The sequence below is a fragment of the Talpa europaea genome (assembly GCF_964194135.1).
Source record: "Talpa europaea genome assembly, chromosome: 10".
Lineage (NCBI taxonomy): Eukaryota > Metazoa > Chordata > Mammalia > Eulipotyphla > Talpidae > Talpa > Talpa europaea.
Genome location: NC_140077.1, coordinates 64000025 through 64071793, shown reverse-complemented (window position 1 = coordinate 64071793; position 71769 = coordinate 64000025). Strand labels below are relative to the sequence as shown.

The window sequence follows — 71769 nt, the reverse complement described above, 5'->3', positions numbered from 1 at the left end:
GCTCAAAGTTAAAGGATGGAAAACAATCCGACAAGCAAATGGACCAAAAAAGAAAGCAGGAACAGCTATACTTATATCAGATAAAACAGATTTCAAACTCAAAAAGATAAAAAGAGACCCCAATGGTTACTACATTATGATCAAGGGGACAATACTTCAAGAAGAAATAACACTCATTAACATATACTCACCAAACGAAGGAGCACCAAAATATATCAGACAACTGTTGTCCTCTCTGAAAACAGACATCAGAGAAAACACATACGTAGTGGGAGACTTCAACACACCACTATCAACAATGGATAGATCAACAAGACAAAAAATAAGTAAAGAAACCAAAGCTCTAAATAAGGACCTAGAGCAATTGGGCTTAACAGACATCTATAGAACACTAAACCCCAAAAAAACGGAGTACACATTTTTCTCAAGCGCACACGGATCATTCTCCAGGATCGATCACATACTGGGGCACAAGACAAACATCAACAGATACACCAAGATTGAAATCATATCAACCATCTTTTCTGACCATGAAGGCATCAAACTAGAAATAAACCATAAAAAGAAGGCAAGGAACTTTCCTACCTCATGGAGATTAAAAACCACACTACTGGAAGACCACTGGACTAATGAGGAGATCAAAAAAGAAATTAAAAAATTTTTTGAATTGAACGACAAGGAGGACACCAATATCCTAAATGTATGGGATGCAGCAAAAGCAGTAATAAGAGGAAAATATATAGCAATAGAAGCTCACATCAAGAAACAAGAAAGAACTCAAAGAAACAACCTAATCTCGAAGCTCAAAGATCTAGAAAAAGAACAACAAAAAAACCCCAAAACCAGTAGAAGAAAAGAAATAATAAAAACCAAAGCAGAAATAAATGAAATTGAAACTAAAAAAACAATCCAAAAGATCAATGAAACCAAGAGCTGGTTCTTTGAAAAAATCAATAAAATAGACAAACCCCTAGCCAGGCTCACAAAGGAAAAGAGGGAGAAAGCACAAATAAACAGGATCATCAATGAAAGAGGAGAAATCACAACGGACACAGCAGAAATCAAAAGAATAATCAGTAACTACTATGAACAGTTATATGGAAACAAGTTTAACAATCTAGAGGAGATGGACAAATTCCTACAACTCTACAATCACCCAAAGCTAGATAAAGAAGAAATAGAACACCTAAACAGACCAATTACAATTAGCGAAATTGAAATGGTAATCAAAAACCTCCCCAAAAACAAAAGCCCAGGACCTGATGGATTTACAAATGAATTCTACCAAACATTCAGAGACGAATTAGTGCCTATCCTTCACAAACTCTTCCAAAAAATTGAGAAGGAAGGGACAATACCAAACACGTTCTATGAAGCCAACATTACACTAATACCAAAACCGAACAAGGACAACACAAAAAAAGGAAAACTACAGGCCAATCTCCCTAATGAACACTGATGCAAAAATCCTCAATAAAATATTAGCCATCAGAATCCAACAATGTATCCATAAGATAATTCACCACGACCAAGTAGGATTCATTCCAGGGGCACAAGGATGGTTTAACATCCGAAAATCAATCAACGTTATCCAACACATCAACAAAAAGAAATATAAAAACCATATGATAATATCAATAGATGCTGAGAAAGCTTTCGACAAAGTGCAACACCCATTCATGATAAAAGCCCTTGAAATTCTTGGGATACAAGGAACATACCTCAACATCATAAAGGCCATCTATGACAAGCCAACAGCCAGTATCATTCTCAATGGTGAAAAGCTGAAAGCAATTCCATTAAGATCTGGAACAAGACAAGGATGTCCACTCTCACCACTGCTTTTCAATATAATACTGGAAGTCCTAGCCAGGGCAATAAGACAAGAGAAAGACATCCAAGGAATCCAAATAGGAAAAGAAGAAGTCAAACTATCACTATTTGCAGACGATATGATATTATACATAGAGAACCCCAAAAACTCCACAGAAAAGCTAATTCAACTCATCAATCAGTTCAGTAAAGTGGCAGGATACAAAATCAACACGCAAAAGTCAGTAGCCTTCCTATACACAAACAATAAATCTGAAGAAGAAGAAATAAAAAAAACCATCCCTTTTGTTATTGAAACAAAAAAGATCAAATATTTGGGAATAAATCTAACAAAAGTGGTAAAGGACCTATACAAAGAAAACTATAAAACACTGTTAAAAGAAATAGAAGAAGACACAAAGAAATGGAGAGACATCCCCTGCTCGTGGATTGGAAGATAAACATTATTAAAATGGCCATCCTTCCAAAAGCAATATACAGATTCAATGCTATTCCAATCAAAATTTCAATGTCATTCTTCAAAGAAATAGAACAATTATTGATGAAATTCATATGGAATCACAAAAAACCCCGAATAGCCAAAGCTCTCCTGAAAAAAAAAAAGAAGGGAATGGAGGCATCACACTCCCAGACTTCAAACTATACTACAAAGCCATAATCATCAAAACTGCATGGTATTGGAACAAGAACAGACATACAGACCAATGGAATCGAATAGAAAATCCAGAAATAAACCCACAGATTTATGGTCAACTAATCTTTGACAAAGGAGCAAAGAATATGCATTGGAGCAAAGAAAGTTTGTTCAATAAATGGTGCTGGGAAAACTGGGTCGCTACATGCAAAAGAATGAAGCTTGACCACTACCTCACACCATACACAAAAATCAACTCAAAATGGATTAAAGAACTAGACATAAGACCTGAAACCATAAAATATATAGAAGGAAATATAGGCAAAACACTACGTGATTTGCACATCAAAGACATCTTTACAGACACATCACCCAAAGCAGTGATAGTGAAGGCAAAGATAAACAGCTGGGACTACATCAAATTAAAGAGCTTTTGCACAGCAAAAGAGACAATAACAAAAACAAAGAGAAACCCCACCGACTGGGAGAACATTTTTGCACCCAACACTAATGATAAAGGACTGATCACAAAAATCTGCAAAGAGCTGATGAGACTCAACAACAACAAAGAAAAGAATCCAGTCAAAAAATGGGCAGAAGAGCTAAAAAGAAACTTCTCTGAAGAGGAAATGCAAATGGCCAACAGGCATATGAAAAAATGTTCAACATCACTTGTCATCAGGGAAATGCAAATCAAAACTACCATGAGATACCATCTTACACCAGTGAGAATGGCACATATTAAAAAAACTAGCAACAACAAATGTTGGCGAGGGTGTGGAGAAAAAGGAACTCTTCTGCACTGTTGGTGGGAGTGCAAACTGGTCCAACCACTGTGGAAAGCTGTGTGGAGATTTCTGGACCTACTAAACATAGAGCTTCCATATGATCCAGCAATTCCACTCCTAGGTATTTACCCAAAGGACACAGAAACATCCATTCCAAAGAACACCTGCACCCCTATGTTTATAGCAGCACTGTTTACAATAGCTAAGCTTTGGAAACAACCCAAATGCCCAAAAATAGATGACTGGATCAAGAAGATGTGGTACATATATACCATGGAATATTACTCAGCATTCAAAAAAGATAAACACATGCAATTTGCAGCAACATGGATGGCGCTGGAAGGGATCATGCTCAGCGAAATAAGCCAAAAAGAAAAAGAAAAATACCGGATGGTCTCACTCATAGCAGGAATCTAGAAAACTTAAATAAGGGACCAGGAAAATGAATATAAGAAAGTGAAAATCAAAATCAACAAAAAACTATGAACCAGAGACACTTTTAGGGGGGCGGGGGCGGGAGGGGAGGGATTGGGGTCAGAATGGGGGGGCTGCAATTGTATGGGGAATATAACAATAAAATTTATAAAAAAAAAATTAAAAAAAAAAGACAAAGAGTAGCAGGCTGGATTAAAAAATAGAACCCAACCTTTTGATATCTACTGGAAACACATTTAGCTACAAAAATAAACATAGGTTGAAAGTAAAAAGATTGGAAAACAATCCTACAAGCAAATGTACCAAGAAAGAGGGCAAAGTCCTCCCTGGTGGCGCAGGCAGTTGAGTGCAGAGCTGTGAGGCTGTCCGCAGCCTCTGTAGTGCCGGTTCGATCCCTGCTGGCCATAGAGATACCCACATGGCAGGGCAGACCTCTCTTGTCTTGCCTACTGCTCCCCTCAGCAGTGTATTTCAGTCAGTCTGCCTCTTCTATTCCCCACTCTGTCTCTGGTGAATTCTTTCACCCTTCTGCACATCTGACTCGTACCCCAGTTCTTGTATAAATCTTTTTTTTTTTTTTAAATAGAGGAGGGCAGGAACAGATAAAAATAGGCTTCAAACTAAAAAGGGTAAAAAGAGCATAGATGGTCACTATATTATGATTAAGGGGACAATACATCAGGAAGACATAACACTCATCAACATATACTCACCAAATGAAGGAGCATCAAAATACATCAGACAATTATTATCATTTCTGAAAACAGATACTAAGAAAATATATATGTAACAGGAGACTTCAACATACCACTCTCACCAATACACAGATCAATGAGACAAAAAATAAGTAAGGACACTAGAGCTCTAAATAAGGACCTAGATTTCATGGGTTTAATACACATCTATAGGACACTGCACCTTCAAAAATCACATTTTTCTAAAGTGCACATGGATCATTCTCCAGGACCAATCGATCACATACTGGGACACAAGATAAACATCAACAGATACACTAAGAACAATATCATACCAACTATCTTCTCTGACCATAAAAGCATCAAACTGGGGAAAAATAAAAAACCATGAAAAGAAAGCAAGGAGCCCTCCTACCTCATGGAGATTGTAACCCACATTACTGGAAAACATTGGATCAATGAGGAGATCAAAGAAGAAATTAAAACCTACCTTGAGGGGCCTCCCCGGTGGCGCAGTGGTTGAGCGCTGGGTTGCAGAGCTGCCCGCGGCCTCTGCGGCGCCGGTTCAATCCCTGGCTGCTCCCCGGCCACTGGAGGAGGGTCCCACATGGCGCGCAGACCTCTCCTGCAACCCGCTGCTCCCCTCAGCAGTGTACTTCGGTCCTTCTGCCTGCTCTGCTCCCTGCTCTGGCTCTTGTGAATTCTCTGGCCCTCCCCCTCTTCTGACTGTACCCAGTGCATGTATGAACAAAACAGACAAACAAACAAACAAATAAATAAAACATGCCTTTATTTAAAAAAAAGTAATCTTGATGAAGGAAGTAATGAAGGAAAATATTAAAAAAAAAATAAAACCTACCTTGAGATGAATGACAATGAGGACACAACTCTCCAGAATGTATGGGACACAGCAAAAGCTGTTATCAGAGGAAGATATATAGCAGTGCAGGCTCACATCAAGAAACAAGAAAGAATTCAAAGAAACAATCTAATCTCCCACCTTAAAGAACTGGAAAAAGAACAACAACAACAAAAAACCCCAAAAGCCAGTAGAAGAAAGGAATAAAAATCGAAGCAGAAATAAATGAAATAGAAGTTAAAAAAAAAAACAATCCAGGGTCTCCCTGGTGGCGCAGCAGTTGAGCGCTGGGCTGTGAAGCTGCCCGCGGCTTCCGCGGCGCTGGTTTGATCCCCGGCTGATTCCCGGCCACTGGAGGAGGGTCCCACATGGCGTGCAGACCTCTCCTGCCGCCCGCTGCTCCCCTCAGCAGTGTACTTCGGTCCTTCTGCCTGCTCTGCTCCCTGCTCTGGCTCTGGTGGTTTCTCTCATCCTCCCGTGCTTCTGACTGTACCCAGTGCTTGTATAAATGAATAAATAAATAAATCTTAAAAAAAAGAATTGTTTAAAAAAAAAAACAATCCAAAAGATCAATGAAGCCAAAAGTTGGTTCTTTGAAAAAATAAACAAAATAGACAAACCTCTAGCCAGGCTCACAAAGAAAAAATGGGAGGAAGCACAGATAAATAGGATCATAAATGAAAGAGGAGAAATTGCAACAGACAGAGCAGAAATGGAAAGAATAACCAGAGATTACTATGAACAGTTATATGCAAACAAGCTCAACAATCTAGAAGAGATGGACAAATTCCTACAACTTTGCAACAATCCAAAGCTAGATAAAGATGAAACAGAACACCTCAACAGAACAATTACAAGCAATGAAGTTGAAACAGTAATCAAAACCCTCTCCAAAAACAAAAGCCCAGGACCAGATGGATTCACAAATGAATTCTACCAAACATTCAGAAATGAACTAGTGCATATCCTACACAAACTCCCCAAAAATTGAGAAGAAAGGAATACTATCAAATACATTTTATGATGCCAACATTACACTAATACTAAAACCAAACAAGGACAATACACAAAAAGAAATCTACAGGTCGATTTCTCTAATGAACACTGATGCAAAAATCCTCAATAAAATCCTAGCCAACAGAATCCAACAAAGAATCAAAAAGACAATTCACCATGACCAAGTGGGATTTATTCCAGGGGCACAGGGATGGTTCAATATCTGAAAATCAATTAATGTAATCCACCACATCAACAAAAAGAAAAACAAAAACCATATGATCATATCAATAGATACTGAGAAAGCATTCAACAAAGTTCAACATTTGTTTACAATGAAGGCCCTTGAAATTCTCAGCATAGAAGGAACATACCTTAACATAATAAAAGCCATATACAACAAGCCCATAGCCAATATCGTTTTCAATGATGAAAAGCTGAAAGCTTTCCTGTAGGATCTGGAACAAGATAGGGTGTCCACTCTCATCACTGCTTTTCAGTATAATACTGGAAGTCTCTAGCCAGAGCAATAAGATAAGATAGACATACAAAGAATCCAAATAAGAGAAGAAGAAGTAAAACTATCACTATTTTCAGACCATATGATAATATACATAGAGAATCCTAGAAACTCCACAGAAAATCTAATCAAAATAATCAACCAGTTCAGTAAAGTAGCAGGATACAAAATCACAAAAATCAGTAGCCTTCCTATATGCAAACAATCATTATGAAGAAGAAATCCCCTTTATAATTGAAACAAAAAAAATCAAATACCTGAGAATAAACCTAACCAAAGACGTGAAGGACTTATACAAAGAAAATTATAAAACTTTGTTAAAAGAAAGAGAAGGGGCCTTCCTGGTGGCACAAGGGGTTATGTCTCAGCACTATGACACTATCAGGAGCCACTGCAGCATGAGTTTGATCCCTGATTAGGGAGCTAACCCATATGGCACAGCAGACCTCTCCTGTCTCACCTGTTGCTCCACTCAGCTGTGTATTTCAGTACATATGCCTCTTCTGCTCCCCACTCTATCTCTGGTGAATCCTTCATCTCTTTGCACTTTGGCCTAGACCCTAGTTCTTGTATGTATAAATAAATAAATCTTAAAAAAAAAGATATAAAAGAAAGCACAAAGAAATGGAAAGACATTCCCTGCTCATGGGTTGGAAGAATTAACATTATTAAAATGGCCATCCTACCAAAAGCAATTTACTGATTCAATGCTATTCCAATAAAAATTTCAATGACATTCTTCAAAGAGATGAAACAAATATTTATGAAATTCCATATGGAACCACAAAAAACTTCCAATAGCCAAAGCTCTGCTGAGCAAAAAGAAGGAGAATGGAGATTGCATATTCTCAGACTTCAAACTATACTACAAAGACATAATAATTAAAACTGTCTGGTACTGGAACAAAAAAGACACACAGATCAATAGAATTGAATAGAAAACCCAGAGATAAATCCACATATTATGGACAACTAATCTTTGACAAAGGGGCAAAGAATATGCATTGGAACAAGTAGAGTTTGTTCAATAAATGGTGAGGGAAAACTGGACTGCTGCATGCCAAAAAATGAAGCTAGATTACTACCTCACACCATGCACAAAAACCAACTCTAAATGGATAAAAGATTTGGACATAATACCTGAAACCATAAAATATATAGAAGAAAATATAAGCAAAACACTACATGACATACATCTCAGTAATATCTTTAAAGACACATTCCCCAGGGCCTCCCCAGTGGCACAGCGATTGAGCGCTGGGCTGCAAAGCTGCCCACAGCCTCTGCAGCACTGGTTCAATCCCCAGCCACCGGCGAGGGTCCACATGGCACAACAGACCTCTCCTGCCACGCCCGCTGCTCCCCTCAGCAGTGTGTTTCGTCAGTCTGCCTGTTCTGCTCTCCGCTCTGGCCCTGGTGAATTCTCTCACCCTCCCGTGCTTCTGACTGTACCCAGTGTTTTTATAAATAATTAAATAAATAACTAAATCTTTTTTTTTTTTAAAAAAAAGACACATTCCCCAAAGCAAAGAAAGTGAATAGTGTTCAGCAATCAAAAATGATAAACTCATGCTATTTGCAGCAGCATGGATGAAGCTGGAAGGCATTATGATCAGTGAAATAAGCCAGAAAGAAAAAGAAAAATATTGGATAGTTTCACTTATAGGAGGAATGTAGGGGGATCAAATAAATGATCAGGAAAAAAATAATTATAATAACTTAAAATACAAAATTAATAGGCAACTGTTAATCAAAGACACTCTGCAGGGGTGGGGAAAGGAGAGGGATCAAAACAGGGGAGGGAAGAACACAGGGACTAGGGTGACAGTACATGGTTGAATTGGTGGTGGGAATTTCAATTGGACTACAGGCTATTCCATTTTTTTTTTTTAGAAGATTTATTTATTTATTTACACAAGCACTGGGTACAGTCAGAAGCGTGGGAGGGTGAGAGAACTCACCAGAGCCAGAGCAGGAAACAGAACAGGCAGACCGACGAAATACACTGCTGAGGGGAGCAGCGGGCGCGGCAGGAGAGGTCCGTAACACCATGTGGGTGCCCCTGCCGTTGGTGGGCAGCCTCGCAGCCCAGCGCTCAACTGCTGTGCCACCAGGGGAGGCCCTCTTTTTTTTTTTTTAAAGATTAATGTATTTATGCATGCTAGAGCTGGGGTATAGGCCAGAGGTGTGAGGTGGGGTGGTGAGGGGACTCACCAGAGAGAGAGTGGGGAACAGAACAGGCAGATCTACTGAAATACACTGAGGGGAGTTGTGGACAAGACAGGAGAGGTCTGCTGCACCATGTGGGTCAGTTCCCTAGTGGCTGCTGAGAGCTTCATAGTTCATTATTATTATAAAATTAAAAAACCTGGACTTTAAAAGAAAGAAAATTACCATGAATAAAGAGGAGCAGCACATAATGATAGGAGTCAATTCACCCAGAAGGTAACAGCCCTAATGTGTTAGAATTGGGTTACAAAACACATGCAATGAATATGATAAAAAAAGAAACTTCCAGGTATATCAGATTGAAAAGGTAAATCCTTAACTGAAGATTAGTTGAATATTTTAACAATCCTCTTTCAGAACTTGTTAGAACTAGTTAGCAGAAAATCATCAAGGATATAGGACTGAATCATTAACTATTTGGATCTAACTAACATTTATAGAACCCTCCATCCAAGAACAAAACATGTAATCTTCTCATAACATGAAATAATCACCAAGAAAAACCATATTGTTGATCATTATGAAAACCTCAACAAATATGAATTGGAGCCATGCAAAATATGTTTTCTGATTATGATCAAATTAGATTCTTATCAATAAGAGAAATATGGTAAAATCGCCAATTAGAAATTAGACAATTGGGCCTCCCCTGGTGGTACAGCGGTTGAGCACTGGGCTGCGAAGCTGCCCACAACCTCTGCAGCGCTGGTTTGATTCCCAGCCGCCCGGAGAGGGTCCCACATGGCATGCAGACCTCTCCTGCGGTGCCTGCTGCTCCCCTCAGCAGTGTATTTCGTCGGTCTGCCTGTTCTGTTCCCCACTCTGGCTCTGGTGAATTCTCTCACCCTCCCGTGCTTCTGACCGTACCAAGTATAAATAAATAAATAAATCTTTTTAAAAAAAGAAATTAGACAATATGGTTATTACTAAATTATCAACATGTCAAAGAGGAAGTCTCAAGTGAAATAAATACATTGAACTAAGTGAAAATGAATATAAAACATATCAAAGCTGTGGCTGCAGCAAATGAGTGCTGAATGAGACATTTATAGCACTAGATGTTGATATTGGAAAAGAGGAAAAGCCTCAAAGTCTAAGTTCCTACTGCAAGATATGAGAAAAGAAGAGCAAAATAAACCCAAAGCAAGCAGAAGGAAGGAACTAATAATAAATGCAGAAATTAGTTAAGTTAAAAACAGAAAAACAGTAGGTAAAAATCAATGAAACCAGAAAATGGTTCTTTGAACAGTTCCATGAATGGCGCCTCATGTGTGTGCGTGGGGGGTGGGGGGGGGTGGAGAGAGGGGGAGAGAGAGAGAGAACACAAAATTGCCAATTAACCATATGAAAAAATGTTCAGCATCACTTGTAATCAGGGAAATGCAAATCAAAACTACAATGAGATACCATCTTACACCAGTGAGAATGGCACATATTAAACAAACTACCTATAACAAATGTTGGCGAGGATGTGGAGAAAAAGGAACTCTCCTGCACTGCTGGTGGGACTGCAAACTGGTCCAGTCACTACAGAAAGCTGTGTGGAAATTCCTCAACCTGCTAAAAATGGAGCTTCCATATGATCCAGCAATTCCACTCCTAGGTATTTACCCGAAGGACACAGAAATATTAATTCAAAAGGGCACCTGCACCCCTGTGTTTATAGCAGCACTATTTACAATAGGTAAGCTATGGAAACAACCCAAATGCCCAAAAATAGATGACTGGATCAAGAAGATGTGGTACATATACACTGCCGCAGACCAGCACAGCAGTAGACGATGAGGCCACCTCAGGGTTGAGAGAAGCGTGCAGGGTGGTCAGGGAGTCGGCGAAAGAAATGACAAACAGACACACTTCAAGAGTGAAAATCTGAGTGTAATTTTCTTTAAGTTTGTGACTAGTATATATATGTTTTCTAAAAGCACAGGAATGAATATCAAAGAAATTAGCTTGCTGGCTGGCTCAGTCTATCACTATCAGGGAGGTGATCTACATAACAAGCAATGACCATTATAGAAGAAAGGAGGAAGTTTAGAAAGACAGATAAGGGATTAAAGTTTGTAGTTCTAGGAAGAGGGATAAGATTTTTAGCATTCTTGTAGTGGTTCTTCGTGGTTGTTATCTTTTGATAAGCTTCTGCCTTTTCAGGGAACTTCTGTTGCACTTCTGCTTCAGGCTGTTCTCCCACCGCGCGCTGGTTGCCCAGCCGGATCTAGGGACCGTGGCGAAAGCCATTCCTAAAGATCACTGCGGTGGGAGGTGCAGCAGGTATGTAGGGTTTTGCTGTTCTCCCCCTGCGCGCTGGTTGCCCAGCCGGACCTAGGGACGGTTAGCCCTAAAGGTCACTGCAGGGGGAGGTGCAGCAATACACAGTGGAATATTACTCAGCAATCAAAAAAGATAAACTCATGCAATGTGCAGCAATGTGGATGGAGCTGGAAGGATCATGCTCAGCGAAATAGGCCAGAAAGGAAAAGAAAAATACCGGATGGTCTCACTCATAGCAGGAATTTAGAAAACCTAAATAAGGGACCAGGGAAAAGACTATATAACAAAGTAATAATCAAAATCAACAAGCAACTATAAACCAGAGAGACACTACAGTGGGGGGAGGGGGAGGAGGGAAGGAGGGATTAGAGTCAAAATAAGGGAGGTGGGAATTTTATAGGGAATATAACCAAGATGAAAATGCATATATTGTACAAAAATGAAAAATGATGTAAAAAATATATAAAAGAAAAGAATGTGAACTAGTGACTGAAATTGTGAAAATGGAGAGGCAAATGTATCATTTCTCCTATTTACACTTCATATTTTAAAAATATTTGCATGTGTGTATTGTCATTGAGGTTTTTGATGGAAACTATTAAAGAATAAATAAAATCATTATGTTGTCCCAAAAATTAACATTTAATAATATCTGGAATGGAAGAGGGGAAATTATCACTAATCTTGGATTTAAAAAGAACATTAACAGAATACTACAAATGACTGTACACACACAAACTCCACAGCTTAGAAGAAATGGTTCTATTTCCCCAAACTTACAAACCACAATAACTCACCCAAGATGAAATAAGTGATCTGCATAGCTTTAAAACAATTGAAGAAATTGAATTAATAGTCTAAAACTTCTGAAAAAGAAATCTCCTGGCCCAGATGATTTCTCTGGAGAGTTATACTAAACATTTAAAGAGGAAATAGCACCATTTCAATACAATATCATTCAGGAAATAATGAGAGAACACTTGACATCTCATTTAATGAGACCAACATTATCCTAATGCCAAAACCAGTCAAAGACAATACAAGAAAACTACATATCAATCTCTCAAATGTGAAAACAAAAATTCCCAATAAATATTACAAAATAAAATCCAGCAATATAGAAAAACAATAATATACCACAGCTAAGTGGGCTTGTTCCCTACAAATGTAAGTCTGGTTCATTGTTCAAAAATCAATCGGTAAACTCCACCATATTAAAAGCCTAAAAAAAAACCCTAACATGACCTAACATGATCATATGAATAGATGTCAAAAAAAATTGACAAATTCAACACCCGTTCATGATAAAAAGTCACAGGACCCAGTTATCCAGTCAACTGCTTCTTTAAACAAAAATATCCACATTTCATAGGATTTTAAAAGGATTCAGAGTTGGGCCTCCCGTGGTGGCGCAGGCAGTTGAGCGCAGTGCTGTGAAGCGGACTCTCCGCAGCCTCTGCAGCGCTGGTTCCATCCCTGCGGGCTGGTGAGGGTCCCACATGGTGAGCAAGATCTCTCCTGTCGCACCCACTGCTCCCCTCAGCAGTGTATTTCGTCAGTCTGCCTGTTCTGTTCCCCACTCTGTCTCTGGCGAATCCTCTCACCCTCCCACACATCTGGCCTATACCCCAGTTCTTGTATAAATAAATAAATAAATCTTTTAAAAATAAATTTTAAAAAAAAGGATTCAGAGTCCCATTGCATATTATTCAAAATTTCCAGAGTATAATACAAAAATTCCTAAAAATGAGCATTACTCAGAATACAAAGTTCCAGGAAAATCTCACACTGCCTGGGAAGAGACAATGAGAGAGTCAACTCCCATTCTGCAGGCTGCCTTTTCACTTGGTGATAGTACCCTTTGATGCACAAAAGGCTTTAATTTTTTTAAAAGATTTATTGTATTTATTTATGCATGCAAGAACTAGGGCATAGGCCAGAGTTGTGGGGGGTAAGAGGATTCACCAGAGACAGAGTGGGGAGCAGAACAGTAGATCTACTGAAATACACTGTTGAGGGGAGCAGAAGTCTCAGTGCTAAAAGACTTTAATTTTTTTAAATTTAATTTTATATATTTTTTACATCATTTTTCATTTTTGAAGATTTTAATTTTTTAAAGATTTATTTATTTATGCATACAAGAACTGGGGTACAGGCCAGAGGTGTGGGGGAGATGGGGTGTGGGAGGATTCACCAGAAACAGAGTGGGGAACAGAACAGGCAGACTGACCAAAATACACTGCTGAGGGGAATAGTGGGCGAGACAGTCTGCTGAGCCATGTGGGTAGCTCCCTGGCCAGCTGTCCTTCCAGCTCCGAGCCTTCTTTTGCAACTTGGTGTTGTCCAGATCTTCGCAAGTCCTCCAATCGAGCTGACTTTCTGGGCAGCAGGGCAGCAGGAGGCCACCTGAGGAGGGGCTTCTGGACCCCACACCATGGAGGACTGTGAGACAGGATGACAGGTGGCTCTTTACATACTCCAGACCCCAAATAGTGTTCAATGATTCATTTCCCAGGAATTCTAACATTCCCCGCTTCACATACAGGCTCACTAAAGCTCAGAACCCAGCCTGGGCTCACCAATTGGAAGGAGGCAGAACTGGGTTTGGGGGCCCTTGTCTCTGACTCTGGATTCCTTCTAACACTGCCCTGCCTGCTTGCCCTGCACCATCATGCAGTTTCCTAGAGCTCTGGGTTCTGATTTCTTTGGGGCACCACACCTACACACCCTGGAGTCCCCTCTGAACTTGGAGGACAAGTTATCCTTCTGACTGGGGCTGGGCTTGGTGGCTGGGGAAGGGCTAGCCTGGCACTGCAGACTCTCCCTGACTAGCTCATCCTACTGCATGCTGAGCTTTTCATTTGGCATCAGGACCAAAGTTTCTGGGCATTTCAGAGCTAAAGGATCCCTCCCGTGTCACTGGGATGCAGCGTGCTGGTCATGCAGGTCTCATGGGAACTAATAGGCCCTGCATTCAAATCCTGACTCTCCCTCTCAGGAAGGCACAAGGGTGCAGGTCTCTCTCAGCCTAGTTTCCTCAGCAGAAAGGGGCAGTTGCACGCCCTGCACGGAGTGATCAGAGGTCTTCATGAGATAACTCACTGGAGAACAGAGGCACTGGGAGTCCTCCATCCCCTGAGCTGCCATGCTGACGCACAGTGAGCCCCCCACTACCCTGGCTCCAGGCCTAGGACCCCTGGCTCCCTTCTGGCCTGCCCAACCTACCACGACTCTCTGTTCCTCTTTGTTTGGTGGTTGCACCTTAATGGCCTTTGGTCACTGCTTTATGGGAGGTGTTTGTGCCTCAAAGCTGCTCATGTGTTCTGTGTAACTCTCCCTGGAAGGGGACAGATTTTGAGCCTGGCTTCTGATGGGTGGAATGGAACTCAAGTGATGGGATGTCATGTCCAAGAGTGAGTTAGTGGAAATCCATGACCTCTGTCTGGTTCCTTCTCCTGGGTCCTCTGTCTCTCTCCCTGTCCCTCTGTCTCTCACTTTCTGTCTCTCTGTGATCCACTGTTCTGGACAGGCAAGCTCAGGTATTCTCAGGTGCCCTATCAGGTCCCAGGACCTGTGGGGTTCATGGTGTAGAACACAGTGTTTCCAAGGGTTCTTCTATCTGGTGGGGCCCCAGCTGAGGGAGTGTGAGCTGGGTGCTCAGAGGGTGTTGCAGGCAGTGGGAGGGAGCCGCACAGTCAGGAAGCAGAGAGTGGTGTTGGGAGTGAGGGGTGGGAGTGGTAAGTGCCTGCTTGGCATGGGTTCCTGTTGGGTAATGAAAATGTTGGGAAACTCAACAGTGGGGATGGTGCACAGCACGGACAGTGTGGCAAATGGCCATGAATTATACAACTCAGAGTGAAGAGAGGTTCTTTTTTTATCAAACCTCAATTTTAACACATCAAAGAAACCAAAACCATATAAAAGTTTAAAAGGAAGGGCCTTTCCAGGAGGTGCAGGACAGCGCTAGTCCTGGAGCTGGCACTGCTGGAGTCCAGGGGCCATGGTGCTGGAGCTGCTCTAAAGCTGGGGCCAGTGCGCTAGCTGAGGCAACAGAGGTCTGGCTCTGGCCCTGGAGCGGCCCTTCAGGGCAGCTGGTGTGCGAGTGGGGTCTGATCATAGAAAACTCACTTCATTTATTAGAGTCTCCTAATTTTTAGAAGTATTTTGCTTTGTCAAATCATCTGCTATGTAAATGTACACTCTTTGTGTTTGTCATTGTCTTGCTTTAACTTACAGATTACCCTTGAAATCTTTCCAATTTGTTATAAAAGGCAACATTTTATTGCTTCTTATGGATATACAGTTATTTCATGTGGGTAAAGTGTTCTTGACACAAACCTCAATCAGTGGGCACTTAGGTTGCTTCCATGTCTTATCTAGTATAAATAGTGCTGCTGCAGTAAACGTAGACAACAAGGTATTTGAGTTGATGATTGTATGTTCACAGAACATAGATACACAGAAGTGGATTTGTTGGATCATATGTATTTCCACTTTTAGTTTTGTTTTTTTTTTTTAAAGATTCATTTATTTATGCACACAAGAACTGGGGTGTAGGCCAGAGGTGTGTGTGTGGGGGTGAGAGGATTCACAAGAGTGGGGAGCAGAGCAGGTGGATTGACTGAAATACACTGCTGAGGAGAGCAGCGGGCGAGATAGTAGAGGTCTGTTGTGCCATGTGGGTTAGCTCCTTGGTCAAGGATGGAACTCATGCTGTGGTGGTTGCCCATAGCTTGATAGTGCTGAGACTTAACCCCTTGTGCCACCAGGGAGGCCGCATTTATAGTTTTAAAAGGTAAATCTAGATCAGTTTCTAAAATGGTTGCAGCAGTTTACAAACCCACAGTGTAGTAGCATTGCTCTTTCTCCAAATTTTCTGCAGCACTTGTTGTTGGGGGTCTTTTTGATATGTGTCATTCTCTGGGGTGTAATATATTCTGCCATTATTAGCTATGAGATGATATCAAAGAGATTCCCAAAAGCTGGAAAGAATGTGTTTGTGTAAAATGTGAATATGTTCTTACATTGAGGATGGCTTTTAGTATACTTATATTTTCTTTAGCTGTAAAAGCTTTTTAATTTGAGGCAACACCAATTTTTAACTTCCCTTGCCATAGGAATAGAGCCTCCAAAGAAATCTTTATCATTGACGTTATGAAACACAAGTATTTTCTTCCATATATTTTATAGTTGCAGGTCTTTAATTCATTTAGAATGTATTTTGTGCTTGGGATTAGAGGGTTCTCCAAATTCATTCTTTTTTTAAAAAGATTTATTTATTTATACAAGAAATGGGGTACAGGCCAGAGGCGCCGGAGGGTGAGAGAATTCACCGGAGACAGAGCGGGGAGCAGAACAAGCGGACGACCAAAAACACTGTTGAGGGGAGCAGCGGGAGGCAGGAGAGGTCTGCCGCACCATGTGGGTATCTCCCTGGCGAACCAGGAATTGAACCAGCTCTGCAGAGGCTGCGGACTCAACCTGCTGCACCACTGGGGAGATCCCCAAATTCATTCTTTTACATGTAGCCATCCAGATTCCCCAGCACCATTTGTTAAAGAGGCTCTTGTTTCTCAATTGTATGGTCGTTACTCCATTATCTTTAAACATTGACATAAATGTGTTTTTTTTTTTAAGATTTATTTATTTATACAAACACTGGGTGCAGTCAGAAACGCAGGAGGGCTAGAGAATTCACCAGAGCCAGAGCGGGGAGCAGAACAGGCAGAAAGACTGAAGTATACTGCTGAGGGGAGCAGAGGGCGGGGCAGGAGAGGTCTGCGTGCCATGTGGGATCCTCACCAGAGCCCGGGGATCGAACCGGCACTGCAGAGGCTGCGGGCAGCTTCGTAGCCCGGTGCTCAACCGCTGCGCCACCAGGGGAGGCCCAAATGTGGGTTTATTTAGGAGTTTTTGGTTCTTTTCCATGTGCCATGTATCTATTTTCATTCCAATAACATAGTTTTAATTACTGCTGCTTTATAGTATGATTTAAAGTCAGGTAACATGTTGTCTCTACTCCCCTTTTTTCTCAGGTCTGCTTTTGCTAGTCAGGGCCTTATGGCTTTGTGTAAACTTTTTGTTTTATTTCTTTGAAGAATACTATTGGTACTTTCATGGGCATTGCATTAAACTTACGTATCATTATAGGCAGGATGGTAATTTTGACTTTATTGATTTTCCCCACCCATGAGCATGGAATGCTTTCCATTTCTTTATGTCTTGTGTTATATCTTTTTTTTTTTTTTTACTTTTTTTTTTTTCATTTTTATTTATTTTTTATTTTTTTATTTTTTTTAATAAATTTTATTGTTATATTCCCCATACAATTGCAGCCCCCCCATTCTGACCCCAATCCCTCCCCTCCCGCCCCCGCCCCCCTAAAAGTGTCTCTGGTTCATAGTTTTTTTTTTTTTTATAATTTTTTTTTTAGAGGCATGTTTATTTATTTATTTATTTGTTTGTTTGTTTGTTTATACATGCACTGGGTACAGTCAGAAGCGCAGGAGGGTGAGAGAATTCACCAGAGCCAGAGCGGGGAGCAGAGCAGGCAGAAGGACCGAAGTACACTGCTGAGGGGAGCAGCGGGCGGCAGGAGAGGTCTGCGCGCCATGTGGGACCCTCCTCCGGTGGCCAGGGAGCAGCCGGGGATTGAACCGGCGCCGCAGAGGCCGCGGGCAGCTTCGCAACCCAGCGCTCAACCGCTGCGCCACTGGGGAGGCCCTGGTTCATAGTTTTTTGTTGATTTTGATTTTCACTTTCTTATAGTTATTCATTTTCCTGGTCCCTTATTTAAGTTTTCTAGATTCCTGCTATGAGTGAGACCATCCGGTATTTTTCTTTTTCTTTTTGGCTTATTTCGCTGAGCATGATCCCTTCCAGCGCCATCCATGTTGCTGCAAATTGCATGTGTTTATCTTTTTTGAATGCTGAGTAATATTCCATGGTGTATATGGACCACATCTTCTTGATCCAGTCATCTATTTTTGGGCATTTGGGCTGTTTCTAAAGCTTAGCTATTGTAAACAGTGCTGCTATAAACATAGGGGTGCAGGTGTTCTTTGGAATTGATGTTTCTGTGTCCTTTGGGTAAATACCTAGGAGTGGAATTGCTGGATCATATGGAAGCTCTATGTTTAGTAGGTCCAGAAATCTCCACACAGCTTTCCACAGTGGTTGGACCAGTTTGCACTCCCACCAACAGTGCAGAAGAGTTCCTTTTTCTCCACACCCTCGCCAGCATTTGTTGTTGCTAGTTTTTTTAATATGTGCCATTCTCACTGGTGTAAGATGGTATCTCATGGTAGTTTTGATTTGCATTTCCCTGATGGCAAGTGATGTTGAACATTTTTTCATATGCCTGTTGGCCATTTGCATTTCCTCTTCAGAGAAGTTTCTTTTTAGCTCTTCTGCCCATTTTTTGACTGGATTCTTTTCTTTGTTGTTGTTGAGTCTCATCAGCTCTTTGCAGATTTTTGTGATCAGTCCTTTATCATTAGTGTTGGGTGCAAAAATGTTCTCCCAGTTGGTGGGGTTTCTCTTTGTTTTTGTTATTGTCTCTTTTGCTGTGCAGAAGCTCTTTAATTTGATGTAGTCCCAGCTGTTTATCTTTGCCTTCACTATCACTGCTTTGGGTGATGTGTCTGTAAAGATGTCTTTGATGTGCAAATCACGTAGTGTTTCGCCTATATTTCCTTCTATATATTTTATGGTTTCAGGTCTTATGTCTAGTTCTTTAATCCATTTTGAGTTGATTTTTGTGTATGGTGTGAGGTAGTGGTCAAGCTTCATTCTTTTGCATGTAGCGACCCAGTTTTCCCAGCACCATTTATTGAACAAACTTTCTTTGCTCCAATGCATAGTCTTTGCTCCTTTGTCAAAGATTGGTTGACCATAAATCTGTGGGTTTATTTCTGGATTTTCTATTCGATTCCATTGGTCTGTATGTCTGTTCTTGTTCCAATACCATGCAGTTTTGATGATTATGGCTTTGTAGTATAGTTTGAAGTCTGGGAGTGTAATGCCTCCATTCCCTTCTTTTTTTTCAGGAGAGCTTTGGCTATTCGGGGTTTTTTGTGATTCCATATGAATTTCATCAATAATTGTTCTATTTCTTTGAAGAATGACATTGAAATTTTGATTGGAATAGCATTGAATCTGTATATTGCTTTTGGAAGGATGGCCATTTTAATAATGTTTATTCTTCCAATCCACGAGCAGGGGATGTCTCTCCATTTCTTTGTGTCTTCTTCTATTTCTTTTAACAGTGTTTTATAGTTTTCTTTGTATAGGTCCTTTACCTCTTTTGTTAGATTTATTCCCAAATATTTGATTTTTTTTGTTTCAATAACAAAAGGGATGGTTTTTTTTTATTTCTTCTTCTTCAGATTTATTGTTTGTGTATAGGAAGGCTACTGACTTTTGCGTGTTGATTTTGTATCCTGCCACTTTACTGAACTGATTGATGAGTTGAATTAGCTTTTCTGTGGAGTTTTTGGGGTTCTCTATGTATAATATCATATCGTCTGCAAATAGTGATAGTTTGACTTCTTCTTTTCCTATTTGGATTCCTTGGATGTCTTTCTCTTGTCTTATTGCCCTGGCTAGGACTTCCAGTATTATATTGAAAAGCAGTGGTGAGAGTGGACATCCTTGTCTTGTTCCAGATCTTAATGGAATTGCTTTCAGCTTTTCACCATTGAGAATGATACTGGCTGTTGGCTTGTCATAGATGGCCTTTATGATGTTGAGGTATGTTCCTTGTATCCCAAGAATTTCAAGGGCTTTTATCATGAATGGGTGTTGCACTTTGTCGAAAGCTTTCTCAGCATCTATTGATATTATCATATGGTTTTTATATTTCTTTTTGTTGATGTGTTGGATAACGTTGATTGATTTTCGGATGTTAAACCATCCTTGTGCCCCTGGAATGAATCCTACTTGGTCGTGGTGAATTATCTTATGGATACATTGTTGGATTCTGATGGCTAATATTTTATTGAGGATTTTTGCATCAGTGTTCATTAGGGAGATTGGCCTGTAGTTTTCCTTTTTTTGTGTTGTCCTTGTTCGGTTTTGGTATTAGTGTAATGTTGGCTTCATAGAACGTGTTTGGTATTGTCCCTTCCTTCTCAATTTTTTGGAAGAGTTTGTGAAGGATAGGCACTAATTCGTCTCTGAATGTTTGGTAGAATTCATTTGTAAATCCATCAGGTCCTGGGCTTTTGTTTTTGGGGAGGTTTTTGATTACCATTTCAATTTCGCTAATTGTAATTGGTCTGTTTAGGTGTTCTATTTCTTCTTTATCTAGCTTTGGGTGATTGTAGAGTTGTAGGAATTTGTCCATCTCCTCTAGATTGTTAAACTTGTTTCCATATAACTGTTCATAGTAGTTACTGATTATTCTTTTGATTTCTGCTGTGTCCGTTGTGATTTCTCCTCTTTCATTGATGATCCTGTTTATTTGTGCTTTCTCCCTCTTTTCCTTTGTGAGCCTGGCTAGGGGTTTGTCTATTTTATTGATTTTTTCAAAGAACCAGCTCTTGGTTTCATTGATCTTTTGGATTGTTTTTTTAGTTTCAATTTCATTTATTTCTGCTTTGGTTTTTATTATTTCTTTTCTTCTACTGGTTTTGGGGTTTTTTTGTTGTTCTTTTTCTAGATCTTTGAGCTTCGAGATTAAGTTGTTTCTTTGCGTTCTTTCTTGTTTCTTGATGTGAGCTTCTATTGCTATATATTTTCCTCTTATTACTGCTTTTGCTGCATCCCATACATTTAGGATATTGTTGTCCTCCTTGTCGTTCAATTAAAAAAAAATTTTTTTTTTGAGTGGGATATTTATCAATAATTTTAATATACTTTCGTGTTTACCAAATTTCCAATGAAAAACATTTAAATTTTATGTTAAAATGTTATTTTTTTTCTATTTCTTTTTTTTTTTTTTATAAATTTTATTGTTATATTCCCCATACAATTGCAGCCCCCCATTCTGACCCCAATCCCTCCCCTCCCGCCCCCGCCCCCCTAAAAGTGTCTCTGGTTCATAGTTTTTTGTTGATTTTGATTTTCACTTTCTTATAGTTATTCATTTTCCTGGTCCCTTATTTAAGTTTTCTAGATTCCTGCTATGAGTGAGACCATCCGGTATTTTTCTTTTTCTTTTTGGCTTATTTCGCTGAGCATGATCCCTTCCAGCGCCATCCATGTTGCAGCAAATTGCATGTGTTTATCTTTTTTGAATGCTGAGTAATATTCCATGGTATATATGTACCACATCTTCTTGATCCAGTCATCTATTTTTGGGCATTTGGGTTGTTTCCAAAGCTTAGCTATTGTAAACAGTGCTGCTATAAACATAGGGGTGCAGGTGTTCTTTGGAATTGATGTTTCTGTGTCCTTTGGGTAAATACCTAGGAGTGGAATTGCTGGATCATATGGAAGCTCTATGTTTAGTAGGTCCAGAAATCTCCACACAGCTTTCCACAGTGGTTGGACCAGTTTGCACTCCCACCAACAGTGCAGAAGAGTTCCTTTTTCTCCACACCCTCGCCAGCATTTGTTGTTGCTAGTTTTTTTAATATGTGCCATTCTCACTGGTGTAAGATGGTATCTCATGGTAGTTTTGATTTGCATTTCCCTGATGACAAGTGATGTTGAACATTTTTTCATATGTCTGTTGGCCATTTGCATTTCCTCTTCAGAGAAGTTTCTTTTAAGCTCTTCTGCCCATTTTTTGACTGGATTATTTTCTTTGTTGTTGTTGAGTCTCATCAGCTCTTTGCAGATTTTTGTGATCAGTCCTTTATCATTAGTGTTGGGTGCAAAAATGTTCTCCCAGTTGGTGGGGTTTCTCTTTGTTTTTGTTATTGTCTCTTTTGCTGTGCAAAAGCTCTTTAATTTGATGTAGTCCCAGCTGTTTATCTTTGCCTTCACTATCACTGCTTTGGGTGATGTGTCTGTAAAGATGTCTTTGATTTGCAAATCATGTAGTGTTTCGCCTATATTTCCTTCTATATATTTTATGGTTTCAGGTCTTATGTCTAGTTCTTTAATCCATTTTGAGTTGATTTTTGTGTATGGTGTGAGGTGGTTGTCAAGCTTCATTCTTTTGCATGTAGCGACCCAGTTTTCCCAGCACCATTTATTGAACAAACTTTCTTTGCTCCAATGCATAGTCTTTGCTCCTTTGTCAAAGATTAGTTGACCAAAAATCTGTGGGTTTATTTCTGGATTTTCTATTCGATTCCATTGGTCTGTATGTCTGTTCTTGTTCCAATACCATGCAGTTTTGATGATTATGGCTTTGTAGTATAGTTTGAAGTCTGGGAGTCTGATGCCTCCATTCCCTTCTTTTTTTTTCAGGAGAGCTTTGGCTATTCGGGGTTTTTTGTGATTCCATATGAATTTCATCAATAATTGTTCTATTTCTTTGAAGAATGACATTGAAATTTTGATTGGAATAGCATTGAATCTGTATATTGCTTTTGGAAGGATGGCCATTTTAATAATGTTTATTCTTCCAATCCATGAGCAGGGGATGTCTCTCCATTTCTTTGTGTCTTCTTCTATTTCTTTTAACAGTGTTTTATAGTTTTCTTTGTATAGGTCCTTTACCTCTTTTGTTAGATTTATTCCCAAATATTTGATTTTTTTTTGTTTCAATAACAAAAGGGATGGTCTTTTTGATTTCTTCTTCTTCAGATTTATTGTTTGTGTATAGGAAGGCTACTGACTTTTGCGTGTTGATTTTGTATCCTGCCACTTTACTGAACTGATTGATGAGTTGAATTAGCTTTTCTGTGGAGTTTTTGGGGTTCTCTATGTATAATATCATATCGTCTGCAAATAGTGATAGTTTGACTTCTTCTTTTCCTATTTGGATTCCTTGGATGTCTTTCTCTTGTCTTATTGCCCTGGCTAGGACTTCCAGTATTATATTGAAAAGCAGTGGTGAGAGTGGACATCCTTGTCTTGTTCCAGATCTTAATGGAATTGCTTTCAGCTTTTCACCATTGAGAATGATACTGGCTGTTGGCTTGTCATAGATGGCCTTTATGATGTTGAGGTATGTTCCTTGTATCCCAAGAATTTCAAGGGCTTTTATCATGAATGGGTGTTGCACTTTGTCGAAAGCTTTCTCAGCATCTATTGATATTATCATATGGTTTTTATATTTCTTTTTGTTGATGTGTTGGATAACGTTGATTGATTTTCGGATGTTAAACCATCCTTGTGCCCCTGGAATGAATCCTACTTGGTCGTGGTGAATTATCTTATGGATACATTGTTGGATTCTGATGGCTAATATTTTATTGAGGATTTTTGCATCAGTGTTCATTAGGGAGATTGGCCTGTAGTTTTCCTTTTTTGTGTTGTCCTTGTTCGGTTTTGGTATTAGTGTAATGTTGGCTTCATAGAACGTGTTTGGTATTGTCCCTTCCTTCTCAATTTTTTGGAAGAGTTTGTGAAGGATAGGCACTAATTCGTCTCTGAATGTTTGGTAGAATTCATTTGTAAATCCATCAGGTCCTGGGCTTTTGTTTTTGGGGAGGTTTTTGATTACCATTTCAATTTCGCTAATTGTAATTGGTCTGTTTAGGTGTTCTATTTCTTCTTTATCTAGCTTTGGGTGATTGTAGAGTTGTAGGAATTTGTCCATCTCCTCTAGATTGTTAAACTTGTTTCCATATAACTGTTCATAGTAGTTACTGATTATTCTTTTGATTTCTGCTGTGTCCGTTGTGATTTCTCCTCTTTCATTGATGATCCTGTTTATTTGTGCTTTCTCCCTCTTTTCCTTTGTGAGCCTGGCTAGGGGTTTGTCTATTTTATTGATTTTTTCAAAGAACCAGCTCTTGGTTTCATTGATCTTTTGGATTGTTTTTTTAGTTTCAATTTCATTTATTTCTGCTTTGGTTTTTATTATTTCTTTTCTTCTACTGGTTTTGGGGTTTTTTTGTTGTTCTTTTTCTAGATCTTTGAGCTTCGAGATTAGGTTGTTTCTTTGCGTTCTTTCTTGTTTCTTGATGTGAGCTTCTATTGCTATATATTTACCTCTTATTACTGCTTTTGCTGCATCCCATACATTTAGGATATTGGTGTCCTCCTTGTCGTTCAATTCAAAAAATTTTTTAATTTCTTCTTTGATCTCCTCGTTAGTCCAGTGGTCTTCCAGTAGTGTGGTTTTTAATCTCCATGAGGTAGGAAAGTTCCTTGCCTTCTTTTTATGGTTTATTTCTAGTTTGATGCCTTCATGGTCAGAAAAGATGGTTGATATGATTTCAATCTTGGTGTATCTGTTGATGTTTGTCTTGTGCCCCAGTATGTGATCGATCCTGGAGAATGATCCGTGTGCGCTTGAGAAAAATGTGTACTCCGTTTTTTTGGGGTTTAGTGTTCTATAGATGTCTGTTAAGCCCAATTGCTCTAGGTCTTTATTTAGAGCTTTGGTTTCTTTACTTATTTTTTGTCTTGTTGATCTATTCATTGTTGATAGTGGTGTGTTGAAGTCTCCCACTACGTATGTGTTTTCTCTGATGTCTGTTTTCAGAGAGGACAACAGTTGTCTGATATATTTTGGTGCTCCTTCGTTTGGTGAGTATATGTTAATGAGTGTTATTTCTTCTTGAAGTATTGTCCCCTTGATCATAATGTAGTAACCATTGGGGTCTCTTTTTATCTTTTTGAGTTTGAAATCTGTTTTATCTGATATAAGTATAGCTGTTCCTGCTTTCTTTTTTGGTCCATTTGCTTGTAGGATTGTTTTCCATCCTTTAACTTTGAGCCTATTTTTATCTTTTGTAGCTAAATGTGTTTCCTGGAGACAGCAAAAGGTTGGGTTTTGTTTCTTAATCCAGGCTGCAACTCTGTGTCTTTTTATTGAAGAGTTTAGTCCATTTACATTTAGAGTTAATATTGATATGTTAACATCTGTATTTGCCATTGTGTTTGTCTTTCCTTTGATTTTATTTATTTATTCTTTTAATAACTTTTTTTTTTTTTGGCCTTCTTTCATTGTTATTCGTCGCTCTGAGGTTCTGGCTTTAGGACTCCTTGTAGTATTTTTTGGAGTGGGGGTTTAGTTGCAATGAAATTCCAGTTTCTGTTTGTCTGGGAAGGTCCATATTCTTTCTTCAAAGAGGAAGGAGAGCTTTGCGGGATAGAGTATTCTTGGTTGGCATCTGTTTTCTTGGAGTCTGTTGACTATGTCCCTCCACTCTCTCCTTGCCCGTAGTGTTTCTTCGGAGAAGTCTGATGTCAGCCTGATTGGTTTTCCTTTGAATGTTATCTGTTTCTTCCCTCTTGCCAGCTTCATTATTTTTTCCTTGTCCTGGATTCTTGGGAGCTTTACTATTATGTGTCTTGCTGTATTTTTTCTTTCGTCGTGGAAGTTTGGTGTTCTTCTTGCTTCTTGTATATCAATTTTCAGCTCCTTCTTCACATTTGGGAAGTTCTCTTCAATTATCTCTTTGAATATATTCTCTGTTCCTACATCTCTCTCCTCTCCTTCTGGTATTCCTATAACTCTTATATTTCCTTTCCTCATGGAGTCAGATAGTTCCCGAAGTCTTTCTTCGTTCTTTTTCCTTCGTACTTCTCTTTCCTTTTCTGTTTTGGTTCTTTTTATTTCTGTGTCTTCAAGAGCACTTATTCGTTCTTCCATTTCATCAGTTCTGCTTTCATTGCTTTTCCCAGAATTCTTTAGTTCTTCCACTAATTCTTTGATCTCCTGCATTTCTTTTACTTCCCTCTTTAGGGACTCAATTTCATTCTTCTGATCGTTGATTATTTTTCCCTTATCATTGTTTTCCTTTATGACTTCTGTCAGTTTTTAAATCACGGCAATTTTAAATTCTCTTTCTGGAAGGCTCAGAAGTTCTTCCAAGTTACTGTCATTGCAATCTGGGGGCTGGTTTTCTTTTTGTGGTGTGCTTTTTCTCTGGAGAGTTGCTAGGTTGCGTGTGGTTCTTCTCCTCCCTACTGTCTGTTTTCTAATTTGCCGTATGCGTTGGGACACTGTGTTGTTGGGACTGGCCAGCATCTTGGGTGAGCTTCTCTGCTCCCCTCTGGTTCCTCCAGGAGTCATCTGTCAGTTTCAAGCAGTCTTTATTGGAGAAAGGTCCCTGTCCTAAAATGTCGATGTGGGGACACACTCCCCTGTGCGCCTGGTCTGCCCTGGCGGTAGGTTCCTGCTCCCCTTCTGGGCTTGGACTGCAGGCCAGAGGGGGTCTGGCGTGGGTGAACTTCCCCCGCTCACCTCTGGCTCCTGAGGAAGCCTTCTGCAGGTAGTCTTTACTGAAGAAATGTCCCTGTTCTAAAACGGTGATGTGGGACACACTCCTTGCGTGTCCGGTGTCAGGCACACTCTTCTGCGTGCCTGGTCTGCCCTGGCTGTGGGTGCTCGCTCTCCCTGTGGGCTCAGACTACTTGTTCGGAAGGGGCCGGGTGTGGGCTAACTCCCCAGCTGGCCACTAGCTCCTTCAGGAGCATGTGCTGGCTTCAAGTCGCTAGGTGGCGCCAGAGATCTCTCCTAGAGCCCTTGGGGAGCTGATTTTCCACCCCGTGGGACAGGGAGCAGAGCAGGGATGGTAGGGTACACCTCAACGGCTTTGGGTGCTGTGTCTGCCTTGTGCCCCACCGTCGTGGGGAACCCACGCCCCTAATTTCGTGCCCCGGGTCTCAGTTCCAAAGCCCTCAGTTCCAGGATGCGGGCTGTAGCCCAGTTCAGTGGCGCGGAATGGCGCCTCTTGCACCGCTCCCGTGCCTGGGCGCCTGGTTCCTGCTTACTCAGGGAGGGACCTTCACCTCAGTGAGGACCTCCGCGTGTCTCCCCGCAAGCCTAGGTCGTCTCCCAAGCCTAGGTCGCAGGCTCGGGGACCTGGGCAGCCGCTATCCGGGTCTGCACTTGCTTTTCAAGCGAGCCAGGCACGCCCTTTTCCGCGCAAGCTTACCGGCAGCCCGGGCTGTGTGCGTGTCTCCCGCGGTCTTTGTTCTTCTCTAATGGCGCCCGGAGCCGTTCGCTCCCCGCAGCGGCGAATCCTGCAGGGTTCGCCTCAGCTCCCGTTCACGGGGTGTGGTGGCTGCAATAGTTCCTTTCCACTCACAGTCCCGCTTGCTGCGTCGTTTGTTCTTGGTGGCCGTTTTGGTTTGTTGTTTCCCTCCTCTCTGCCGGTCGGAGAGTGCCGCCTCTGTGGGCGGGGGAGGGGAGCAGGGTTCTGCGCTTCCCTCCCTTCTGGTCCTCTTTTATGGCCACTTTCTTCTTAGGGCAGTTTGCTGGAGTCACCTGTTTGTTTATCTTCCGTGTCCCAGTTCTCACTGGGACCTGCCGCTTTTCCTCCCTATTAACTTTTTTTAATGGGAGATCTTACTCGCAGCGTCTCCTCGCCGCCATGTTGCTCCGCCCCTTCTTGTGTTATATCTTTAATAACATCTTGTAGCTTTCATTGTATAGGCCCTGTGCCTTCTTGATTTGGGTAATTTTTAGGTATTTGATTCTTTGTGAAGTGATTGTGAATGAAATTAATTTCTTAATTTCTTTTTCTTCCCATTCATTGTTTGTAGGTAAGAATGCAACTGATTTTTGTGTGTGATTTATAACCTGCTAGTTTGTTCTGTTCATTTCTTGTTTCTAGTAGGTTTTTGGTGGAGTCTTTGGGTTTTTCTCCATATAGTATCATATCATCCGCAAGTAGTGATAGTTCACATTCTCTTTTCCAAACCAGATACCTTTTATTTCTGTTGTATGACTGTTCTAGATAAAACCTCTAATACTGAAGAAAAGAAAGCTGTTGCCAGAGGGCATCCTTTAATGGAATGCTTTCATCTTGTCAACATTAAGTATTACACTGACTATTGATTTGTGACATATGACCTTTATTATGTGGAGGCTATTTCCTTCTACTCCTATCTTGTTTAGAGTTTTTATCATAACTGGGGGCCAAATCTTATCAAATGCTTTCTCTGCATCTATAATATTACCATATGGTGTTTATGTTTACTTTTGTTGATGTAATGTATTGCATCAATCGATTTACTTCTATGAAACTACCCTGCATTCCTGGGATAATTCCCACTTGGTTATAATGTATAATTCTGGTAATGCGTTGTTGAATTTGATTGCCAGCATTTTGTTGAAGATTTTCACATCAATATTCATCAGAGCTACTGGTCTGTGGTTTTCTTGTTCTGTCTTCTTCTGGTTTCAGTATTAGCATAATTTTGGCATTGTAAAATGTTCTGGGGAAGCATCCCTCTTCTTGGATTTTTAGAAAAACTTTGAGCAAGGTGGGTGTAAGTTCTTCTTAGAAGGTTTGATCGAATTGCTTGTTTGGGGGGAAATTTTTGGTTCCTGTTTCAATTCCCATGCCTGTGATATGTTTATTCAACTTTACTTTTTCTTCCTGGTTAGTCATGGTAAATGATATTGTTCTAGAAATTTGTCCATTTCCTCAAGATTGTCAAATTTATTGGCATATAGTTGTTCATAGTAATATTTTATGATTCTTTGTATTTATATGCCATCTGTGGGAATGTCCCCTTTTATTTATAATTATGCTTATTAATGTTTCTCTCTTCTTTTGTTAGCTTATCTAGAGGTTTACTGATTTTGTTTATGTTCTGAAGAACCAACTCTTCATTGATCTTTTGTATGGTCTTTTTGATTTCTATTTCATGTATTTCCACTCTTATGTTACTTCCTTCCTTCCACTAGCTTTGGGTTTGTTTCTTCCTCTTAAGTTGCTCTAGATGTAATATTGTTTACTTGGAATTTTCTTGCTTACTAATATGGACCTGATTTGTAATTATCTTTCCTCCTTCTAAGACTGCTTTTGCTGCATCCCATAGTTTTTGATAGTTTGTTTCCTCATTTGCATTAGTATCAAGGTATTTTTTGAAATTTCCGTATTGAGGGCCTCCCCTCATGGCTCAGCGGTTGAGTGCTGGGCTGCAAGGCTGCCCATAGCCTCTGCAGCGCCGGTTCATTCCCTGGCCACAGGTGAGGGTCCCACAAAAAAAAAAAAAAAAAAGAAATTTCTGTGTTGAATTCCTCGTTATTTCAATAGCTATTAAACAACATAGTGTTCAGGTCCATGTATCTATGGTTTTTCCTACTTTTAAATAGTTGATCTAGTTTTAAGGTAATATGGTTAGAAAGAATATGGTTGGTATGATTTCAATATTTATAGTTTTATTGACAAATATTTGTATCCCAATAATGGTCTTGAAAATATTCAGTTTGCACTTGAAAAAAATGTATATGCTATTTTGTTGTGCAGTGTTCTTAGATGTGTTTAAACCTATTTGGTCTAACTCTTCATTTAAGGCTATTGTTTCCTTATTCATTCTGTCTGGTTGATGTGTGCATAATTGTAAGTGGCATAAAAATTCACCTAGTATTATTGTGTTGTTGTCAATCTCTTTATTAATATCAGTCTCGTATATCTTGGTGCTCTATCGTTTGATGCACATATTATTTTTAAAGATTTATTTATTTATGCATACAAGAGCTGGGGTACAGCCAGAGATGGGGGGGGGTGAGAGGATTCACCAGAGACAGAGTGGGGAACAGAACAGGCAGACTGGCCGAAATACACTGCTGAGGGGAGCAGCAGGCGAGACAGGAGAGCTCTGCTTCGCCATGTGGATTGTTCCCTGGCTGGCCGGGGATTGAACTTGTGCTGCAGAGGCTGCAGACTGCTTCATAGTGCGGTGCTTAACCCCTTGCGCCACCAGGGAGTCTCCAATGCACATATATTTATAAGTATTATTTCTGGGCCTCCCCGGTGGCGCAGCAGGTTGAGTGCTGCACTGTGAAGCTGTCCGCAGCCTCTGCAGCATGGGTTCGATTCCTGGCCAGTCAGGGAAATACCCCCATGGAGGGGCAGACCTCTCCTTCCTCACTCGCTGCTCCCCTCAGTGGTGTCTTTGGTCTGTCTGCCTGTTCTGCTCCCTGCTCTGTCTCTGGTGAATTCTCTCACCCTCCGGCGCCTCTGGCCTGTACCCCAGTTCTTATATAAATAAATAAATCTTTGCTTTCATAATTTCAAATAAATTTAAAAAAGATTTTCAAATAAATCTTTGCAGCAATTCCACTCCTAGGTGTTTACCCAAATGACACAGACACAGTAATTCCAAAGGGCACCTGCACGCCTATGTTTATAGCAGCACTATTTACAATAGCTAAGCTATGGAAACAACCCAATTGTCCAAAAATAGATGACTGGATCAAGAAGATGTGGTACATATACACAATGGAATATTACTCAGCAATCAAAAAGGTAAACACATGCAGTTTGCAACAACATGGATGGAGCTAGAAGGTATCATTCTCAGCGAAATAAGTCAGAAAGAAAAAGAAAAATACCAGATGGTCTCACTCATAGCAGGAATTTAGAAAACCTATATAAGAGACCAGGAAAAAAGACTAATCAATCAAAATCAACAAGCAACTATAAACCAGAGACACACTATGGGGGGGGGATTAAGGAGGGGCAGGGAGAGGAAGAACTAGAGTCAAAATAAGGGGGTGGGGGGTGCAACTGTATGGGGAATATAACCAAAATGAAAATGCATACATTGTACAAAGATGAAAAATGATGTAAGAATTACATAAAATAAAATATAAATAAATAAATAAATCTTTAAAAAATAGAAAAGTGTTATTTCTTATTTCTTGTATTAGGCATCTAATCATAATGTAAAGTCCATTTCTATGTCTTATTACCTTTTCTTTTTGAAAAAGATTTATTTATTTATGCATACAAGAGCTGGGGTACAGGCCAAAGGAGTGGGGGCTGAGAGGATCCACCAGACATAGAGTGGGGAGCACAACAGGTGGAAATACTCTGATGAGGGGACCAGTGGGTGAGACAGGAGAGGTATGTTGTGCCATGTGGGTCACCTCCCTGGCGGGGGGATGGAACTTGCTGCAGTAGCTTTGGATAGCTCAGTGGCTGTGGATAGTGCTGCAATTTAACCCCTCACACCACCAGGGAGGCCCCTCTTATTACCTTTTTAACTGGACATCTATTTTATCTGATATAAGTAGTTATCCCTGACTTTTTTGCTTTGTCATTTTCTTGTAGAATTGTCTTCCAGCCTTTAACTCTAAATCTGTGCTGTTTATGTAGGTAAGATGGGCTTCCCATAAACAGCAGAAGTTTGAACTTAGTTTTGAAATCTTCTCAGTCATTCTATACATTTTAATGGTGAATTCAAACCAATTACATTGAAAGTTATTATTGAGGCCTACATACATATTGCCATCTTGTATTTAAAATTTTATTTAGCTTGTCTTTGTCTTTTTAATTTTTAACCTTTTATGTTTTGTTTAGGCTCCATTTCCACCACCTCATATTTTACATTGTTGATTTTTATCTGATGGTTAGTATGTCATAAGTTTATTTCTGTGGTCTGTTTGACGTTCTGATCTCAAACTCATTTTGATGGGCTGCATTGTTTTTCTTCTCTTCTTCCAAATTGTGTAATTTAGGTGCCTGTTAATTTGTTTGTTTGTTCTGGAATTTGTTTGTTGTTTGTTTTATAATAGTCCCTTTAGTACTTCATGTCCAGCTTGGTGTTTATAAATTCTTTCAATTTGTTCTTTCCAGTGAAGTTCCCTATCTTTACTTCTCTCTTGTTTAATAGTTTGGTGGGATAAAGCATTCTGTACCATAAATCACTGTCTTTGAGTACATTTTAATATATCCTGCCATTTTCTTTTTGCCTGTGAGATTTCTACTTTAAAGCCCATGCATTATCTATAGGCGTTTCTTTAAAGGTTGATTTTCATTCGATTGGTGTTTTTAATATTCTGTCCTTGTCACTGATTTTCAGCTTCTTAATTATAAAATGTCTTAGAGTGTTTTGGTCAGATATCATTTTGTTTGGAACTCTTTGGAGTTCTTGTATCAGGACATCTGGTTCATTTCCCAATTTGAGATGGTTTTTAGTAATTGTTTCTTCGATTAAAAAATTTTTTGCCTGGCTGGGAATCGAACCCACACTGCAGAGGCTGCGGACATCTTCAAAGTGCTGCGCTCAACCTGCTGCGCCACCGGGGAGGCCCCACCAACTGGGAGAACATTTTTGCACCTAACGCTAATGATAAAGGACTGATCACAAAAATCTGCAAAGAGCTGATGAGACTCAACAACAACAAAGAAAAGAATCCAGTCAAAAAATGGGCAGAAGAGCTAAAAAGAAACTTCTCTGAAGAGGAAATGCAAATGGCCAACAGGCATATGAAAAAATGTTCAACATCACTTGTAATCAGGGAAATGCAAATCAAAACTACCATGAGATACCGTCTCACACCAGTGAGAATGGCACATATTAAAAAAACTAGCAACAACAAATGTTGGCGAGGGTGTGGAGAAAAAGGAACTCTTCTGCACTGTTGGTGGGAGTGCAAACTGGTCCAACCACTGTGGAAAGCTGTGTGGAGATTTCTGGACCTACTAAACATAGAGCTTCCATATGATCCAGCAATTCCACTCCTAGGTATTTACCCAAAGGACACAGAAACATCAATTCCAAAGAACACCTGCACCCCTATGTTTATAGCAGCACTGTTTACAATAGCTAAGCTTTGGAAACAGCCCAAATGCCCAAAAATAGATGACTGGATCAAGAAGATGTGGTCCATATACACCATGGAATATTACTCAGCATTCAAAAAGATAAACACATGCAATTTGCAGCAACATGGATGGCACTGGAAGGGATCATGTTCAGCGAAATAAGCCAGAAAGAAAAAGAAAAATACCGGATGGTCACACTCATAGCAGGAATCTAGAAAACTTAAATAAGGGACCAGGAAAATGAATAACTATAAGAAAGTGAAAATCAAAATCAACAAAAGACTATGAACCAGAGACACTTTTTGGGGGGTGGGGGGCGGGAGGGGAGAGACTGGGGTCAGAATGGGGGGATTGCAATTGTATGGGGAATATAAAAATAAAATTTATTATTTAAAAAATAAATAAATAAACAAACAATAAAAAAAAATTTTTTTTTGCCTTTCTCTTTTCTTCTTGGTGTCCCCATTAAGACCTCCATGGGGCCTCCATGATATGGATGTTTCTCTTTTGTTTAATCCCAAAGAATTCTTATACTGTGTTCATTTTTAAATAGCTTTTTCCTCTTCATTGTTCTATTTGTGTGTTCACCACAACTGTGCTTTTAAGTTCACTAATACTCTCCATTACTTGTGTTCGTCTACTGCTGAGGCCCTTTATTGTATTTGGTTATAGTATTTTTTAGATCCATTAGTTCTAGTTGTAGGAGTCTCATATTTTCTTGATCTTTATTGTGTTCCTTTTCACATCATCCATTGTTTTTCCTAATTTAGCAAGCATGGCTCTAACTTATCTTTCAAATTCTCTTCAGGCATATTCTGTAGTTCTGCTGGAATGAGATTTCTCTCAGAGTATTTTTTTGCTCCAGCATTTGTGACATGTTCTTTTTTTTTTTTTTTAAAGAGAAGTAAGCCTTTATTTCCTAATATCACAATGAAAGCTGGCTTTGTAGGTTGCTTTTTGGTGATTAGTCAGAGAGACCAAATCCCATATCCTCATCAGACTCCTCCGACTCTTCCTTTGCTTCAGCCTTGGCTGGGGCTGCAGCAGCAGCAGGAGCAGCAGTGGTGGCAGCAGCCACAGGGGCAGCAGCCACAAATGCAGATGGATCAGCCAAAAAGGCCTTGACCTTTTCAGCAAGTGGGAAGGTGTATTCAGTCTCCACAGACAAAGCCAAGACCCGCTTGTACCCATTGATAATAGAATGGGGCACTGATGCCACAGTTGGATAGCCAATCTGCAGACACACACTGGCAACATTACGAACACCCTCCAGGAAGCGCGAGTGCAGCGTGTGCTCTGTGATGTCGAGCACCTCAGGGTTGTAGATGCTGCCATTGTCAAACACCTGCTGGATGATCAGCCCAAAGGAGAAGGGGGAGATGTTCAGCATGTTCAGCAGTGTGGCCTCGCTGGCTCCCACTTTGTCTCCGGTCTTGATCAACTGCACGTCACTCAGGATTTCAATGGTGCCTCTGGAGATCTTAGTGGTGATGCCCAAAGCCTGGAAGAAGGAGGTCTTCTCGGGCCTCAGACCGGTGTTTTGGGCTGGCACAGTGACTTCACATGGGGCAATGGCATCAGCACGGGCAGCCGCTGGCACCTTGTTGGCCAGCAGCATGTCCCTGATCTCAGTGAGGTGTAACATGTTCTTTTGTCTCTTCACTTTTTTTTTTTATGAGTTGCAAAGTGGGTGGAAAGCAAGTTGCTTTTCTTATCTTTTTTTTTTAAATGTTAATTTTTTTTTTAAGATTTATTTATTTATTTATACAGGCACTGGGTACAATCAGAAGCGCCGGAGGGTGAGAGAATTCACCAGAGCCAGAGCAGGGAGCAGAGCAGGCAGAAGGACCGAAGTACACTGCTGAGGGGAGCAGCGGGAGGCAGGAGAGGTCTGCGCAGATTGTGGGACCCTCCTCCGGTGGCTGGGGAGCAGCCGGGGATCGAACCGGCATTTCGGAGGTTGCGGGCAGCTTCGCAACCCAGCGCTCAACTGCTGCGCCACCGGGGAGGCCCTGCTTTTCTTATCTTAATAAATTGACTTTTGCCCTTTCTATAAGATGCTGGATATATGTAAAGGTTTGTTTTTTTTAAAACTCAACATCACTAGGTGTCATTTATTTCATTGACCACTGCTTTTGCATGTGTTCAGATGGCCAGGGCACCGTTGCCAATAAGGAGTGATAGGTAGAAAACAACTTAGACTGTAGGGCACCAAAAGGTCACTTGCAATGAGCATCAAGGATTCAAGCTTCCCACAGTGGTGTGGGTATCTGTGTTGTGTGGTGCTGATACACAGCAATCCTCTCTGTCAGCCCAAGTGTTGTTACATCTGTTACCAACCTCTACCTTTAAGCTGTAGTTGAGCACTAGATGCAGTGCTGACTGAAGACTATAGTTGAGACAAGGCCATAAACCAGGAATTTTCTCTTTTTCTATTATGGAGCTTTAACCTAGGACACTTGCTCCTGTTATTAAGATCAGCTCTGGTTAGTGAGAGCAATCCATTGTTGTCTCAGTTTGGCCCTGGAGAGCAATAAGGGAGGTGTCAAAAATCACAGTCTCAGGCTGCAAATAGTAGATTCTTCTATAAGGAGACACAGGTAAGTCCATATGGCTTTCCCCACAGGCTCATGTTCCTACTGTTCTAGGTTGGGCACCTCAAATTCAAACCAGTAATTATCACTTTGTACCCTTACTGCTATAGTTCTCCAAAGGTGCACTCTCTACCCTGCATGCTAACTGTGCACCCTGTGCTGATGCAGTTCCAGGTTTCCAAAGTCTCTGATGTGGGCTTGTGTCCCTATGTTAAGAATAGCATAAGGGCTCTGTATAGGAGCAGCCCCTCCCTCTAGTAGGTTGTACTGCTCCTGTATCACTCTAAACATAGTTTAACTTCAGTTTTTCCTCCTCTTTTTCTGCCACATCACTGTTCCTTATACATGTTTATCTTCCAGGGGTTATTCACTTTGGTTCATTGTAATTTGATTGTGACGATGTGGATAAAGTGTGCCCATAGTTTTCCCTTTACCATCATTTTCCTGAAATCACTCTTTTTTCTATTTATTTCTAAATCTATATATTTTGCATCATTATTCATTTTTGTACAGTTTGCTCTCTCCTCTCAAGTGTAGTCCCTATAAAATTCCCATCCGCGAACCATCACCATAGTCTCTTGTGTTCTTCCCAGCCCTGTTTTATGCCCTCTCCCTTCCCCTCCCCTGCAGAATATCTCTGATTTACAGTTGCCTGCTATTTTTGTCTACCCCTCCTGAATCCCTTATTCCCCCGATCCCCTATATTCCTCCTATAAGTGAGTACATCCAATATTTTTGTTTTTCCTTCTCACTTATTTCACTGAGCATGATCCCCTCCAGCTCCATCCATGTTGCTTCAAATGACATGAGTTTATCTTTTTTGATTGCTGAATAGTATTCCATTGTGTGTATATACCACATCTTCTTGATACAGTCATCTGTTTTTGGGCATCTAGTTTGTTTCCTTGTCTTAGGTATTGTAAATAGTCCTGCAATAAACACAGGAGTGCAGGTTTCCTTTTGAATTAATGTTTTTGTGTCCTTTGGGTAGATTTCTAGGAATTGCTGTTAACCCCTCTTTTTTAAAAAAAGTTTTTTTCTACTTTTTCTAACTGTATAATATTTTTAAAGATTTATTTATTTATTTATTTATTTGTTTGTTTGTTTGTTTGTTTATATAAGCACTGGGTACAGTCAGAAGCGCGGGAGGGTGAGAGGAATTCACCAGAGCCAGAGTGGGGAACAGAACAGGCAGAGTGACAAAATACACTGCTGAGGGGAGCAGCGGGCACGGCAGGAGAGGTGAGTCATGTGGGACCCTCGCCGGCGGCTGGGGATCAAACCAGTGCTGCAGAGGCTGTGAGCAGCTTCGCAGCCCAGCGCTCAACTGCTGCGCCACCAGGGGAGGCCTTAACTGTATAATTTTTAATGTTCTAGTTTCTTTTTTTTTATAATTTATTTTTAAACATTTATTTATTTATTTATACAAGCACTGGGTAGAGTCAGAAGCACGGGAGGGTGAGAGAATTCACCAGAGCCAGAGCGGGGAGCAGAGCAGGCAGAAGGACCGAAGTACACTGCTGAGGGGAGCAGCGGGCGGCAGGAGAGGTCTGCGTGCCATGCGGAACCCTCCTCTGGTGGCCGGGGAGCAGCCGGGGATCGAACCGGTGCTGCAGAGGCTGCGGGCAGCTTCGCAACCCAGCGCTCAACCACTGCACCACCAGGGAGGCCCAATGTTCTAGTTTCAAGTTTCCCTGCTTTCTCCATTCTGCTATTGAGATCATTCATTAAATTTTAAAATTTCAGTTATTATATTTTTTTTGGTAGGAGAAAAGGTGTGCATATTTTTTTTTAACTTTTTAAAATATTTTATTTTATATAATTTTTACAACATTTTTCATTTTTGCACAATGTATGCATTTTCATTTTGGTTACATTCCCCATACAATTGCACCCCCCTTTATTTTGACCCTAATCCTTCCTCTCCCCTTCCTCCCTCCCCACCCCAGTATTGTGTCTCTGGTTTATAGTTGATTGTTGATTTTGATTTTCACTTTGTATTAATTAGTATTTTTCCTGGTCCATTATTTAGGTTTTCTAAATTCCTGCTATGAATGAGACCATCTGGTGGCACATATTAAAAAAACTAGCAACAACAAATGTTGGCAAGGTTGTGGAGAAAAAGGAACTCTCCTGCATTGCTGGTGGGAGTGCAAACTGGTCCAACCACTATGGAGAGCTGTGTGGAGATTTCTTGACCTACTAAACATAGAGCTTCCCTATGATCCAGCAATTCCACTCCTAGGTATTTACCCAAAGGACACAGAAACATCAATTCCAAAGAACACCTGCACCCCTATGTTTATAGAAGCACTATTTACAATAGCTAAGCTTTGGAAACAACCCAAATGCCCAAAAATAGATGACTGGATCAAGAAGATGTGGTACATATACACAGTGGAATATTACTCAGCAATCAAAAAAGATAAACACATGAGGTTTGCAGCAACATGGATGGAGCTAGAAGGTATCACGCTCAGCGAAATAAGTCAGTTATTATATTTTTTCAGTTTTACCTGCCACTTGATTCATTATATCTTATTTCTTTGTTGAGATAGTGTATCTTTCCATTTGTTTCAATAGGGTTTGCACATACTTTTTAAGGGCACTTTTATAGTAGCAGCTTTAAAATCTTTGTCAGATAATTCCTATATCATTTTCATGCCAGCAGTGACATCTGTTGATTGTCTTTTCCCAGGAAAATTGAAAATTTCCTGGCTCCTTGTATTCTGAGTAATACATGCTCATTTGAAAAAATTCATTGCATTATATCCTGGTCACTCTGACTGTTGTGTCTTGTAACTCTGGATCCTTTTTTTTTTTTAATTAATTAATTTATTTATTTATTCAAGCACTGGGTACAGTCAGAAGCGCGGGAGGGTGAGAGAATTCACCAGAGCCAGAGGGGGAGCAGAGCAGGCAGAAGAACCGAAGTACACTGCTGAGGGGAGCAGCGGGCAGCAGGAGAGGTCTGCGTGCCATGTGGGACCCTCTTCCGGTGGCTGGGGAGCAGCCGGGGATTGAACCGGCACTGCACAGGTTGCAGGCAGCTTCGCAATCCAGCGCTCAACCGCTGCGCCACCAGGGAGGCCCAACTCTGGATCCTTTTAAAATCCTATGAGAATGTTGATATTTTAGTAGGTTATTGACTTGATTGGCTGCAAGTTCCAACCAATCAAGGGGGTTGTGGCATCAATGTCAGTTCCATTTTCAAAATCTTTGCTGTGCTATTCTGTTTTTGATGTGCCATCCAGTGGCAAGTTTGGGGCCAGGGTGGTGTCTCTGCCATACTTTTGCTCTCTAAAAGTCTATGAATTGCTGTCTAGAGTCAGATCCACACAGTTCACGAATAATTTTTTAATTCTCTTGTTCCTTTCCATTTATTGGGTTTCTCTTTTGTGGTCCTCTAGACAGAAACGTAGAGTTGTTCCTTATTTTGCTACATATGCCTAATGACTGAATCCATATCTGGAGCCAGCTGGTGAAGTACAGAGAGAGAAAAAAATTCAATATGTGCTTTATCTTCACCCCATTAGCAATCAAATTCCCTCTGATCAGACAAAGATTCTCCTCAGAAACTTTGACTCCTGAAGACCCCCATTGCAGTGATTTTGATTTTGCTGCTCTGCCTGAACTGTATCAGCTCAAAACTGCTTAGGAATGAGGCAAGAAAAATGAGGAAAAAGAAAAAATGGGATCATCCCCTATTAGCTCTATATCTTAAGATAACCCTTTCCTATTCTTCCTGCTAGAATCAGATGGCTTCTCTGGAAGCTCTTTTGTACATGGTAATGTACTCTTCAGGCTTCAGGCTGCACTGAATCTAGATTGGGGGATACTGGAAGGGAAAACGGGGGATTCACCACTGGTTCAGTTGTACTTAGGATTCTAGTATTCTTAACCATTGTCATTTACTTTTCAGAGTCCTCAGAGTCCACATGTCTGCATCTAGGTTTTATACTTGCATTTAGTGGGAGAAACAGGGTAGAGAGTGCTGATTCCATTTTTACCAACACAGTTCATTTTGTAGGATGACTCCAACCAAGGCATGCATTATGACTTTTATAGGTCCTAGACACATTTTCATTTGTGGGTCCTTCCTCCACACACACAAAAATTGAAATATATTATATATATATTATATGAATATGGTACTTATGCTTCTAATCTTACGATTACATTCATTCTTTTAAATTCAAAATAATCTAAGATAAAGATGGTTTGTGGGTCTCTAAAAGTATCAGGGATAATTGGCTCTGATTTGCTCTGGGTCTGTTTAGTGTTCCTCATGACCAGCCCCAGGCTGTCCATTTCTGGAGGAATAATGCTGAAATGATGCTGTGTTATTCTTAGCATATCATGATGATAACTTCATCATCATGGTAATAACTTATCACCTGGCTTAGTCATTGGAAACTTGGTTCCATGGTCAAGTCACTGTCTGCCAGACTTGTCCACCATGAAGTCACCATTTCTCCTTCATGTGGTTTGAGAATTTTGTGGGGGAGATATTTGAGACCATGCCAAATACTCCAGCTGTCCTTATTTTCCTAATAAGTGACTCCAGAACATAGCTATGTCACAAAAACCATTCTACTGTGGTTATAGATCTTGTGAGTCAGGAGTTCAGACAAGACACAGTTTGACTTGTCTCTGTTCCTCCATCATCTGTGACCTCAGCTGAAATGACTTGAACTATCCAGAAGTGACTCAAATAGTTAGTATCTAGAAGATTCACATTGAAGATGGCACATGGCACATGAGCTGGGGTGACTGATGTACAGGTTCCATGAGGGATTATTGCCATCAGAGACACCAACATGTGGCTTTTCCTTGCATCTTGGTCTTTTCACAGCAAGTTCACAGGGTTCTGAGAGGGAGCAATCCAGGATGGGAGTGCTCCAAGAGATAAAGGCAAAAGCTGCAAGATTTTCTGACATGGCTGTAGAGGTCACATTGTTACTGCTGCCACAATATCGATTAAGAGTGAGCCTCTGTAGTCTGCTCAGATTCAAGGGGAGGGAACTTCTCACCTGATAGGGTGTGAGAGAAGAGCATGTGTAGGGGGAGATTTTATTGAAAGCTATTTCAGAAATGCATTCTACATTTTGCAATAGTCTATTTCTCATGAAGCCTTCACCCACTAGCCTTACAGCATCTACAAAATCTTCTGTCTGAATCAATCCACACAGTAGTTTCTCTATTTCTGTTACCCTTTCTACATTTATCAGTTGGCTTTGCACTGATAGGAAGAGCTATCTCTTCTTAATCAATATGGACTCATGGATTCCTATGTTATTCAATGGGTTGGAGTCTGTTGTTATTTTTATTTTGTTGCTCTAATTGCCCCAGACTTGGTCATTGGAAGTCCCTCTGGCTGTCTCCTATATCTTTAAACATGTCACTTCGGATACTTGACTTCTCCAGTTCCCCAGCCTGGGAAACAGCCATTTGTTCGAGGAATCCTAATTCCTTTTGCTGTAGGATGGTGTTTAGAAATCAAGATTTGGGGACTTGGTGTGCTTGTTGATAATGGGATGTCATTGGTTTTAGGCCCCCTCAGTGGACAGAACTATGGAGAAAGCACACACACACACGACATACATATATATTAATTATATAGTTCTCATGGACAGCTCTAATTCCTCAGGTTTCTTTCTCACCTTCCCTTCTCCATATTCATATTTCTCTTCTTCAGCAATGAGGAAACCCTGTTTCCCACTACCCTTAATATATTTGCTCACTCCCCTTGTGTGTAACTGATTTTATGACCACACTGACTGCTCCTTGGCCTCCAACTATGTTGCCAAGGGAAGGGGTGGGAAGGGAAGGGAGAGGCAGAGAGGAGAGAGGGAGGGTCTCCAACACTTTGTGAGTTAGCCCTTCACCTCACCCCTCCCTCCCCTGCTTCTGTTGGCCTTGACTGCTGTTGCTTCCTGATACCAGCCACTCAATGGCAAGAGCCCTCTTGGCTCTCCTTGACTTACTCTCTCCCTCAGCTCATTCCTTCCTTCTCCTTTCCAATAGGAGAGTTTGTTTCCTTCCTTTCTTTTTCTTTTTTTAAAGATTTATTTATTTATGCATACAAGAGCTGGGGCACAGGCCAGAGATGTGGGGGGTGAGAGGATTCACCAGAGGCAGAGTGGGGAACAGAACAGGCAGACTGACTGAAACACACTGCTGAGGGGAGCAGTGGGCGAGACAGGAGAGGTCTGCTGCACCATGTGGGTAGCTCCCTGGACGGCCAGGGATCGAACTTGTGCTGCAGTGGCTGTGAATAGTTTGACAGGTTGCTTCTTAACCCCTTGCACTACCATGGAGGACCCCAGAGTATTTCAGCCAGGTGCAAACCTGTGGGAAGGAGCTAGGGAACAGAGTATTTATTCTATTCCCTAGCTCCTTCCCGCAGCTTTGCACCTGGCTGGTGACAACCCTCACAACTCCTGCCACAGATGCTCTCCTTTACCTTCCAGGCCCAGGGAGGGTGATAGTCCTCTCTCACTGGCTCTGCTCTGTGCCTTTTGGCTTCCTGCGCCTTTCTAACACTTAGTAAGAGTCCCTTTATTAAACTAAAGTATCATGTTTGCACATGCTGTAAAAGCAGTATGGACTCTTTCTGGCTTGCAAAGTCCTAACAAACACCTTTAAACAACTCCACCTACCCAGAGGGCACTTCTGAAATGTGAATGCAGTTGCTGCCCAAACCCACCTCCAGAGACAAATAAGGTCTTGTTACTAAGGAAGAATTAAGAACAAATCCTAGGCTCAGTGGTGGAGGCCCTGCTCTGCCACAGGTTCACCATACCACGCCCTCTGCTCCAGTCACACCAGGGAATGGCCACACACTCTCCTAGCTCCTACTTTCTGCTAGCTCTGTCTTTACCTTCTAAATGAGGCAACTGATTACCTTTTGAAATATAAGATTACAGGAAAGAATAGTTAAGCCTGATTGCCAGCACACACAAAATCCTGATTTCTAACAGATCTATTCTATTCTGAGTCAACCACATGGGCATCTACAGAGATCGCGCTCTCTCTCTCTCTCTCTCTCTCTCTCTCTCTCTCTCTCTCTCTCTCTGTCACACACACACACACACACACACACACACAGAACTATCCTGCAGTTTCCTGGGTGACAGTAGAGGTGAGGCGGCTCAGTTCTTTCTGGAAGAATCTGTCTGGGCTCTGCTGTGCTCTGGCCGTCACTGAGTCAGCTGCCCCCCAAGTACCCTGAGTCTCCTTCATGGATGGACAATGCTGAAATGCAGCCTTGTAACACTGAACCTCAGTCCCAAGAAAAGGGGCACATGTTGACCATCTCAGCTGGAGCCTTAACTTGGCAGGTTTTATCTTTTCCAATGTTGAACCTGTCTGGTAGTTCTGTGGCCCACTGGTGGGGAAGCAGAGATGGGTCTACTCCACTCACTGACAGAGAAAAGATTTGGGGACCATGTATAGGCGTGACCTCTCAAGGTCAAGGTTGATTCCGTAGAATACATCCTAGCACTGCCTCCTCATCTGATTCAATTCTCAACTTAACCCTGGGAGGGGGAGGTCATCATCCCCATTTGCAGGGGAAAAAACAGAGGCTTAGAGAGAAGTTCTCTTGCCCAAAGCGGCAAAAGTTGGGGGAGGCTGGCTGCAAATCAGCTCTTTGCTTTCTGACCCTCTGCCTTCCACACTGGCTGCTCCCAGAGGGAAGTTACCTCACTGCGTAGGCTCTCACTCCCTACCTGGCCCAGGGCAGATTCTGTGCCCTCAGCTTGGACTCTGGAAGCAGGTTTGTGCCCCTGCTGGCAGCAGATTGGCTGATGTCTCTGGCTTCCACCCCCAACTGCCACCATGATGTCATTGTCCTAGTCCAGCAGGTAAAGGCCACCCAACTGTGGGTTGCTCAGCCCATGCCTTGTCCAGTGTGCCTGTTCCCTCAGGCCCCACCTAGTGCTTTCCCAGCTCCAAGTTCTGTGACAGTGGGGGTGGGGGTGGGCGTGGGGGTGAGCAGAGTCACCATCTGGCTGTGGCAATGAGATTCAGACACATGAGGCAATTCATCAGAGAACAATCAAAGACAGCATATACTTAAGCACAAGGCTCTGCAGGGCAGATCCTGCTAGAGCTCAGGGGAGGCGGAGGGGCTGGGTAGGAGGAAGACAGATGGGTGAGTAGGTGGGGTGGGAGGCCCAGGCCCTGCTTGGGAGCTCCAGCCTCCCCCACCCCCTCCCTTGGAGACACAGAAAGAAAGCTGCCTCCCTTGCAGTATGTTCTAGAAGGTGGGAGACCACCGCCCCAGCCCGCCTCCTTGAGCAGGAGGGGGGCTGAAAGTTCTCAGGGGTGATATGGGGAGGACTAGGACAAGTTAGGCTGAGGGGGCCCACAGGCAAGGAGTGTACCCAGGGCAGGGATGAGGGGAGGCAGGGATGCAGAAACAAGGCCAGCTGGCTCCAACTAACCCCAACACTCCTCCGTTTTGAGGAGGTTTAGGATAGCATTTCAGGACTAACACATGGAGACAATTCTGATACGTATATTGTGGCACCTTAAGGTCTGAGTTCAGCAGGGGCAGGAGACCTTCTGGTGCCTGCTGATAGGCTTTGTCCTGGGCGTTATGTTGGGAGTGTCTCTACCCAGTTTCCCTGGGCCACCTACTGGTTCACAAGGAGCCTCACTCCACTCCTGTGACCCCCTGCAGATTCACAGTGAACACACCCTCTTGCTGCTGGTGCTGGTGGGCTGGAAGCCCAGTCCTAAGAGCCAGGTCAGGCTACTTGGGAGAGGCCATAGGCTGCCAGGGCTCTTCAGAATGTGTGTTCCACTTGCAAGGAGATTCAGAGACAGAGCTCCTAACCAGGTCCTGGGCCTCCCACCCCGCTGATGCTACCCCCCCACCCCCACACCTAGCACCCCAGCAGCTACCACACACACCAGATGTCCATGGATAAAAGAAAGTGGGACTCAGGACTTGGCAACAGGGTTTTAGAATTTGTGTTTATTGACACGTAAGCACAGAGGTCCCTGGGAGACCACCCTTTGGTCCCCTCACCTTGAGACTTGTTCCTAAAGAGAGGGGAAACAGTCATCTTGCCTTGGAACAAAATTCCCCTTTGTACAGAACACAACTCCCAGGAACCCCACTGATATGGGCACAGGTAAATCCTTGGCAAGGCGGGCATGGTGTGTAAAAGGCAAAGCTCTGTGCATTTGGCAAAGCTGTAGAACCTTGACGAAAAGCAGAGGCCTTCTGTGGCTGCCCCTCTGAATTACAGGTAGGATCAACCCAAAACACAGCTTATTTTGTATAGGCCCACCTGGGTTCTGTTGAGCTTGCATGGGGGCACCAGGCCTCGGAGTAGGCCGAGTTGTTCCCCCACTCCTGGTAATACTGCTGAGGTAGCCAGACGCCCATGCCAGAAATGGCACTGCGGGGCAGGGGGTGGTGGGGCTGTGCTGGCCCTGGAGAGCAGGGGGAGAAGGACTGCAGCTGAGCTTCTCCACACTGCCCACCCTGAGTCGCTCTCCATGCTGCGACACACCCATCGCCTAGTCTTGGATGTGGACAGGCTGGATGAGGGAGGCCTCAACTGCCTCTGGGAAGCCAGAAGGCTGGGAACCTAACTAGCAGCGGGGAGAGGCCAGTTACGCTCTCCCACACCTGCTCTCCTGCCTCACACCTGTGCTTTTTCTACGCCTGCTGGCTTAGGAACAGCCCTACCTGTAAAAGCAGGGCTTGATTCTGCCAGTTTTTGCGTTCCATATAAGGCGCTGGCATCTGCACCTCCATTCCTTTCCAACCCACTTAATTTAAGAATAGAAACTAATAATACTTAATCACCCTTCCTGCTGACAGTGGGGGAGGGCCTCAGCACCAGCAGCATCTCCCCAGGATGCATACAGCTCTCCCCAGAACCTCCAGAACTCAGTGCAACCCCTGTGCCTGACAGGGGAAACCAAGGTCCAGAGATACACTTGGACCTGCTCAGCACATGCAGTGGGGCAGTGGCCCAGCTGAGACTTGAGAAGGGGATCATGATTTCCTGACCAATGTCCCTGCTGAGGGACACTGGGACTGAGACTTGGAGAGGGAGCGGGCCTAGTTCAGGCCTGGTCAAGACAGAAGAGACCTCCTCTGTGCTCAGTGCCAGCATAAGGCCATTGTCCGTGCAGATGAGCAGGAACATGGGTCTCCTTGGCTCCAAGGCAAGGACCCAGGGCCGACTCCTGACAGCAGACGTTTTCCAGGCAGCCAGGTTTGGGGGGCCTCAATCCCAGCAGCTGGGCTTGGGGGTGGGTCAGCCTGGAGAGTGCCTCACAGAACCTCACCGGCAGGACTCAGATCACCAAGTGGTGCAATCCAGACCTTGGGGCGGGGCCAGTATTCTGGGAGCTCCACACTGGGCAGCAATCCAGAGTAAGATTAGCAAGAAAAGAGAAAAACAGACACCCAGAGCTCCCTCCCTCCATTAAGGTCAGGTCATGGGTAGTGGGCTGGCAGGGAAGAGTGGGCCATGTCCTACCTCGGCCCTGTGCAGCAAGGAGCTGACAAGGTTTCTGGATATTGGAAGGCAGCAGGGGCTTCAAGTTAAGCTGAGCAACACGAGGTTATCATCGGCCACCAAATGCCTCTGAATTCTGGGGACCATGTTTAGGATGCTTGTTATCATGAGCCCTTGCACAAGGTGTGGACTGCATCATAACAACTTTTTCATCCCTGCTGTGAAGTGTGGGTGGTGGTAAATGCTGAGCCTGCAGACAGGCTCCCCTGACCCCACCAAAGGCAGGCTCCCTCCCCACTGCGGGATAGCCCACTGACCTCAGGAAGGGTGGCTTTCACCTCTGCCCCTTTCCAGGGCTGAGAAGGGCAGAGGCTGCCCTCACTACAGTGGGGGTCAGCATGTGCCCCGTGCAGACTGTTCTGGGGCCTTGCTGCCAAGCATGACTGAACACCTCACAGAACCTTGGGGCCTGAGTCAAGCTTCCTCCTATTGTTCCCCACCCCCAAAATTCTCCCCTTCTCAGACACATTGGGCTCTGCCTGCAGCAGCCCTGCCCACCACTGCCAGCCCAGGTACACCCAACTAGAGACCCCTGACCTGTCTGGAGCCCTCGCCCAGCCCTGCCACCCTTAAATTTGCAGACATCATGTCTTTCCCACCTGACATGAGCTCCTTAAGTGACCCAAGCCTGGTGAATTTTGAGTTTCATCTCCTCAGGGTATGCCGGGGAATGTGGGGTTCTCTCACAGGTGGTCAGGCTGGGGACAGGGCAGACCACCATCTGCAGGGCAGACTGAGTGAGGGGGAGAAGTGTGGGTGTAAGGGACAGACTCCAATAGACCCAGAGACCCACAGGCTGCCTCAGGTCTTGCCAGAGTCTCTTAAACATGTTTCCAAACATAACCAATTTGACTACCTATACACAAGAACATTCTGGAACATTCTAGTCAAATAGCAGCAAGGACCTGCCTCATGGAGCTGGGAACCTTAGCCTAGGATCCAGCCAGAGATATGAGTGGCAGGGCCAGGCTGGGTAGAGGCCAGTGGGGCCATGGATACCTCAAATGCCCAGAGCCCTGCTGTCTGGCACAGTCCACACTCTTGGGGGTCACTCTGCTGACTATCAGTGGTGCATCACAAAGAGGCAAAGAGAACTCTTTCAGGAAGAATTCTAGTTAAAATCATGCCACAAAATGAATCCTGCTTTTATGAAAACTTAAACATACCTATTAGAACCTGTCGCCCTGTCAGAGTCCTCACCTCACCTAGAGCGGTTAAGGCACTTGAATGGCTTGTAACACCTCCTAGAAGAGATTTTGTTTCAATCCTGATTTAGAAAAAAAATTCAATAATACTGCAAAAAAAATTTTTCCTAAAAAAATCAAGACTTAAGTTTTCTAAGGAATAAAATAAATGCTAAGCTTTGCTTAAGTTATATGACACAACAGGTCATCTTGGCACTGACAAAACTTAGACAAAACCTGAAATACTGCTTCTGAATTAGACCTTTCCTTGGAGGAAAAAAAGACCACAAGCAAAAGACATGCACATTGTGGTTGTGAGCTTCTGACTCCCTGGTGGGAAGAGGGGAGCAGGGATCTGAAGACTGGGGCCCACGTGTTTCAGCTGCTGTGAAGCAGGTGGGTGAGCCTGTAGGCCAGATCCCTGGGTCCCTCTTCCTCTGTGGGAAACCACGTGGCCATCCAGGACCCTCCAGGTGCACCTGTAGATACAGTTACGAGCCCTCCCCCCGCCCCGGGCATGGCCAGTGAGGAGCAGACACCTGGGATGTCTTGAAAACATCTGAAGCTCCCCGGCTTCCTCAGGGTTCCACATACATCTTGTCGTCCCACGCACATGCCCAGTGGCTTTGGTCTGACTTTGGCCAGTGCTTGTAACCTCTGATCCTGCTCCTGCCTGATGGGCACCTCCGGGACTTCTCTTTGGTGAAGAGGTCTCTTCCCTAAGCTTCCCTGGAGATCTCCGGCTGTCCCACTGTCTTGAGCAGGATGTGACACTCACTGCCCAATGTAGTTCTGTACCCACCAGGAGGGGCCGATGTAAGCAGCACAAGAGGCTCTGGGGTCCTGGGGAAAGTGCTGTGCAGGTGGTGCCTGCCTGCTCATTGTTGCCTGTTGGGTCCTAAGGCATCTGGTCCTAAGAGGGAGGATCACAGGATGGGGGCATATGGGGAGGGCTGAACCTCCTAGCTTCTCAGTGGAATGTTGGTCTCTGGTTCTGAGAGGTCAGAGGGCAAGTCCTGGCTTCTCCCCTCTGCCCGGGAGTCCTCGGACCCCTGGAGCCTGCCCTCTAGCAGGTCTTGGGGTTCCCTGAGGAAGACTACCATAACTGTGATGTTGTCGTGGGAGCCCCGCTCCCGGGCTGCAGCCACCAGCTCCTCAGCAACATGCAGCCCGCTGCCGTTCTGTCTGACCAGGTGGCTCTGGACAAGGTCAGCGACTTCCTGATGGGAGATGACATCAAAGAAGCCATCGCAAGCCAGCAGCAGGTAGTCCTCAGAGCCTGTCAGTTCCCGGGAGGATGCGTCTGCTTCCCCAGACACGTAGGGCTTCTGGAAAATGTCCCCTGGGCACAGGAGAGAAGTGCCTGGTGTCAGCAGGCTGCACTGCTGCTGCTCCTCCCATTCCCCCAAGCTCCGGCCTTACTGCCCACCACCTTCCTGCAATGCCGGTGCTCATAAGGTGAGGACATGGGTGAAAAAATAATTTCAGATGGTGTGAAGAGCAATGAAGAAACAAAAGTGGGTGATGTGACAGATTTACTCTGTGCCCCTGAGGGTAGAGTTAGACCCCAGCAAGGTCAAAAGTGCTCTAAAAGCAGCTTTCTCCTTTCAGTGGAGTTGGTCCCAAAGCAGAGGGGATGGGCAACTGTGATGGAAAACTCCACACTGGCCCAGGATGGGGTATGGGTCCCCATACCCAAGAGCTCCTGATAGTTTCCCTGGACACCTAATCTAACCTGGTCCAAAATGCTTGCTTTTCTTCACAGAAAATGGCACCATGGTCCCCTTAGTTTCTTATGCCCAAATCTGGGGGTCACTTGATTGTCCTCCTTGGGCTTCAAATCCTATCTGCTAGCAAGTCCGTTGACTTTGCCTGCAACATGCAACTTAAACCCACCTCTCCCTCCTCATGCCTTACCCAGATCCCAGAAAGCTACTGGCTGGCCTCGTTCCCTTCATGCTTGTTCTCAACAGAGTGTGAAGCAGATCGTGCTACCTTCCACAGAGCCACCCAGTGCTTCCCTCTCCTGGGAATGGAGCCACCCTCTAGCCCCACAAGGAGGCACCGACCCCCGCTGCCTCCCCATCACTGTGTATCCAGAGACACAAAGGCAGAAGGAGCAAGAAGGGTTATAAGGAAGGCACCCCCTTTCAGGGGGCAGGGAGGGCCATCCCCACTCACTGCAGGGTTAGCAGGATGGAGTGATTTCTAAGTACACATTTCCCCAGGTTTTCTAAGGTTTTCGTTAGGCTGCTTCACGTTTATGAAAGACCTACACTGATACCTGTTTTTGCTAACTAAAAGAAACCCAAAGAGGGTTTTTCCTTTTACAACTATAGTTGTAAAAGGAAAAATAGTGTTAAGCATTTGTTTAGCAGCAGCTGTTACAGAGGCAGCGTGCTCCCTGAGCAGCGAGAGTGGCCCTGCCAAGCTCCTTCCCAGGATGACTCCAAACAGGCTGTGATTTATCATATCATTCCTGCTTTTATTATGTTAGGGTTACTTTAGGTTTAGGTGTTATTTGGTATGATTAGGTAGGCAATTTTTTAGGTTGGAAACACTCAAATATTTTTCCGTCTAAATTAATGCTAATTGTTTCTATGCTTTGTACCATTTCATCTAAAAAAGTCTTCATAGAAGTGCTCTACTTTTGGATAGCAGGGAAAACCTGTACGTGGAGGGAGAGGGTGGCAGATGAGTCTCAGGCTGAGGTTTGGCAGTAGTGACAGGATGTTGAGAAAATACGATAGGAGGGGACAAGGAATGGGAAGCCTGCTTTATTACTTTCATTTTAAAAGAGAGAAAAAAGAATCAGCAACATGAATGTGAGGAGGGGAATAAACCTCATTTATGGAATATTTAAAAATTGTCTTCGCGAGGGCCTCCCTGGTGGCACAAGGGGTTAATAAGCACATCACTGTGAAGCTATCCACCACCTCTGCAGCTTGAGTTCGATCCCCGGCTAGCCAGGGAGCAACCCACATGGTGCAGCAGACCTCTCCTGTCTCGCCCGCTACTCCCCTCAGCAGTGTATTTCAGTCAGTTTGTCTTTTCTGTTCCCCACTCTGTCTCTGGTGGATCCTTTCACCCCCCACACCTCTGGCCTGTACCCCGGTTCTTGCATGCATAAATCATCTTGTATGCATAAATCTTGTATGCATACAAGAACCGGGGTACAGGCCAGAGGTGCGGGGGGTGAGAGGATTTATGAGACAGAGTGGGGAGCAGAACAGACAGATTGACTGAAATCCACTGCTGAGGGGAGCAGCGGGCAAGTCAGGAGAGGTCTGCTGCGCCATGTGGGTTGCTCCTTGGATGGCCAGGGATCGAACTCGTGCTGCAGTGACTGTGGATAGCTTCATAGTGCTGTGCTTAACCACTTACGCCACCAGGGAGGCCCCTAAAAAAAATTATCTTCTAGCATACATATAGTAGCTAAACAGGTTTCCGGCTAGATTTTTGTGAGGAACTATTTTAATAACAGATAGTGACATATACCTTTAAGTGCAGTAATTTATGTGAGATGCAAGTTTCTAAGGTGTCTGCATCTGCAGAGTTCACCACAGTACCTCACAGTCTGACCCTGTGCATCACACAGGACATCACAGTCCCAAATAGCGGGTGAGCTGTGGACCTCAGGGGTCAAGAGGTCTAGGCCCTGGCTGGCCCCGCCTCCTCTCCCCACCAACCAGCCCCCTTACCAATGGCCCTGGAGACAGCCAGCGTCCCATTGACTCTCCAGCAGTCCATGTGACACACAAAGCCGCCCAGTGCTTCGATGCGCTCCTTCTCGTCCTGTGGGAGACAGTCAGAGGAAGAGACCGGGTGTGTGGCCAGAGAGACCAGCTGGTTTCCAAGACAGTGCTGGGAGTCATGGCTTATGAACGATGCCCAGATAAGGCATTAGCAAAGCAAAATATTATAAGCAACCTAAACGTCCTTCAGTGTGGCTAAACAGGTTATGGTACAAACCACCTGTGGCCACAAGGGCTGTGACCCAGAGCAACGTTTAGGGGTCAGGGAGATTCTCACAAGGCCCCAGAGTCAGAGTGCAGGTCCTGCAGTTGCCTCCCTGTTCAAACAGGGATATTATCCCTGCCTCACAAGGGGTTAGGAAAGTGAGATTTGTGGGATTTACATGGGATTTCTGCAGCCACTTGGCAAAGCTAAATGAAACCTGAACGAGACCCTGGTCTATACCGGTGCCCTGGGTCCTAGTTTGTTTTCAACTGTAAAGGACAATGGTGCTTTAGGCCTGAGAGGGTAGCACACAGGCCCAGTCTAGTCATGAGTACTCTAAAAACCTCTTTGGTCTATAAAGTCCCCCAGAGAAGAGGTTTTCTAGATGTGAACCTGAAGGGCATTAACAACAGCACCTGCTGATGGAGCAGACCCCACGGGGAGCACATCTACTCCACATCAGGAGGAAGGACCAGTGCTAGCCCTCTTTTTTCAGCTGTCCGCTTCACATGAACAGAGCAGAGCGAGATTTAAGCCTCTTGACATCACAGGACATACCCATGACCTCTGTCCTTACTCAGAGCTTCTTTCCAGCTCTCAGGGTGAAAGCAGCACGAGCCTGCTGGGCACCAGCTTTGTCAGCAGGATTTCCCCACGTGATGGGCATAGAGTCCACTGGACAGACTTGAATCAGTCCAGCCTCCTCTCGGTGGTACCACCAACACAGGCCCTTTTGCCGAGAGAGATGGTAGCTATGCAGATACAGAGGCCCCTCCGGAGAGAGCACAGTTTTGAAGGAGCCCTGACCTGCCTGCATGGCTCCTTCTGGGTCTGAGAACCCACTGTGGTCTGAGCAGTAGCAGAGGAAGGCAAGGACGGAGGGGAAGAAGACGGGCAGACATGTATGCACGAGTCTGCAGACCAGAAGGGAGCTGCAGAGGAGAGCAACCTCTGGACCCTTGCCTGGACCTCCACCCCTCAGAGGCCTTCCTTTGGGAAGGGAGTATGGGAGGCTTCCCTGAGCCCCAAAGGCATTGCCTGCTTATGTCTGTGGGAAGATACAGCTGAGAATGAGACTTTTTCTTGCTTCTGTCACCCACCAGCGCCAGGCCACCCCCCTACTCAATGTTAATGAGGCAGGGACAGTAGGCAGTGGTAACTGAGAGTAAACTGTGAGCTGCTCCTGGGGAGCATGGACCCTTCCGAGGGACGATCAGTGGGGACTGGTGCCACCTGGCACTTGGGATCCCACAGAGGTCAAGGAGCCAGGCACCTGGGCTTCCAAGTCGGCAGTGGTTATCAGGTTGAGCAGAAGGGCAGGAGGGCCCTGGAGCCTATGGCCCTAGGTAATCCTACGCCAGCAACTAATGGCAGCTCTGCCCAACAGACCAGTTCTATCTCACAGGGCCAGCTGGCTGCAGGGCTCTCAATCACAATGCCTTCCCTCAGGCCGCTCAAGCCTGCCCCACTTTGGTGCTCTCCCTGTACCTTACCCTCTGCCCTCTTCTGTCATCATCCTGGATCCAGGACTAGGGCATCCTGTGGCTCAGGGCACCCCCATCTTTCCCTCCTGACTCCTTGGACACCTATCTCCTCAACTGCCCTTTGATCTCTTCTTCTCCAGGTGCTCCAAGGTCAAGTCCAGAGCTGTTGTTTAGTAGGTCCCCCCAATAGCCATTTCCCACCTGCCCTGGAGTGTGGATCTGCTCAGCAAAGCCCTCTGTCTCCGATTCTGCTGTGGTCTCCCTGCACAGTCATTTCCTCCCACCTGTCATCCTATCCTGGACCCAGTGACCCCTCAGCGCTGTATTTGGTCATTCCCGTCCCTCCCCACTTGGGTTTTCCATCACGCTGTGCTCTTCTGGCTTCTGCCTCACTTCTGGTAGGACTCACACGTTCCCTAGCCCTGCCCATCTCCACAGAGCTTCCCATTAGCCTATCCAAGCCCTGCATACATGGAGAACACTCACCTCATCCTCCCTGGCCCCTGGCTGACTGCATCACGAGGCACTTGGATGCGCTTTCCACCTCCAAAGCCCGAACTCTCTCCTCCCTTCTCTGTCTCTCCTGGTACCACCTTGCCAGGCAGTCATCCCACAGCTTGCCAGGTGAGTGCAGGGGCCTCTTTTATGACCAGCCCTCATTTTGCCCTCTGATGCCTTTGGAAGCTTTAGCAACTCCTTATTAAGTTCCTGCTGCCAGAGGAACAACATGCCATAAGGCTCTCAAGGACCAGTCCTGGCTTAATCTGCCCTTTCTTCCCAGACTCTATCCCTGGTCCGCTGGGGTCACACCTGCCCTCAGGATCTCACTCCAGTTCTCCTTCCCATTCACCTCCCTCTTCTGCCTCTCCCAGCACTATGGCCTACAATGCAGCTCTCACCTGCCCATTAGACTGAGAGGAGCTGGACAGCTCACTGCCTTGTCCTGCAGAGTCCTGCACTGAGCAGGATTAAATGTTTACGGCCCTGGAGTAAATCCAGCAGCAGGAGAAACTTGTTCAGACACTGCAGAACAAGGCAGAGTGACACGAGTCCCTGCATCCTCCTTAGAGCTGGAATCGGCAGCTGCCAGACCCTCACCAGGTCATTACCAGTTTCTACTATAAGCTAACACGGTGATGGCCATTCTTGTGGGAGAACCTCTATTATCTCTCTACATGGGTGTCAGGCTGAGGTCAGGATCAGAGGGTGAGGGACAGAAGCAGTGGCTTGTTCAGCTGGGAACAGGAGGCAGGAGCCTGGATGAAGCTGGGTTCTAGTCTCTGCAGTTGTGTGGGGTGCAGAATTCTGAGAAGACAGACGGACCTTGCTTCTCAGTTGTTTCAGGTACTTGTGTGCACCAGACCACTAATTCTACATTTTGGTGACCCCATTTCACAGACAAGGTACCCATGGCTGGGGAGGGGTAGAGCCAGGAAAAGTGCTGCTGCCAGTGCACGCTCTTTGCCACAGTGCCATGATATAAGGTTCAGGCAGTGCTTGGAAGACACCCTCTGGAAAAAGCCTCCAGGGGGCCCCAGAAGAGACACAGGACACAGAGAGCTTATAGGGGTACGGGCAGATAGGTGGGAGCAGATGTGGCACCTTGATCTAGGTTTGCATCTAGTCCTAACTGAGGCTGCATTTCATCTGCAAGCAGGGTATCTTGGGACAGGAGGGCTGAATGTCCCTAAGCCGCATTCTGGGATACCAGTTGCTTTCTGGCAATATGCTCTGGGCGAGTTGCTTAACCTCTGTGAACCTAAGTTCTCTCCTCTGCACAATGTGGAGCGTGGAAGCCGGCTCAGCACAGGTTGAGACGCAGGGAGGCAGGGGAACCCTGAATATCACAGCCTAATAGTCCCTGCAGTGCTTTTCATATCTTGAAGCCACCAAAGAAAAAGACAGCTCCATCCATAAAAAACATGTCTATGTGGCAAAAAACCAAAACAAAACCATAAACAAAGACAAAAGAGAAATGGCTTGGGGGATGATTTGCAAATCACTGAATGACAAGGTGCCAACCTCCCTCATATATACGAGATGCCTACAAACTGTTAAGAGCCACAGCTCCCGAGAAAAATGGACAAAGGTTAGGGGTGGAGCCTCCTTGGGAAAGGCAAAAGCAAATGATCGCAGCCTTTGAAAAGATGCTCAGCCTTGCTCTGAAAGAGAAGTGCAGCTAAAAAACTACCTCTCACTTTTCCTAGGTACAGGACCCAGCAGTTCGGGGGGACTGTGGAGGAAATAGACTGCCTGGGACTCATAGTGCCAGAATGGCACAACTTGAGAGGGACAGTTTGGCAAAGCTGCCTACTGCAAACATGTACACTCTGACCCAGCTGCCTTCCATCTAGGAATGTGCTCTACAGGCGTACTTGACCCCGAACAATGGAAGGCGGCACCCAAGTTATTTATTGCTGCAGTATGAGAAGACTGAAAAATCCTCAACGTCCACTGATGAGAGAGACCGGGAATGCACGAACTGCAGACACCTGCACCGGATGGAGTGCCTGAGTGCTGACGTGGAATACCCACATGACGCATGGACAGGTGAAAACAGCAGGTGCAGGCAGCAGGAGGGGACTACGGTGGGGTGGGGGAGTATTTGAGCACTCCCTGATGTGCAAACTCTCTTGCTAACCCCATGAGGAGACAGACAGACCGATACTCCTGTGAGATATGGTCTGAACAAGAATGTTGTCTTGCTGCCCAGGTGAGGAACCTGGTCTCAGACAGGTGAGTAACCTCAGAATCCTAGCATAGCCTCTGCCCAACGAAGCTTCAAGGCTGGTTCCTTCCAGACCTGGCTCATGTCACTTCGTCCCTGAAGCTCTCCTCCCTCATAGCCCAAGTGGTGTGGCTGCTTCCTGCCCACAGGCATGACAGGAGGACACATGTTGACCCATTTCCTGGGTTATCTGATGCGTAGAGGGTCCAGCTCTCCCCTGGAGCTCTGAGCTCTGTGTTGTGTGATACAGAGTCATTTGGAATCCTGACTGTTAATGTCTATAAGACCTAGCCTTTAGGAGATTCCCTGATTACTGGAGTGGGGAAGGAGAGCTCTCCCTTGGGAGGAGAGCCATGGGTTTCCTGGGAAGATGGTCCACTACCCCTTTTACTTGTTAATCCATTCCAGCCCCTTTGGCCAGGGCATCCTGACCGTGTGCTTTCCCGGATGGGCCTATATGGGGGTGGGGAGGGGGAGGAGACAACCCAAGCATGGAGCCCTCACCTGTCGCTCTGGTTTGTGTGGCTCCATCAGCTTCACCACCTGTCCTTGCTGCACCAGGATGATCTGGGAGTCCCCGAGCCAGGCGACGTGCAGGGTCTTTCCTGCAATCAGTGCACACACACCTGTGGTGCCGCTCTGCAGACGCTGCAGCGAGAGATGGCTGTGAGGGGAAGGGGGCCTGCACTACAGGGACATGCTCGTCCAGACCCAATGACACCTGTGCCATTCCATCCTTTGGAGTCATGCTTTCCCCTCTCTCTCCTGACTGACCCAGGTCTCTCCTTGTGTGCCCCACACCACATGGTGTGGTGTGCCCCCACCTCTTGGGAACTGTGAGTAATAAACTCCTCTTTCAAGCTAGCTGTTTCTGCGTCTGTCAACTTACCATATCTGATTGAAACAAAATCCTGGGCACATTTTAAGAGTCTCATGCGCTACTGACTGAGCTAGCAGGGCAGTTGCCCCTGGGCACATTTGCAAACAGGCTAGCTGCCACTGTGAGGCCTCGCACCCTCTGCCCTGGGGCAGGTCCAGGCTGCTGTGGCCTTCTGGATCAGAGGTAAGCTTTATGATGCTTCTGTTCAAATAAAGCACAAGCCCTCTTTTCCTGTACAGATGAAATGACACGATTGCAGTGTTTAGGGGGAACCTCCCAGCACCCCCAGCTATTTTGATCCTCTTCCCTCTGCAGGGCTGGGGCCTCTCTGATGCTAATGGTCCCAAAACCATACAGGTAGGCCTTGCTGTTGGTTCTCACCTCTCGCTTGGCTTTCCAGAGAAACATCTCATCAGTGTGCTGGAAGGCATTTCTGAGGGCTGTCTTGGGGTCGGTGGGCAGCTCCGGCTGGTGGGCAGCGTTGACGTGCACGTGCACAGCAGCATACCTCGCGGCATCCACCCCTCCGTGACCGTCAAACACAGCAAAGTAGGCGCGGTCCACAGGGTCCTGGCAGGGAATGCAGTGGGAGTCACTGACCTGCTGGCCTCAAGCCGGATGGAGGTCACAACCTGGTAAAGGCACCTGACTGGGGCTCAGTAATCATAAGTTTGGGGGTTCCCTTTATAAGACTTGTGCAAACCATTTCCTTTCTTCAGTTCCTTAGCTGGGAGAGCAAGCAGGCTGTGGCTGCCCTTGCCCAGAAGTGCTGGGGCAATTAATTGGGCCCCCCAGTTGCCCTTCTCCCGGGAAGAGCTCTGAGAGCAGTTCAGCACCTCTGCCTGCAGACAGCAGTCGTGGGCATTTCTCCTGCAGTGGCTTTGGTTGGCAGCTCTGTTCAGCGGCAGGGGGCTCTTTCCCCTGCACAAGTCTCCACAGGCTGTCCTGACTGGGGACACTGGCCTCATGGGAAGCCTTGGCGCCAAGATGTGGAACACTAGAGGTGGAACACTCACAGAAAGTCCGAAGAGCTGGTTGAATGCTGGCAGGCACACATGCCGGTCCTCCATCTTGCGGCGAGAGTTCCGGATGGCATGGATGGAGACCAGCCACTGCCGCTGTTGTCCCCGGGCAGACACCGGCACCTGCTTCTGCCACTGACCACATACTTCCCAGAGCTGGTTAAAGAAACTCAGTGCCAGGCCTTTGGCATCTAGCACTGCTGAGCATGATGGAGGAATAATTAGAGAAGCACCAATGGAGGCGAGCTGAAGCTCCACTTCTTTCCCTGCCCCCATTCCTGCCGCCCCTGCAGCACCTAGACATAGGCCTGCACAAGCCCCAACAGCCCATCACCCTCAGGGCATTCTGAGAGTACCATCCTAATAAACTCTGCATGACAGTCTGTGTCATCAGCGGTTAGAAATGTCTGGTTTGGCATTACATACCAGGAGCCTCCCGCCCTATGGTGGAGCAATTCCATTCTGGAGAGCCCACCAAAGAAATTGTGAGAACTGCCAGAATAATTTAAGGTCAAACTATATAATCATTTGTAATTGTGCATTAATTAAAAACAATGTATATCCAACGACAAGGTAAAATATGGTTCATTCTCTTGATTAAGAATTAAACTGATTTTTGTAATGAAACATGCAACTGCCATATGACCCAGCAAATGTAACCTTGGACATTTATCCCAGAGAATTAAGACTATTCACACAAAAACCCGTGCACGAATGTTCACAGCAATGGCGTCTGTAACAACTGAAAACTAGGATTGGCCCAGGTGAATGGTTAAACAAACTGTGGTCTGTCTGCCACAGATTACTACTCAGCAAAGAAAAGGAGACACTGATACACACAGGAGCCTGGATAAACCTCCAGGGAACCATGCTGAGTGAGAAAGGCCAACCCCTGTGGAGATGAGCCCCTGTTACCAGCCCCCCTCCACAGCACCCCCCCCACTCCCAGGCAAACACACCCTTGCATTCTTGAAAATATACAGTTATAGAAATGGAGATTAGCAGTTTTCAGGGGTTAGGGATGGAGGACTAGAGCAGCCTTGAGGGGTAACAAGAGGGTTCTGAGTGGGAAGGTGCAGTTCTGTATCTTGACTACAGGATCTTAGTCGTGATAGTTACTACAGTTCTGTAAAACATTACAGTCAGGGGAAAGCTGGGATGTGTGGGATCTCTGTGTTATTTCTTACAATTGTGTGTCAGGCTACAATTATCTCAAAATAAAGTTTATTAAAATAACTAAAGGGTAAAACAAAAAAGGACATTTACAGAGTTTGTAATCATGTAAAGGGCTTATGTTGTGGTGCTAAGAAAAAACATTGATATTAAAATGTCATGAATAGAGGATAGAAAATTCCATGTACAATTTGATCTTGAGGACAAGAAAAAGCCTTCAACCACTTGGATGCCCAAATTAAAAGGACAGGCAACCAAAACATCAGCAGTGCAGTCTGCAGGTGGCAGTTCCAGGAGCAATGTTTTTGTCTTAAGCGCACTTTTTCCATACTTGGCCAATTTGCCATTACCAGTGTTGGCCCCAGATGATGGCTTTAAAATATATCCATAATTGGGCCTCCCTGGTGGCACAACGGGTTAAGCACAGCACCATGAAGGTATCTATAGCCTCTATAGCACGAGTTCGATCCCTGGCCAGTCAGGGAGCAACCCACATGGCACAGCAGACCTCTCCTGCCTCGCCCACTGCTCCCCTCAGCAGTGTATTCCAGTCAGTCTGCCTGTTCTGTTCCCCACTCTGTCTCTGGTGAATCTCCTCACTCCTGCCCCATGCCTCTGGCCTATACCCCAGTTCTTATATGCATAAATAAATAAATCTTAAAAAAAAATATATCCATAAATTCTTTGCTACTTCTTTCCCTTTCAAGCAGTGGGTTCCAATTCCCTGCCCTTGAGTGGAGGACTTAGGAACCTGCTTCTGATAAGTAGAATAAAACATAAGTGATCCAGAATGACTTAAGCCATGATCCTGAAAAGGTGCTGTGGCTTCCCTTTCCCTCTCTCCCTCATAACTCACTGGCTCAGAGAAGTGAGGGGCTGAGCTATGAGGACTGCCCGGTGGACAGTCCACAGGGCAAGGAACTGAGGCTGCTGCTCCACTCCAGTCGCCTTCATCTGACAAAACTTTATGAGAGAGTCTGGGCCAGAACCATTCGCTCAGCTGCTTCCAAATTCCAGCCCCACAGAGACCTTCTGGGATAATATAATGTTTACTATTCTACACCACTAAAGTTTGAGGCAATTTGTTATTCAGAAATAGGTAATATATCCTATTATACAAATAACACTAATTTTAAAAGAAAAAGCCAAATTCTATCTAGGCCTGGCTTCTAAAGAGAAGATAAATAAGAAATAGGCCCAAAGGAAAGGCCATGTGCCTTGCCTCAGAGGTTCCGCTCAATTCAATGCACAACCCCCTCCAGGAAGTCCTGCCAGCCCACATGCATGCAGTGGGTACAGGTGAGCCAGGGGCAGTCACCTCGAAGTGGGGCTCAGGGGGAAGTAAGTTAGAACAGGGTGGAGTCTGAGGACCATCGTAGGTCACATCAGAAGAACTCTGGGAGTTGTAGATGGAAGAGTTCGTGTCTAAAGGTGATGGCTGCAGGAGAAAGGCCAAGGCCAGAGAAGGCACAGAGGGTTCTGTGAGCCCAGGAGGTCACAGGAAGACAGGTTGAGGGACCCATGCATCAGGGAAGGGAGTCTAGAAGTGGCCACCACCACCACACCCAGGACACAGGGGAAATCCAGGTGTTTGGTAAGAACTAGGGGTCTTGGGCCTCCCTGGTGGCGCAAGGGGTTAAGTCTCAGCACTATGAAGCTATCCACAGCCACTGCAGCAAGAGTTTGATCCCCAGCCAGGGAGCTACCCACATGGTGCAGCAGATCTCTCCTGACTTGCCCGCTGCTCCCCTCAGCAGTGTATTTCAGCCAAACCACCTGTTCTGTTCCTCACTCTGTCTCTGGCGAATCCTCTCACCCTTGACACCTCTGGCCTACACCCTAGTTCTTGTATGCATAAATAAATAAATCTTAAAAAAAAAAAAACTGGGGGACTGGCATGACTAGCTTAAAGGGTTGTTTGTGTATGTGGGAAGGCCCAGCTCAGGGAAGACAGGTCCACGTGTGCTTGGCCCAGCAGGCCCCCTACCAACAAGTCAGAGACCTCTCATTCAGCTGGTCCATGTGATGCAGCCCTGTAGCTGCCTCTTTCTCCCCTAGGCCTGTGGCTGTGCTCAGAGCACCATGGTTCCTGCCCCCTCCCTCTGGAAAACAGCCTCTGCGCTCCTATCAAGTCTAAAATACCCAGGGAGGTGCACATTATTCTCTTGCCTTAGGCTGTGCTGCTATTTCCATCAACGTGTTTAAATTTGAATCTCTGCTCCAGCAACGGGTAATTACCAATGAGAACGATCAGCAGGAGGAGTGATCGCCAGCTGACAGACTCCACATGCTGCTTACAGCAGATGCCTGTTTTCCTGGCTGTGGGCCGCATCCCAGTGCCTCCAGAAACTGTTCAGTGTAGAGGGGGCCAGCTGGTGGCTCCATCTGACCTGACCACACAAAGATCTTAGTCACCTTCGCACATGCAAAGGTGGTGATTCTTACAATGCCCACTGTGATGTCGATTTTTCAAGAATGGCTTCAAGATAACAGCTCTTACTATATCCCACTCTCATGAGAGGGATAAGCTGGTCAATGCTGAGAGCCAGGCTGCAGGGAGGGCAGGGGCAAGCTGATTTCCTCTCACCCACCCTGCCCTCTTTCACAGGCAGCATAAGGAGGTGTCAACCCCTGCACTGCTCCTTCTCACCAGCAGGTGGTGCTCATTTCCTGCAGGGATGGGTGTGCATGGAGGGTGTGTCTCCTTTGTGGGATCCCAGAGCTTGAAGACTTTGCAGAGGACAATAGCTGCCTGTCTCTGTGCAGGGCTGTCTCTGCGCCTTCCAGGCGAAAATGAAGGCAGGAAGTCAGGGAAAAGGACAGGAGAAAGGATGAGAAGCAATTACTGCAGAAAGAGGCCATATGCTTTTCTTCTTTTCCCCACTCGTTCTTCCCTTTGTCCCCAGTGACTTCACTAATGAAGAGTTTAAATAGATGATAATTATGCAATGTGATGGAGGTTTTGGCTAGTTACCATGGTAATCATATTAAGTATATAAATGGATCAACACATGTATACTCTGAAGTGATACATTTATACATCAATTATATCTCAAAAAATAGGAAAACAGTCCAGTTGGGTAGAACAAGGCAAAGGGAAATCCACTCTGAGGCTCCCACTGCCCAGAGGACCAGGGCTGGGTCCTGCCTGGTGCTATTTCTCAGCACCCTGCAACGTGAGCTGCCCTTTCGCCAGCAGCATGGCAGGAGTGATCACCTGCTCCCTGCTGTTCCTAGCCTGGCCAAACAGGGCCCAGGCCCAGTGACTTGCTTTCTCTGCAAGTCTGGTCCAATAAGAACTGACATTTTAGTGAAAAACAATAGAAAAGAATCACTAGGGATGTGAAAAAAAAAACTCTGTAAGTACATATCTTCCTTTACAGAGGAAAGGTGAGGTTCCATATTCTCTAATGAAGGATGGAGCTGAATAACCAGGAAAACAGGCAAAAAATTTGGAAGAGAAGGGCCTCCCTTGTGGCGCAAGGGGTTAAGCACAGCACCATGTAGCTATCCGCAGCCTCTGCAGCACGAGTTCGATCCCTGGCTCGCGCCTCTGGCCTGTACCCCAGTTCTTGTATGTATAAATAAATAAATCTTTAAAAAAATTTTGGAAGAAAAGAATAGGAAGAACACACAGGAGGGGAGACAGGTGGAGCAGAAACACATGAAGGAGGGCATGCTTGCTTCTCAGCCTTGGACTCGTACCAGGGACTTGGGGGACATGGAAGGAGAAACATGGGTGAGAAACCCATGGGCAGGCTGACAATGGCAGCCTGTATCTTGGTTATACTTTGATTTTGTTCCTTTTATCCTAGACTTGCCAGGTCCCTTCTGCCTCTGTCCTGGGGTTCCTCCCCAGGAGGTGCCTCAGACTTGTGGCAAGTTTTCAGGCCCCACTTGGGCCAACCCTGCTTGGCTGGGCTTTTCCCCACAAGGGGAGGGTAACTGGGTGTTTTACTGGGAAACTATTATCCTTTCTTCTCTCTCTATGCACACTAAGTCTATTAAAGTTCTTTGTCTTTATATGGCAGATGATAGACACACTTCAGAGTGTGTAGGTCTGAGGGTCCCAGGGTAACCCCCCCCCCCAGCCTGCCTGCTAACAATAAGAGCCCTGTTTTTTTCTTTATGTCAAGACTCACTCCTGTTTTTGAGTTCCTTGGGCCCTGTGGCACGACTTGGATCCCCCCTGCTTGACCACTATCCCAGAAGCAGGCTGAAGGACCATGTTCCACTGCCACTGCCTCACCACACTCTCCTGATACCACTGAGAGTCTCCACCCGACCAGGCCGCATCTCAGGCCAGCTGAGGCAACAACCCCACCAAGCTCCAGCATTTTTTACCAGTAAGACCCCAAGGTGGGGAACCTGCTCACACCTTACTCTCCTAACTCCCACCTCACCATCAGGTGAGGCAGGCTGACACAAAGGGCAGGTGAGTGGGGTGAGCTGGTGCCTCGCTGTTCTCCATGTAAAGCGGGACAAGCACTACTGCTCAGCCATTCAGTGGGAGGGTCACTGAGCCCCCTTGCCAACTTCAAACTGGTGTGATGCTTTCATTCAATCTTGATTCTGTCACTCTGTGGTCAGCCAGGGCACCTAGCGCTGCTCCTTGGCAGCCCTCACTCAGTGCTACCCTCCACTGCCCTCCCAACAAAATGGAGAGGCCCCGGGAAACCCTGCTGTCTCCCACACTGGCACTCCTTGCCCCTGTCCATGTCTGTCACCTGCTAAACATAGGTGCCCTGAGAGGGAGAACTCACGGGTCACGGGGGCCTTCTTCTCTTCCTCATCATCGTCATCCTCTTCCTCCTGCCTGGGCAACTTCCTGAATTTGGAAAGGTCTGTCTGCAGCAGCTGGGACACCGCCTCACAGGCCAGAGATGAAGCAAGCGGTGGTGGCACGTTTCTGGGGATGGAAATAAGAAGAGAGGTGGGGCTGGCTCCGCCGCAGAAGCCACCACTCCAGCACACACCCAAGTGCTCCAGATGGAGACCTGGCCCCCTTTCTGCTCAGGAAGAGCCTTCTAGAGTAGCATTACGTGTTTATGACCTCTGGTGGGGTCACTATGAGCGGGTCAGCCTGCAGGCCACAGGGAATGGGATATTGGCAAAATGCCCTTTATGTGGGCCTGCTCTGCACCAAATGGGGACTGAGTGGCTGGGGAGGGGTTGTCACAGGTGTATGAGCTGTGTCCACTGGCTTTGGTGGCCAGGTAAACTGCCCAATATCTAACCTTATCTCCCAGGGTCTGGAGAGGCTTATGGATTGACTTGTGTCTCCCCAAATTCATATGTTGAAGTTCTAACTCCACCCCCCACCAATGCCTCAGAATGTACCTTATTTGGAAAAAAGGTGGTTACAGATGTAATTAGTTAAGCTGAGGTGACACAGGGGTTAGGGTGGGCCCTTAGTCCAATGATATTGGTATTTTTTTCCGAAGGGGAAATTTTCCACACACATGCAGGGGGAATGCTGTGCAAAGATGAAATCACACACTGGGGCAATGAGTCTGAAAGCCAAGGACGGCCAGCAACCACCACATGGAACCAGCTTTGCCAACATACTGACCCTGAACTTGGAGCCTCCAGAAGCCTGAGACAATACATTTCTATTGTTTATGTCCCCCAGGCTGTGGAATCCAGGGATCGTGGGAGCTCAGGCTGCATTTGGAAGGCTGGGTCATGACAGCCAGAGTGTCCAGCAAGAGGATCCAGCTGTGCTTCATCTGTGGGATCCTGGGGCAAAGACCCCAAGGCAGTTGGCACAAGGGAGGATAGGGAAGAGGAGTCAGGTGCTAGGGCAGTGGGAGCCATGACTTTAGTGTGTTTTGAAGAGGGATGTGTGTGAAGGGGATGGAGCGTGTAGGCCTCTCTGGCCTTGACATACAGGGTGGACTTAAGGGTAAATGCTGGGGTAGTGGGCAAAGCCCAAGTTGGGCAGGGCCTGGCTAAGGACAGGAGGGGACAGAGCCAGTGGGGGCAGGGGGTAGGCATGGGCTCTGTGTTGGCAGTGAGGCCCAGGTTCCTCCAGAGTTTGGAGGCTGGGGTCAGTGGGAACAATGGGGGCTGGGGGAGGGGTGCAGGGCTGCAGGAGCTTACCCAGGAGGGAATCAGTGGCAAGGCAGCTAGCAGTCAGGGGTCAGGAGCAACTGGAGAAGTGGGTGTCAAATGGGAAATTACAGGGGCCACGGAGGAACAATTCCAGAAATTGAGACTCAGTTAGCATCTTTTTATGCCACAGACAGGTTGCCTACCACTGAGCCCCAGGGTCAGCACAGCAAATGGAGGGGAGAGAACGGGAATCTCAGCACAGAAGATGAGGGAGAGGTGGCAGAGCCTGACCAGAGGAACTGAGGCTAGCTCTGGCAAGCCAGTGGTGAAGGCTGTTGGAAATTCTGCGACACATGCACCTTTCCATGGGCTCCGGCCCTGTCTGCTCAGCCCCCCAGCCTTGGGAACCAGCTCCCTACTTCGTCTAGGACTAATCCTGACCCTGGAATCTGCCCCCGCCCAGTGGTAGCCCCCAGGAGGTCAGAGGACCTGTGTTCATCCCCAGGTCTATGGAAGAGCAGGGCCAGCGCCCAATGAGTCTGACAGTGAGTCTGTCTGAGATCCCCCTGAGAGTGGTATCTCCCAACCACCCCAGCCCAACGGAGCACATCCCTTTGGGGCTGGGCATCCACAGTGTCTACTGATGGTCTTAGGAATCCACCAGGATGAATGAGTGATTTTCACAAATGAGAAGGTGACTCAGGGGGCCCAGCTAAACCTCTAGATCTGCCTTTGAAAAACAACCAGCCAAGGCATGAGAAATGAGTTCCTGTGCTATTTGGGGATTTCCTGCCAACCAAGGTTTTCCTTTTTCACAGCTGGGAGCAGGGGTGTCTGTTCCCCTGCATCCCTGTGAGGTCATGCCACAGTTTCCTGCATGACTGCCAGTGTTGCTGGAGGCAGGAAGGCAACTTCCAGTTGGGACAATGCCTGGCTGGGGGCCGGGGCCTCACTTCCTGTGCCCCACCCACCTTACCCAGGGTCCCATCTGATTCACTGGGTCAGGCCTGCCTTAGCGTGTGGAAGGTGTGCGCCAAGGCCCAGGTGCCTGAGAAAAGGCCAGTTATGTCCATCTCAGGGTTTTCAAGGGGTTTATAGTCTAGCAGCAGAGCAGAAAATGTACATAAGTAACTATAGTGTGAGGGGTGTACTGCTTGGGGACCTCAGCTGTGACACTAACAACCAGGGGAAGACAGGTCCATGTAAAGGTCCATGCCCTTGAGCTGGGCAGTCTGACCTCTAGACACTTTCCTGAAGGATGTCACTTAAAATCTGAAATCCCCTATATGGACCAACATGCTGGCTTTGGACCCAGGAGGGAGCAGGGCAGATGGGAGCCCATGGAAATGTGCATGTGGAGTGCTCAGATGAGGCATGGAGGCCCCAAAGTGTGACCACAGTGTGAACATCCATGTCTACATAGGAAAGAAATACTAGAAAAGTACAATAGCTGAAAATAAATCCACTAAGATGGCTGGAAAATGTCTTTAAAAATATTCCATTTTAAGGTGCTTTAAGGTAGACTCACAGGGGGACCTAAGGCACCTGTAGAGAGCTTTGTAAAGGCTTGCACTGCCCTTTTCAGCCTAGACCCTGTGGGACTGTGACCTCCCTCCCCCTTCCCATGGAAAATGGCATCAGGTCTCGTCATCCCTTGTTAACCTGTTCAATGCCTGTACCTGGGGTCTGCTGTCCTCCTCCTGCTCTCTACCCGCCCTCTCTGCCTTCCTGCTGTCAGGAGGACCCGCTCCTCCTCAAACAAGTTCTGGTTTTCCCTACATTTAGCTTGAAATTATCTTCCTCCATCAGAGCTAAAACATGCTCCCTGCCAAGGCTCTGTGCCCCTCAGATGGAGCCCTGACTGCTGCAGCTCAGCCCACTCTCCTCTTCCTCACCTCTCCCATTTCCACTGCTGGAAGCAAAACCAGCCCCTGCCCTGGATCCCTCCCCTGTGCCCTCTCCCCTGGGCACTAACCACTCACACTGGAGCCACTGAGGCCTGGCCCTCCTCTCATTCTGTGCTGTTGCCAGAGGCCCAGCTAACAGGGACCCTGACATCACTCTGGACAGCTTTCCTGTGTCTTCTCCCTGGTCATTACCTCTTCATGCTTCCATCGCTGCGTTCCCTCACTCTCCGCAGGCCCCAGGCTCACAGGCAAGGGGCAGGTACACCCATCCTCCTAGGTCCTTCCTCCCTCAGCCCTGAGTCCCCCAGAAGGCCCAGTGGTTGCAGGAGAAACACACGGTGCCCTGTGTCCCTCACTGTCCCTTCTCTCCTCTGAGTGCAGACATTGCCTGTGGCTGGCTCCCTGTCCTCCTTCCCTTCCAGCTCTCAGCTCCTGAAGCTCTTCCCTCACCTCTCTTGTACACAACCACCCAGGACCTGCGACATGGTATCACTTGGCCCCAGGTCCACTGGGCTACAGTGACTTGTTTTATGTCACCTGTCTTTGAAATAGTACCTCAAAGGCCTTCATGCTCACTGACGTGGGCTTTCATAGACTGAGAGTGTGGTTGTGACTCTGCTGAGGCCTCAGGGTCCTGCCAAACAGGTCCTCGGGGGTGTGTGGGGATGGAGCTGACCTGCCATAAAGGAAGCACACTAGAGGGTCACACCAAGGCCTGGGTGGGGGAGGGTGGGGTAGAGGGAGAGTGGAGGTCCTTGACTTCAGGTGATGTGGTGACAAGAAACCATGGATGTGGTCCCTTGGGGAGGGATGCGGGTCACACGTGGATGCTCTGTGGCTCACCAGCTGGCAATGCTGCCAGTCTCCCTGCATTGCAGGCATATCACTCTTCATCTGCCCTGAAAGGTTCTGAGCTGATCATGCCCTATTCTGTGCATTAGCTTCCTCACCTGAATACAGGGAGACTATCACCCCTCTTGGGTGGCCAGGGGACAGCAGGCCTGTGCACTGTGCACACAGCCTGGCCCTGCCACACCCTGAGCCTGAGGCCTCCATCTCTCCCTCAACCTACGTGGTCTCTGCCTCCCTGTCTGTGACACAGGATAGAAAAGGTGAATTGATGTGTTGAGATCCTACCCTGCAGTGGCTCAGTGTGACCTGATTTAGAATTAGGTTTTGTGAAAAAAAAAAAAAAAATTAGGTTTTGTGGGGTTAAGATGAGGATATACTGGATCAGAGTTAGCCCCATATCCAATAGGACTGGCATCCTATTGGATGCCAGACACACAGACAGGGAAAGAAACACGTGGAGACACAGGCACACAGGAGCACACCACAGGCGAGGAAAGCCAGAGTGGGCAAATGTGCCTAAAGGGGAAGGACAAGAAAGACTGCTGGCAGTACCCAGAGCTAAGGGAAGGCCTTGAGATGTTCCTTGATCATCTTTGAAAGAGGTGAAACCTTTCTGACACCCTGATCCATGAAACAATACACTTCCATTGTTCTGGGCCACCCCGTCTGTGGTTCTTTGTTACAGCTGCCCTGGAAAGCAATACAGCACTGTCACTGGGATTTGTGCAGGTAACACATTTGGCCCATGGGGGGTAAAGGCAGCCACGGTTTAGGTTGGCATGTGGCATATGCCTTGTCCCTCTTTCCTGTCTGGTGTTGCCCCCGCCCAGCAAGCGCATTGCCTACCTGCCACCCAGGAAGCCCAATGCCAGGTCAATCAGCTCGCCTTCCACCTCCTCCTGGCTCAGGGTCATCCCTGGGACCTTCCATGGCAAAGGGCTCTCCGGGCTGAGGGGGGCTGGGAAGTCACGGAGAATTGCGTCTAGGAAGCCTGGCGTCTCCTCTGCCATCTGGCTGCTCTGCTGTGGGGCTCCAGAGGCCATGCTCAGGGCATCCCAAGGGGCCTGCTGCTGGTTCCAGTCTTCACTCTGGGGAGAGACATAAGGGTTAGCAAAACACAGGGAAAGCCAGCTTCTGCTCTTGGGATAACTGTGCCCTTGCTGCCATTCTGAGGGCACCATGCCTCACTGTCTCTCCTTCTTTCCTTTACCGCCAAGCATCTTGAGGTGGGTGGTGCACCAAGACAGAGCCTCAAGGTGGAATGGCAAGGCTGTCTGGCTTCACACATAGTTCAGGAAAGCCAGAGAAAGAGCCCTGGCTGTTATCCTGAGGCCAGTTCAAGAGAAGTCCACTGACTTAGGAGCTGGAGCTGAGGCTGCACGGGTGTCTTGAAGAAGTGACAGAGAAGCTGTGCCCCTATAGCCAGTGTGACCAGAGGTGGGCAGGAGGGAACTGGAGGGCCAGGTCACTAAGGCAGGGAACATGGCAGGTGAAGGGATTCAACCTAAACTTGGGACCTGGTAGCCAGGACATGGGGAAGTAACGCCATCAGGTCCATGACCCAGAAGTGGTTCCAAAAGGGGAGAAGGAGGGGATGCCTGTTGGAGGAAGTTAAGGAAAGGGTTCAGACAGGACGGTGGCAGGGCCCACATGCCAGAGAGATGTCTCACAGGCTTCACTAACATCCAGGCTGGGGAACTTTCTTTGGGAATGAATCCTGCAAGTTTATTCCCCTGGAAATAAAACAGTGCTCCTTGACTTGAGAATTCAAGCAGCACCTCAAGTTTTAGGAGAAGAATTTTGGGAGTGGTTTCATAGTCCATCCCCTCCCTGAGGCCTTCCAGGTTCTGATGAGTGAATAGAGAGGGCAGGACCATAGGAGAGAATCTTCCGGAATCCAGTCTTAGAATATTTACAGACCATGTCTCCAAACTTTGCCAAACCCTGCATACAGGTTTGAGGTGGGAAGATGAAGTAATGAACACAGCCAGGGGGAGGACTGTCCTCAGAAGTTACTGCCATCACATAATAGAGAAGAATAAACATGAGAAACACCAGCATGAGAACAGAGGAACAAAATCGCATTATAACCACAAGGGTATGACTGAAACTGAGAGATCAGAAAAAGCAGACAGCTCTGTGGGAGTGATGGGGGTCAACTGAGGAGAAGGGAGGCCGGCCAGGACAGTGCCTGCAGAGCTGCAGAGCCTGAGAATTAAGCCAATGAAAAACAAGAAGATGGCGTGAATTTCCCAGCAAGCTCAGATGCCCTTGGGCAGAGACAGAGGCCAAGCTTGTGAACAGCTCTGGCCTCCTGTTTCTGAGGGAAGAGAAACATGAGTAGTGCAGAGCAGACCCTAAACAACAGCTGGCGCCCCCAGAATAGGAAATGCTGCCCAGCTCCCATGCAATTCTGATTCCAGAAACAAATACTCTACAGGCACTGAAATCTCGGAGGTGCAAAGCATGCTCATGTACGTGTACGGTTAGAACCAAAATGAGAGGAAAGCACACTGAATGCAGGTCTCTGCAGGGTGCACATGAAGGCCCTGGTTTGAGAAATCCTGGCCACTGCATAAAACACAGAATTCCAAACCTTTCACCATCAAGTTCATTTGCTGGTGGCCCCTGCAACATTTTGGAATGCAGGAGTCTCCTCAACCCCCAGCCTTGGAATGCAGTTTCCTCAGCCCCCCTTCTCATTTCCCAGGGGTTGCGATCCCTCCTCTCTGCACTACAGTACCGCAGACCCTGTCACTGCTGTGCCCATCACTTCAAGCCCAACGCCCCTGGAAGTGACATGACACTGTAGGGACTGGGGGACCAGGTGATGCAGACTGGATCTCATCTGTGGGGTGTGGGCTGCTTTACTTGGGGTCTGTGCAAAGCGCTCTTCTGTGCTATACAGGCGGGGGCCCAGAGTCATACTGCTTCTAAGATTTGTTCCTGTAACCCTTGGCTGAGGTGGAGGGAGAGGAAAGGAAGCAGGACATGGCTTTCCTTCTCTGGGGTAAAGGACAAGAGTAATTTCCTCCTCGCCCTTCTGTTTTTCCAATGAACTCCCAAATCTGTTATGTACAGCCATATAGATGAGTAAAACAACCCCTGCTCTCAGGTGCCCGTGGCCTAGAGATAAAGTCTGGAAGACAAAATTCCCAACTCAAAGGGGACCGAGAGGCAGCCCTGGGAGTGCCAAGAGGGGAGGAGGACAGTGTCATGCCCTGCGCTCTCACAAGCCCAACTGAGGAGACAGTTCAGGCATGACTCAGCACTCAGATGACCAGCAGCAGGACAAGGGGGTATCGGATGGGTGGAGCTGGGCCTGGAGCAGCAGATTTCTGATGGGATGCAGAGGGTATGGGGCTCAGAGGGCACAGGACTCATGAGTGAATCTGTGCAGCTGGGGAGGGTGTGGAAGGAGACACTGAGCCCCCAGTTCCCAGTCACCTGCCATGACCAGTCTGAACAGTGCCGGATCTTCCAGGCTCCTAGAGTAACAGTGCAGCCTTACCAGCTCCTAGAAAATCCCCTTCCACACGCACTGCTCATCAGTAGGAGTGACAGCGTTGCAGCTAACATCCACCAGGGGCCCACAGGCACTGTCACCGCTCTTCCTGTATCACCTGTTGTATCCTCCCAACCTGTTAACAGCCCATTTTCCTGGAGGGGGCTGCAGCATACAGGCCAAATAACTCAGAGAAAGTGCCTTGGACAGGAAGCCCCACTGTGAAGCCTGGGTCTTTTTTTTTTTTTTTTTTTTTTAAAAGATTTATTTATTTATTTATACAAGCACTGGGTAGTCAGAGGTGCGGGAGGGTGAGAGGGTTCACCAGAGCCAGAGCAGAGAGTAGAACAGGCAGACTGACGAAGTACACTGCTGTGGGGAGCAGCAGGCGGCAGGAGAGGTCTGCGCACCATGTGGGACCCTCATCAGGTGGCCGGGGATTGAACCGGCGCTGCAGAGGCTGCAGGTACCTTCCCAACTCAGCGCTCAACCGCTGCGCCACAGGGGAGGCCCTGAAGCCTGGGTCTTAATGATGATGGAAGCCCAGCCCACCCCTTACTGGTCACCAACCTCAAGATTCCGCACCTCTCATGCTCTTTCTTTTATTTCTGTGTCTACTGCGCTGGGAAGGCCTACCACCCCCATGTTTCTGTGTCTCTCAGTCTGCTCCTGTGGCATTCCATTTTGCCCCCAGAGACCCTGCTGATCCTTTAAGCTTTGCTGGAATTATCACTATTTTGGGGTCTAGCATGCTGTCCTCCAGGGGCCTACAACACTTCTGTTTCTGAAAAGTCAACTTTTCTATTTTTTTCCACTTAAAACATTTGTTTTCCTCTAGTTACCAGTTTTGACTCACAAGCTAACAAAGGCTTCTTTATATACACAATTTTGCATTTTTCTAGGCCATACAGACAAAATGCTTAAGGAAACCTTAAAAAAGGAAATTGCATCACTGTTACAAAAGTGCTGTATTCACTGTGAATTTTTTTTCAATTTCAAGCAAAATGGAGAATCTTATTTCTTTTTTCATAGTAA

The 71769-nt window shown here is 45.5% G+C and overlaps 2 protein-coding genes across 3 annotated transcripts; both read right to left on the bottom strand.

The window, feature by feature from the left end:
• Positions 1-33457: 33457 nt before the first annotated feature.
• LOC311178429 (large ribosomal subunit protein uL10-like) lies at positions 33458-34877 on the bottom strand. Its single transcript, XM_084245019.1, has one exon. The coding sequence runs from the start codon at positions 34484-34486 to the stop codon at positions 33806-33808; it is 681 nt and encodes a 226-aa protein (XP_084101145.1). The 5' UTR covers positions 34487-34877; the 3' UTR covers positions 33458-33805.
• A 13254-nt stretch (positions 34878-48131) lies between these two features.
• PPM1F (protein phosphatase, Mg2+/Mn2+ dependent 1F) lies at positions 48132-68272 on the bottom strand (the record flags this gene model as incomplete). 2 transcript variants are annotated; one of them, XM_084245283.1, is made up of 7 exons in its annotated part: positions 48132-48511; positions 50871-50964; positions 55846-55989; positions 56603-56791; positions 57238-57443; positions 63180-63325; positions 68076-68272. In XM_084245283.1, the coding sequence occupies 7 exons, from the start codon at positions 68270-68272 to the stop codon at positions 48132-48134; spliced, it is 1356 nt and encodes a 451-aa protein (XP_084101409.1). The 2 variants fall into 2 exon arrangements, with proteins under 2 accessions (XP_084101409.1, XP_084101410.1); XM_084245284.1 differs by having other exon boundaries at positions 57238-57440.
• Positions 68273-71769: the final 3497 nt, after the last annotated feature.

Coding starts and splice junctions, on each gene's coding strand:
- LOC311178429 (XM_084245019.1), bottom strand. CDS start 34,486: ATGTTACACCTCACTGAGATCAGGGACATGCTGCTGGCCAACAAGGTG.